Source organism: Dendropsophus ebraccatus, chromosome 8 (genome assembly GCF_027789765.1).
Source record: "Dendropsophus ebraccatus isolate aDenEbr1 chromosome 8, aDenEbr1.pat, whole genome shotgun sequence".
In the NCBI taxonomy this organism is placed as follows: Eukaryota; Metazoa; Chordata; class Amphibia; order Anura; family Hylidae; genus Dendropsophus; species Dendropsophus ebraccatus.
Window position 1 is genome coordinate 55,974,224 of NC_091461.1, and position 72,089 is coordinate 56,046,312.

At 43.2% G+C, this 72,089-nt stretch overlaps 1 protein-coding gene across 2 annotated transcripts; it reads right to left on the reverse strand.

Moving 5' to 3' along the window:
* Positions 1–7,520: 7,520 nt before the first annotated feature.
* LOC138799371 (hexokinase-1) lies at positions 7,521–57,551 on the reverse strand. 2 transcript variants are annotated; one of them, XM_069980429.1, is made up of 18 exons: positions 57,330–57,551; positions 44,022–44,184; positions 27,376–27,524; positions 21,941–22,060; positions 20,590–20,685; positions 19,797–19,896; positions 19,532–19,715; positions 17,720–17,875; positions 17,268–17,501; positions 16,180–16,484; positions 13,134–13,282; positions 12,751–12,870; positions 12,204–12,299; positions 11,937–12,036; positions 11,236–11,419; positions 10,976–11,131; positions 9,795–10,028; positions 7,521–8,508 (listed from the first exon to the last, which is right to left on the reverse strand). In XM_069980429.1, the coding sequence occupies exons 1-18, from the start codon at positions 57,390–57,392 to the stop codon at positions 8,364–8,366; spliced, it is 2,754 nt and encodes a 917-aa protein (XP_069836530.1). In that variant the 5' UTR covers positions 57,393–57,551; the 3' UTR covers positions 7,521–8,363. The 2 variants fall into 2 exon arrangements, with proteins under 2 accessions (XP_069836530.1, XP_069836531.1); XM_069980430.1 differs by lacking the exon at positions 57,330–57,551 and adding an exon at positions 54,813–54,831.
* Between the last annotated feature and the right edge of the window lie 14,538 nt (positions 57,552–72,089).

Consider the following 72,089-nt stretch of genomic DNA (forward strand, 5'->3'; position numbering starts at 1 on the left):
AGCAGGGCTGTGGCTGCTGTCATTTTTGCTAAGTTAAACTCAACAAAAATTACAACAGCAGGGAAGACTTTGCCGCCCCCCCTCAGGGACCGCAAAATTTGCCGCCTCAGGCGGAATACTCATTTCGCCTCATGGCAGAAGCAGCCCTGGTATCAGTGGATGGAATTATAATTTCGTCTACTGTACTTTAGCAGTAAAAGTGGAGATGAAGGGGCAGAGAGCATGCTGCTGAGCTGACATAGCCCTTTTTTCTAGTGATCAGCAGTGGTTTCTGCACCTGGACGTCACAGATACAAACCTCTGACATGTTGCTATGACATCTCGAAAGTTTATTTAAATGATAGGTACACTATAGGAAGCTAGTTGCTTTATGTGTAATAGGTAACATGATCCCTAGTTTCCTTATGGGGCCACAGATATGGGGGCCCAGCTTTACCTGCTCCCTCATAAACCTCTATACAGAACATGGATGATAAAATCTGCAGGAAGTATACTGAAATCAATATTTCTCTCTGTCCCCAGAAGCCGTGTTTTACCAGCTGAAACATTAACTGTGCTATCTATCTATAGCAGAGATGGCACGAGGGTGCAGGGTGGAATTTTTAAAGACTTTGCTGGGTGTCTAATACAGCTTATATGGGCAGTCAAAAAGCTATGTACAGCTATGTATTTATGTACAGTATGTTTAACCGCAAATGTCCACTTACCTATTCATTTCTTAGATGAAGGTTCAAGCATCTGATGCCTTCATGACAACTTCCAGCCAACTTGTCTCTGCACTTTTTGAGCACCCTCCTCACCCTTATATAAATGTCCCTACAGTGAAAATGTCCCATTTTGTGCCCCACACAGTAACAATGCCGCCGCAAAGTCAGTCCCTTTTAATACTCCCACCACACAGTAGGTAACCCCCAATAGTGCTCACACATTTGTTGACCTATTGCTCCAGGTAGTAGTAACCCCTAATATTTCCCGATGTATTTACCCCCTCTAATAATTGCCTTACACAGTACTGATACACAGTAGTTTGTCCCCATACACCAATTTCTCTTACAGTAGTTAAATCTCTCAGTAGTGTCCCTCACATTCCCCCAATAGTGCCCCTATAGGAGTTAGATCCCACAGTTTAGCCCCCTAGGTGAATAGGCTCCGAATAGAGCCCCACACAGTAGTTAGGTGCCCCAATAGGACTTCTCAAAGTATGTATCCCAAATGGTTCCTTGTGTTAGAACCCCAAATAGTAAAAACCCCTCAAAGTAAATACCTCCAAAATAGTGCTCCACACTGTAGATCCCCAAAATACAAAAATATAACTCACCTCACCTCTCCCACAATGGGCCACATGTATTATCCGGCGAACGGATGATTTTTTGCGGAAAGTGCCGATTTGCGTATTTTTTTTATTCGAAAATGGCCGATTTGCGAATAAAATATTCGCAAATCGGCACTTTCCGCCGAGTACGCCAGGGGGGAGGAAAGGGGGCGTGTAGTGGGCGCGGACTCGGAGTCCGCGCGATTTACCATCCGTTCCGCCCAAATGTACGCCGAAAACCTACTCCAGTCCTCAGCTGGCGTAGGTTTTCGGCGGTGCGCACCGGCGCGCAAGGGATTTATGTAGAGGCAGTCCGGAGCTGCGGGGGCATTTATAAGTCCGGCGTAAAAAACGCCGGACTTAATAAATGCCCCCCAATGTGTCTTCAGTGCTAGCAAATTGATGATCTCTGGGGTACAGCATCCTCAGCTGCAGCTAATCCCTTGTAGGCTGAAGGCCTAAACCTGCCTCAGACTCACAGAAAGCAATGCTCACCTGTGAATCCGGGCCACATATTTCAGGAGCAGCGGAATATGGATGGTTTGGACAACCATTGGTCCCCTAGGAGCCTGTGTGTAACAGGAAATGCAGGATTACATTATCAGTAACTTTCAGATCCCCTCCCCACCAAGCTCTACTCTCATTGTACCACTGTATGTGCCTCCATGTAAAGAGTGCTGCAAAAAAGGACATTTCTGTCTAAAGAGACCAGCAGTGCAGTTATATAGTAGATGAGTCTATAACAATGATAAGCTGCAGTTAGAAAGATCAAGGACTCTTCTGTGTGCAGATTCTTCAGTGTGTCCTATGAGATGAAGCCTAGAAAGGCTTTCCTGTTCCAAATTGCTGACGGAGAAAACCCCCTTTACAAGAGGACAGGCTAAAGCTGCGTTTCATATGATACTCTATGGTGTGAATTAGGGTATAACATATATGCCACTGAGACTTTAATCTCTATGTCTCTGCAAAGCCCTCAGCGTCAAGGGAAATGTAGGCTGCATTAGGAAATCCACATTACGGGGGAAATAGGAATCAAGATGGCTTATTTCTATTAACCCCAGGTGAGAAAGAATATAGCTAAGAGCTACTATAAATAGCACTTTAATTCAAAGGGCATCCATCACAGGAAGACGTTAGTCAGACATTGGTGAGAAAAACCTGGAGAGAGATATTTAAAAACTATTTTATAGTGCCCCCCAATAAGCAGAGAATGCGTAGGTGTGAAGACGGGAACACAAGCCTGTTGCCATGGTAACACGGGAACCAGCTGACTCCATAGCAAAGTTCTCAACATATAAAGAAACCGATTTTTCTATCAGAGTAGCCATCTGTATGTGTCTGTGTTAAACCCTTCTAGAGCTGATGTGCACAGGGAAACCATGGTGCATGTTCAGGGACCATGTATGAGGCAGGTTCAGGTTGTGTTTTATAGCTGATATGCCTGCATTAGCTGGGATCAATGATAACTCTTATTCCAACTGTTTAACCCCTCACTTGCCATGGTCAATAGAGACTGCATTATCTGAGCGAATAAACAGAGTGATGAAAACCGTTACATTTTTTTTTTCTTTTAGATGCACTACTAAAATATTATGTTATTAAGCGCATGTCATCAATGTAGAAAAAGAAAAGAAAAATGAATACTGCTGATTTTTGTCTTACCTATCCACATATTAGAATAAAAAGTGATCAAAAAGTCAAACATGCCCAAAATAGTACCAATAAAAACTACAGTGCACCCACAAAATATCCTCTACACAGCTTTGTCAATGGGAAAATGGGAAAGAAAGATTTTAGCAAATCATTTTTTTAGGTTTTAATCTTTTTTGAAAGTATTAAAACTTAGCAAGAACTATAATAGTGTTCCAACAGAATCAAGTTAAAGTTATTTTACTGCAATAGTAAATGCTAAAAAATGTCCCCCCCAAACAAAAAAAACATCATAATAATATTAGGCTGCCAAAAGATAACACCATCAGACAGACTTTTTATTGTTAAAAATAGCAGAAGATAGAAGAGTTACACGCCAGGTCATGGACAGGAAAAAAAGAAAGAGGGTTTTCTGTTTTTGACATTGATGGCCAATGCACAGGATAGGTCATCAATGTCTGATCTGGCACCTCTGACCATCAGCTGTTTGGCCAAGCCACTTCACTGGCAAATATATTCTGTATGGGCCCTATTACATGGAGTGATAATAGGGCAAATCGGGCTGATTTGGACAATTATGACTGTGTAATAGAGAAAATGATCAGCCGATGACATGGATCATCGGCTGATTGCATCTTGTAGTCCTGACCTAAAATCGCCGTCCACATTGCCACGTGTAATTAACTGGCATACATTACCTCTCCATGCTTCCTGAACTGACAGGCTGCTCAGCCAATCACTGGCCGCGGCATTTCCAGCCACTGATTGGATATGCTCTGAAACTGCAGCGGCGACAAGCAGAGGGCAGAAGAACACCGGGAGCGTGGAGAGTTAATGCAAGCAAGTTTAGGGCAAGGGCTGCACGAACATCGCTAACGATATCTGTGCAGCCCTTGCTCAACAATTATCAAGCCTTGCAATATGCTCAATAAATGAGCGCCGATCTAGCAAATTGATTACATTACATTATTGATTGGGCCGTCATCGGTCCTTTCTAATAGGACCCTAAGTGATGAGGAAAGCCCATCAGTAGGAGTTGAGCTACAGTAACCTAGTGCTACACTACACAATAGATGATGCAAGACTTCCTGCACTGCTCATTGTGTAACGGTTCCACTTTAATGGATCATTTAAACAGCTGATCAGCAGGGGTGCCAGTTGTTTGCCCACCGGCTGATCAAACATCCGATCCTGTGGGAAGGCCATCAATGCTAGAAACACAGCTAACCCCTTTAAAGTGATACTGCAGCTTTCAAAAACTTTTGCCATGTCAAAGAGACGTCAAAAGTTTTAATTAGTCCGGTCTGGGTGTTCAGACCACTTATTGCTAGAACAAGCCAAGAGAAGCAATTATTTAAATGTCTGTCTCCCCATGTTGCAGCTTGTTGCATTACACAGGCAGCGAGACATGGAGAGAAGCACTTAGGGCCGTATTACATACTGGTTGTGCTCATCATACACACAGTGGCCCAGATTTACTGGACTGTCTAAGAACAAAAACTGTCTGTTTTTTCCACCAGCAACCAATCACAGCTCAGCTTTCATATTTTGAAATGGAACGGTGAAGAGTATGTATTAGATAGACATAACTTAAAGGGGTAGTGCGGCGCTCAGCAATTATTCACAGAATAACACACGTTACAAAGTTATACAACTTTGTAATGTATGTTATGTCTGTGAATCGCCCCCTTCCCATGTCCCCCCACCCCCGCACGTGTACCCGTGTGGTGCGATATACATACCTGACGCGTGTTGACCCCCCTCTTCCGTCAATGCAATCTTCGGGAGGCCGGCCGACTCGCTGCAGCCGTCCCGCATGCCGGCCCCCCTCTGCAGCATCATCAGCTGCAGAGGGGGGCCGGCAGGAGCGGGTCGGCCGGCCTCCTGAAGATGACGTCTTTGAAGAAGATGGCGGACGTGATTGGGCGACACAGATCAGGTATGTATAGCGCACCACACTTCCAGGTACACTTTCAGGGTGGGGGGGACACAGGAAGGGGGCGCTTCACAGACGTAACATATATTACAAAGTTGTATAACTTTGTAATGTGTGTTATTCTGTGAATAATTGCTGAGCGCCGCACTACCCCTTTAATAAACAAGTTTCACGCTCATACATTATTGAGAAAGTGGCCAACCCTTCAAATCTTTCTTGCAAGATCTACTTATGTATGTGCTTTTATTATGAAGGTAAAAATGTCTTGGAGCAACATGGTATGCAATGGGACATCAGGTGCTGCAACATAAAGTACAGTTGAGCTCAAAAGTTTACATACCCAGGCAGAATTTCAAGGGTTGGCCACTTTCTCAATAATGTATGTGTGTAAAACTTGTTTATAAAGTCATGTCTATCTAATACATACTCTTCACCGCAACACAGTAGTTTGACAATAAATGGCTTCACCCATCCATTAACCATGAGTGGAAAAAAAAGTTTTTTTATTATTATTCATATTCTGTGAAAAAAAAGGACAAGAAAGCGAAAATTATGTAAACTTTTGAGCACAACTGTATATGTTAAAATCATCTCTTGGGTTGTAACACTGCTAAGCTCTAAACTCTGGAAGCAACAGCTAAACAAGAAGTTGTCATGGGACTTTGTGATTTAATAACAAGCAGACATATGCAAATTTTCACAACCATGTGCAATACCAGGCCGCAAGGAGTACTGTGCTAATACCATCACTGAGCTTGTAAGCAGGATGTGGAAATTATTTTTCAGGATTAAGTCAGAGAATTCCAGCATAGGAATCCAGTTATAGACTATACAATGGACAATGTCTGAAAAGCATCTTCAGTATCACCTGTTCATAGCTTGTTAACAATAAAGGTGTTCCACGTCTACTATCTATGTCATCATGCTGCCTGTAAGCTACTTCATATATACCCTGGTTGAATCTGAGAATACTTGATTAGCTAATTTTCTTTGTGCCTTCTTGTCTAACCTGGTAGTCTATTAGGAAAATCTGGGCCTGTGAACCACAGCCCAGGTACAACCAATGCCTCTGCACCCCTAAAGCTATAATCAAGAGTGAACTTGTCAGACATGCTGTCCTCGCTGGAGACAACTACTGTGTATAAAACAAATGCATAGCATCACTTACCTGGATGGCATATACATTTAAAGGTAACCTTTGTCCCATCCACATTTCCCTGTTACATAGTTACATAGTTACATAGTTAATACGGTTGAAAAAAGACACATGTCCATCAAGTTCAACCAAGGAGGGGATGGATACAGGGAAGGGGGAGGGGTGATAGGTTCTATACATATGCATTTATATTATTTTGCTCTAAGAACCTGTCTAGCCCTGTTTTGAAGCCCTCTACTGTTTTTGCTGTGACCAGATCCTGTGGTAGACTGTTCCACAGATTCACAGTTCTCATGGTAAAAAAGGCTTGTCGCCTCCGGAGATTGAACCTTTTTTTCTCCAGGCGGAGGCAATGCCCTCTTGTCCTTTGAGGGGGTTTTACCTGGAACATCTTTTCCCCATATCTCTTGTAGGGGCCATTTATATATTTAAATAAGTTAATCATATCTCCCCTTAAACGTCTCTTCTCCAGACTAAACAAATGTAATTCTTTTAATCTCTCCTCATAACTAAGATGCTCCATTCCCCTTATTAGTTTAGTTGCTCGTCTTTGTACCCTCTCCAGCTCTAGAACATCCTTTTTATGAATCGGGTTCCAAAACTGGACGGCATACTCCAGATGAGGCCGCACCAAAGCTTTATAAAGCGGTAATATTATATCCCTGTCCCGAGAGTCCATGCCTGTTTTAATGCATGACAATTTCCTGCTGGCCTTAGAAGCAGCTGCCTGACATTGTGTGCTGTTCTGTAGTCTATTATCTACAAGTACACCCAGATCCTTCTCTATCAGCGACTCTCCCAGAGTAACTCCCCCCAGGACATATGATGCATGCGGGTTATTAGTACCCAGGTGCATAACTTTACATTTATCCACATTGAACCTCATTTGCCAAGTGGACGCCCAAATACTCAGTGTGTCTAAGTCATCCTGTAACATCTGCACATCCTCCATAGACTGTACTGTACTACAAAGCTTGGTGTCATCTGCAAAGATAGAAACATTGCTGTTAATTCCATTCTCAATATCATTAATAAACAAGTTAAACAGAAGAGGGCCCAGTACTGACCCTTGGGGTACACCACTTATTACCGGGGACCATTCGGAGTAGGAATCATTGACCACCACTCTCTGGGTACGATTATTAAGCCAGTTTTCAATCCAGTTACACATTAAATTTTCCAAATCGATAGACTTTAACTTACCCATCAGACGTCCATGAGGAACTGTGTCAAACACTTTTGCAAAATCCAGGTACACTATATCCACAGCCGCGCCGCCATCCAGGCTTCTACTTACCTCTTCATAGAAACATATGTTGTTTCACCCTTTGCTAGAAAACCACAAAAGTACTATTATACCTTTTATTTGGGGTTTCAAACATCCTGGATAGTCAGGTTTCAGAGAAGGCATCCTACTTTGGTATAGTTACCATGCATGAGTACAGTGAACACGCTTGACCACAGGACACACATTGGAAAACTTTATTGAGTGGATAAATAACTTTAGTGACTCTAATGTGGCATAATATGGTTCTCTGACCTAAACTTAATCCATCAGGCATTTTTTTAACACAGACAGTAAAAACTGAAATTCACACCTTTCTTAACACATCCAATCACAGTGCAACAAAATAGTCAGAAAAATGTGTACAACCTCTCAGATCATGGGAGCCGGTAAGCATAGCACCTACAAAAGTGCCATCCCATAAACAGGTATAGGTTGAACCTGCCTGACATTTTGAACAAAACATACATGTGGAATTGATACATACTAGTAACACAACACTATTCATACAAGCAATGAGAAATGTCACTGGCACCAGATGTACCTGGGCTGTACTGTGCTGTTGGGTATATTCTGTTCACCCTCAGACTGCTGAAACTGACTGCCCTTAGGGGCCCGGACTACATCTATGTGTATAATGCCACCATTAATAAACTGAAGTAACACCCCTAGTACATTGCTGAGTTGCTCTTATGTATGGCTGGTGAGACCCAGTTTTTGGAGACTTAACTGTAAAGATAATAAACTGAATGGGGTAACTGCATGGATAGCTTAACAAAATGATAAATAAAGTATAAAATAATAGAATAAATTATAAACAGACATAAATGGCCTAAACATAGGTGATGTTAGTTGGGGAGTGATACAGACAAGAGGAGTCCAGTAACAGCCAATGCTAGAAATAATACTCCTCCTATGGTGGTCTCCTATTTCCCCATGGGTAAATTCCCAGCTTTGTTACAGTTACTGCTTGAAATGAAAGTGCTGGAAAGGCAGAAAACAACAAGGAAAGATGATCCAATGTTTATTTTTGATCAGCTTCACGGAGCCTACATCCAACAGCAGTGATCAGTGCTGCCCCTTTCCCGCTACCATCTTCTGAGAGGAGGAAGGACACGTTACACTTTGGAGCAAGGTCAGCTACAGTCTGGTGCATTATTCTGGAAAAGCTGCAAACATTAAAAAAAAGGTTTTATTAGTTTCGCAAACTACATTATAACAAAAAAACAACATACACTCATCCATACTGCTTGGAAAAGGGTTACATGAGCCAACACAATATCACAGCTATTAATACCATAATTGAAAGGTGGAATACATTTTAATGCAATTAAAGGGGTAGTTTACAAAAGAATTCATTCAAATCAACTGGCGCCAGAAAGTGACAGAAATTTGTAATCTACTTCTATTAAAAAATCTCAAGTCTTCCAGTCTTCCACCATTGGTGAAAAGGTTGAGAAGAAAGAAAGGCACAGCGCCTTATTGGGTAGCCTCGGCTTGGCTCAGTCATCTCTATTCAGGATGCATCCTGAATGCTTATGTTGAAAAAGAGCCTTAAAGTGTAAGCAGCTTGGAACATGACCTGCAACTGATTTATTAACTTTAAGGCTATGTTCACATATAGTTTTTGGAGTGTATTTTGAGGCATGAAATATGCCTCAAAAATATCCATCTAACATCCATTTTTCCTACTGAGTTTAATTAGAAAATGAGTGCCAGTTCATATGTAGTATAATTCTACAGTTGTAGTTATACCAGACTTAAAAATTAGTGCACTGTACCAATTTGGGACCATTTTAGGTCCTTAACCCCTTCCCGACAGTAACGTGTATATATACGTTCCTACGGCACATACCCCTTGCAGTAGGAATGTATATATACATTCCTGCAATGATGAGGCTTCTGATGTGTGCAGGACCGCTGCCGTGAGAGCGGTCCCACATACATCAGTGTGTCTGGGGCCAGAGGTAATGAGAGGCAGCTGCGATCCCGCAGCTGCGTCTCATTAACCCCTTAAACGCCGCGATCTATAGCAATCACGGCGTTTAAGGTACTCAGTGACAGAATAAGCATCTGTCACTGAATTGGCTGATGAGGAGCGAGGGAGCCTGGAGCTTAACACAGCCATGGCGCAGAGCAGGTAATGTATGCTTCGGGCCGGGGCTGCCTGCTGCGGGTGGCCAGGGGTTAAAGGGGCTGGGTCCCATATCTGCAGCGGAGTGAAAATTCCACTGTGGTTATGGGACCCCATAGAACTTCACTATACATGGATCTGCAGCTGATATCGCCTGAAATCCGCTGCGGATCCGGTACGTGTGAAGCTAACCTAAAAAGCCCCCTTTTGACTGTATATTGCTCACGCTTTATAAGAAAATGAATAAAAAAGGCAGAAAAATACTTTCTGAACATGAAAAATGTAAATCTATAAATACTTTGTCAAAATTTCTTTACTCACTGTGGATGTAATTTGTATAGAGTTCCATCAACACCAACTGTGACCTCCAAATGGTCTAGGCCTCTGTTTTCCCGTATCTTATCCACAACAGCTGCCATACCAGCACCACACAGCTGTGCTGCTCTTCTGGATACAGAACCGCAGACTTCTTTGACGATAATACTGTCATCACAGGTGCTGTTGAGACCCAGCTGCTGGAGGATGGCTCGTACTTGCAGCAATGCTAACCTATCACTGTACGAAAAGAGATACAACATCTTAACCTCTCCATAGTATCATAAATTTCAGATCCCTGATGCACATTTAGCTGGACATAAACTGGGATAAATTTTGACTAAAGAAAACAATTTCAACAGTTTTTCCTGTCAGGCCATAAAAGGTGGACAATGTATTGTGTAAATGACCAATAACCAATATACCAGTATACTCTATTGTAATTATGAACTTGTTTAAATTTCTACTGTGCATGTTGGTGAATGTTTGGACAATGGATTTTTCAGAGGACTACTGTGGACTGTAGCCAGCTTAAAGGGATTGTCCAGGAAAGTGAGAACATAATTTTTGTTTTTCATATCAATCTGAACTTTTTAAAATAAAATCTAAGCATAAAAGATAGTGATTTTTTTTCACTCCCCTATACTTACACCAGTGTTCTGGAGATCTGTACTATCAAACAGCTCAAGGGCGAATGTTAACAATCCTCTTTTGTAGGGTTCATATTAGGTTAATATATTACTTAATATAGGTTCCTATATTAAGTAACTGAGAGACAAGAGACCAGATTTCCTGGATGCTTAGGTCAAAGATGAGGAACCTTCGGCCCTCCAGCTGTTGCCAAACTACAATTCCCATCATGCCTGGACGGCCAAAGCTTTAGCTGTGGCTGTCCAGGCATGATGGGAATTGTAGTTTTGTAACAGCTAGAGGGGCTGAAGGTTCCCCATCTCTGGCTTGGGTGAATGCATTTCATACTCTAGTGTTAAATAGCATATGATCATCCTAGCAGCTAATGTTTCTGTGTACATCCAACTGGCATAGAAACAGGTTGTATTACAGTCACAAAGGAGAGGCTGAAATATTGATCCCTCACATGTGACTTACATGGCAAAGGAACAACGTTTTCAGAAGTATTGGACAACAGTTATTAAAACACCCACGTGCAGAATGTATTCATTTCTTACCTCTCAATCTGTGAAAGGAATTTGGTTTCAAAGATCCCCCTAGTTTTCAGAGCCTCGGAAATCTGCCCACGGAACAAAAAGCCTCGTTTTGTGAAGTCTATTAGAATATTTCTTACAATCTCTCCTAGGTACATTCCACTTATCATTTTCTCATATCTAGAAACAGAATAACAAGTGCAAAACCAGTGTATGAGATCCAGAGATACAAAATATTACTTACTTTTCTATTACTTAGCTTATATGATGGTTCAAGTGTATACCTCTGTTTTCCTGAATTTAGAGACAGTTCATCGACAGCTCTGTCATACTGTGTTCGGATATCATCCAGACACCCATTGTCACCAAATGCTCCCCATTCCATATTTACACACATTCTGCCTTCATCTCCATCCACCATTTCTATGTTCTTTGTCTCTTCCATGTAGCATGCATTACTTCCAGTACCTAACACATAAGAAGATTCGTTTACTGTATAGCTGGGTATTCAAGGTACATCCAGCTGTATAGACAATATATACTTTTAACATTTTGAAAATTATCTACGTGTATAATATAACATACAGACAATATAACATACAGACAATTTCAGCTGCCATGCTGTAGACTGAATCAAATGTGGCAGAGAAATAAAATTCACATTTTTATTATTATTATTATTATTATTATTATTATTATTAGTAGTAGTAGTAATAGTATATAAAGATGCAAAAGGAAATATTGAATTGTATTTATTAGGGTGCACAGTATATTTGCACTGTTTTTCTTTTGCATGTATTCACATATAATTCAGACTTTGCTGTCGCCTCTCTTCTAAGCTGATCAATAACCAGAACGAAGTCAGTTTAGAAGATAAATCAATTTAGAAGCTCAATCAAGAAGAGAGCAAAGCCTTCGCTATATGTGTAAACATGTAGACTGCAGGGGAAAAACTAAGTAAAATGTTTTATGAAATCCTACCTACCTACAATGAGACCGATTTCACAATTTGGATCTTCATATGCACAAGTCATCATTGTCCCAACAGTGTCATTTACTATGGCAACTACATCAAGGTCAAATTCCTGTTTTTAAAAAAAATGACAATGTACTATTAGTCCAGAAATTTGTTTAATGTGATGTCTATTCATTAAACTAAAGTAATTACAGACTGTTTGATATATATATATATATATATATATATATATATATATATATATATATATATATATATATATTTTGTCATACATACCTCTCTCCTCTTGATTCCTTCCCTAAGCAGGTTAACCACATCTTCACCCTCACAGTCAGTTGCCTTAAAGCCCTTGGTCCATGTTAGCAGGATACCCTGTAAATACACAAGTAAAAGTTAGAATTCTGGTCTACCAAAATACTGACCAGTACTTACAACCTGAGCATATTTTACCAAAGCTCTGCTCTTTTTGGGTTCCACATAATCACAAATTATTTCCAGGGAGTATATCCCAGTGCTTTAGGGACAACATCTAACTAGCATGATCTTATATGAGACTATATAATGTCGGTTTATCTTGCATAGCTATGGGGGAAGTTGACCATACACATAAGATGTCCCATGTGTGTGGCCAACTTTAACCTCCAGATCCATTAGCAGACCACAGGTGACCTTTTGAAAGATTCCTACCTGGCTTGTTTTCATCAAAACCCTATGATATATGAAATCCCCTAGCATACTAGTCATATTTACTTTATATATTATACATGTTTGCCCCTCAAAGCCCATAACTCCCATCACCATCATCATCATCCATATGACTCACAGCATCCAAACTGGTTTGCTTGCAGGGGAAGGAAAAGGTGAAACCCAGAGGAAGTCGTGCCCCTTTAATCCCCATATAATCCAGGAAATCAGAGATGCAGTGGACAATGTGGTCAAACAGCTGAAACAAGACAATGATCATATTTGTCAAACGCATTAAACACAGCAAGTAGATCATAAGTGACATCAATTGACAGAAAATACATTTCAAGGGCAAAATTTTGGCTAAGGACTAAGAAGTAAAGATGGCAATGCAGGCAGGACAAGCAATTGCCTTCTATTACACAAGACGATTATATCGGCTTAATATGGCCGATAATCGTTTCATGTAATAGGGCCTTAAGTCTGTAGCTCTTCCTATTAGGATTATTATATATATCTTACCTCATCCCCAGTCCCTTGCATGACATCTGTAGGAATGGCATAGATTTTGTTATGCATTTCCACTGTTCTCCTTTTGCCACTGCGTATTTTGACAAGTAAAACTCTGAAGTTTGTTCCTCCAAGGTCCAGAGCCAGAAAATCACCATTTTCTATGCAAGTACAAAAAGATAAAGCACTTTTTTAGAAAGTTGACTTGTTGACAATGGATAAATCATTGGCACCCTACTAGGGCAGTGAATAGAGGCAAGCTATGTACAGGACTCCCCATGTATTAACCAAAGGGTGGCTGCAATCTTAGCACCCAGGATATCTGTCAGGGACTATTCTAGGAAACAAGTATTGTGAATAAAAGGGTGTTACCTGTCCCTTTCTAACGGGGTTGTATTAATACTTTTTGTCAAAGCAGTGTAGACATACGGCACTACCGGAGGGAGGGAATTACCGCACTGTGTGGACACGTTCTTGGTCCCAAGTCCGCTGGTGGTGCTCAATCAACCCAAACACTTTTCACATAATACTGTCCATAGAGACCAGAATGTCGAGGCACTCACCACAGCTTCTTATCAAGTTTGCTTGCTTTATTCACATGAAACACAGATACATAGATGCAGACAGGTGAACGGGCGACAGCCTGTTTCACGTGCTTAACTCGCACGCTTCCTCTCGGCCCGGAGAGGATAAGAAACTGTGGTGAGTGCCTCGACATTCTGGTCTCTATGGACAGTATTAATACTTTTTGTATTACGTGTAACTTTCTATTATACTTTGTCTTTCACTTTTCAAGCATTGCCAAAATATCTGTAAGACTCCGTACACACGGAGTAAAACTGGAGGAATTCTCTGCCGCAGAATACTGCCAGTCTGCGTGTCATACTGGGAGTCTATGGGAGGCTCGCGCACCTCCTCTCTCCGTGCTGAAGAATTAACATGTCCATTCTTCAGCGTGGAGAGAGGAGACGCGCAAGCTTCCCATAGACTCCCAGTATGACACGCAGGCTGGCAGTATTCTGTGGTGGAGAATTCCGCCAGTTTTACTCCGTGTGAATGGAGCCTTAGTGAATGGAAACTAATACACAGCCAGAAATTGTTATAGAATGTTATAGAATAAATAGAGATGAGCGAACCTCGAGCATGCTCGAGTCCATCCGAACCCGAACTTTTGGCATTTGATTAGCGTTGGCTGCTGAACTTGGATAAAGCCCTAAGGCTATGTGGAAAACATGGATATATACACTCACCGGCCACTTTATTAGGTACACCATGCTAGTAACGGGTTGGACCCCCTTTTGCCTTCAGAACTGCCTCAATTCTTCGTGGCATAGATTCAACAAGGTGCTGGAAGCATTCCTCAGAAATTTTGGTCCATATTGACATGATGGCATCACACAGTTGCCGCAGATTTGTCGGCTGCACATCCATGATGCGAATCTCCCGTTCCACCACATCCCAAAGATGCTCTATTGGATTGAGATCTGGTGACTGTGGAGGCCATTTGAGTACAGTGAACTCATTGTCATGTTCAAGAAACCAGTCTGAGATGATTTTAGCTTTATGACATGGCGCATTACATGGTCATTACATGGTCAGCAACAATACTCAGGTAGGCTGTGGCGTTGCAACGATGCTCAATTGGTACCAAGAGGCCCAAAGAGTGCCAAGAAAATATTCCCCACACCATGACACCACCACCACCAGCCTGAACCATTGATACAAGGCAGGATGGATCCATGCTTTTATGTTGTTGACGCCAAATTCTGACCCTACCATCCGAATGTTGCAGCAGAAATCGAGACTCATCAGACCAGGCAACGTTTTTCCAATCTTCTACTGTCCAATTTCGATGAGCTTGTGCAAATTGTAGCCTCAGTTTCCTGTTCTTAGCTGAAAGGAGTGGCACCCGGTGTGGTCTTCTGCTGCTGTAGCCCATCTGCCTCAAAGTTCGACGTACTGTGCGTTCAGAGATGCTCTTCTGCCCACCTTGGTTGTAACGGTTGGCTATTTGAGTCACTGTTGCCTTTCTATCAGCTCGAACCAGTCTGCCCATTCTCCTCTGACCTCTGGCATCAACAAGGCATTTCCGCCCACAGAACTGCCGCTCACTGGATGTTTTTTCTTTTTCGGACCATTCTCTGTAAACCCTAGAGATGGTTGTGCGTGAAAATCCCAGTAGATCAGCAGTTTCTGAAATACTCAGACCAGCCCTTCTGGCACCAACCATGCCACGTTCAAAGGCACTCAAATCACCTTTCTTCCCCATACTGATACTCGGTTTGAACTTCAGGAGATTGTCTTGACCATGTCTACATGCCTAAATGCACTGAGTTGCCGCCATGTGATTGGCTGATTAGAAATTAAGTGGTAACGTGCAGTTGGACAGGTGTACCTAATAAAGTGGCCGGTGAGTGTATAGTCATTGGCTGTATCCATGTTTTCAAGACAACCTTAGAGCTTTATCCAAGTTCAGCAGCCCCAGCTAATCAAATACCGAACGTTCGGGTTCGGATGGACTCAAACCCGAACCCGCTTCGCTCATCTGTAGTTACAATGTATCACACAAGGACAGGAGAATTACTTGTGTTGCTGCCATTTTCAACCAATACAATATAACACAATATAACAAAGTGTTATGGTTAAATAGGTTATCGACTTCTTTAATCTTTTAAAGGTTGGTGGAATCAAATGATCATCTTATATGTATGAGGAATATCCTAATTCCTTGAGAAATAAGTCACTGCTAGAGGGTTCTATCAGAGCAGGGCTTTGGCTTTGACTTTAGCTTTAGCTATGACTGTCCAGGCATGATGGAAGTTGTAGTTTTGCTGGAGGGCTAATGTTCCCTTCCCCTCTGTTAGAGGCTGATTGCCCATATCCCACTGAAATAAACCATTTTAGATGACTTTGATGAATTTGAGGTTTAGGACCTTGACCATTATTGTATATCAATGGAGGATAACAATGCATGTATGTTCTACGAACAACTTCACAACACAAATTTTAAGTATTATACTCCTTTTTTCATATGTTATATTTAGATAGTGATCATTACCAGAACCATCTGGTGTACTGCGAACAAATGTTGGCAACATTTTAACTTTTGCGACCTCGTGAGTCTTCTTCCTCAATCCATTCTCCATCTCAATCCGCATCCTTCTCTTCGCCTCTAACAACTGTTCATGAGAGAGATTGAATTCCTCAAGTGTCTCATCCATCTGTCTCCTCTGCTCTAGCAGCCGGTAGGCCACCGCTGTCACCATAGCGGCTCCCTTACCGCTGCCACTCTCAGACAACAGAAAGCGCACATCTGAGTCAGGCACCAATCGTCTCACTGTTTTATGTAAGCGTCTGGCGTATCTGCATAAAACACACAGTTTTAGCATGTATTTGTCAGTTATATATAAGCTAAAGTTACACTCTTTGTAGGGATTTTAATATTATATATGTAAAATACCAGGTAAAAAGAAAATTGGGGCTAAGTCTGTGTCATTGTGGGCGGGCAAAGCTATGCCAGCACGGGATGTCCAATAGCTGCATAGAGTCTCTGATATTGTGGAGACACTGTGCAGTCATTGGACGTTGCGTGTGGGCGTGTTTCGCCTGCACGGGAGGATCATGACTTAGTCCCGCCCACGTTTTGGAAGGGAGGAGGGGGTGGAAAAACTGTCAGCTCTGGGGAACAGAAGGCTTTAGCCATCTTCTCCCTGGACATCCCCTTTAAAGTTTGTAAGGCTAACAATAAAACATACAACCATCTAGTTTTGCCTATTGTCATGCAGTGTTGGTCCAGAGGTAAAACCCCCAAAAATTATAAGTCCCTGGATCAACAACCCTTCTGACTGTAACCCAAGTAACTGTGACTGATAATATTTTTATACCCAAGGCCACTTTTGAATTCTTTTAGTGAAGAGGATGAGGAAAAAGCCAATCTATTAATTTATAATAAATAATGTACAGCTTGGAAAGTTCCCATTTAATGTTTTTTGGGGGTGAGCACGTTTGTCCCTGACACTGGTCTCTATATACAAAAAAATGGTGTAATGATACAGTGGACAGAGGGGTGCAGAGAATATATAGATAGCCACCCCTAACACCAAGTGGGGATTTTGGAGGAGGGAGATCGCCAGTCACAATACTTACTGTGGATGCATCTTGTACAAGGATCCATCAATGCCTACTGTGGTGCGCAGTCTGGGAACACCTTTATTGTCCCGAAGACGGGTTAGGATCCCTCCTAGTGTAGCAGCTATGAGGTTAGCAGAGCGGAAGGAAACAATCGTGCAAACGTGCTGGACAGCTATACAATCTTCATGGGAGGGTTCCACCCCCAATCTGGTCAATATGTCTTTGGCTTTACTTAAACCTTCTTTGCTCCTGAATGAGAAATAAAAATTATTTTTAAAAAAGAAAAAAGAATAGAATTGTTCAAATTATTCAATATGCAGAGGTAATGCACAATGTGTGCCATTGTTCTTCTAAGTATTAAAATTGTCTGCTGAAGATTGAGTATCACAAGTTCATCCCATATTCCTCTCTCCTGTATCCTATTCTTCCATGAGGTTAACCCCATAGATCTCTAAGTAGTAACTTACTTCTCTATGGCAGATACATGTTTAGTTTCAAATTTCCCTCTTGTTAGCAGCTCTGGAGTGATTCTTCCTTCGAACAGAAGCCCTTCTTTGGCCATTTTTACCAAGATAAGTCGGACAAGCTCTCCCATGTACATTCCACTCACCATCTTTTCAAAACTGCCGAAAAAAAAGCAAAATACTCAAATTTGTATTCTAAAAAGGGGTTACTAGATAGCAATATGGCATTAGGTGGTCCTGTATAAAGCTTTACCATTGCCAATGATGCCAATTGAAACATTCCTATAGTACATTTAACACACATGTCCATAGTCCTTAGTGCCCATAGTTACATATATTAGGTACTTTGTTGCCCAAACTAATGCTTAGTTAGAAGCTCAGCTACTCCAGTCTTGGCATTAAATAATGCAGCCTATATGCGTGTCACAATTGGCCATCCTTACTATTTGTAATTTGTAAGCCCCCACTTCCAGGTTCAACACCAGGATTAAGACTCTGTGGTGCAGGGCGCTAAGGATCCATTCACTTGTCCATAAAGTAAATCTTTGCATTACTGTACTGACACAGCTGTGTGGCGGATTCGGAGCTCCCAGTATAATAATGAATGCTGATACCGGGAGCACTAAGGTCCGGTTTGCAGAGTACTGTCCGTGCATGGACAATATTTTGCAGACGTGTGAATGGTCCCTTAGGCTGAAGCCACACAAGCAACCGACTGTATGAAACTAAAATGAGTCTATCAACAGTTGCATGACTTTTTGTGACCATTGGCTAGCTAAATTTGGCTACATACAGCTGTCCACTTGTGTGGCCCCAGATTAGACCCTTAAATTATCCATATTGCGAACTTTACAATACTGGATAATTTGAAATTTACTTTTTAATAATTCTCAGATAGTTATGATACTGTTTGTAGCTTACTGGCTAAGTTCACACTATGTGATCTTTCAGCAGTCAATGCCGAAGGCCATCAAAAAACGTCTGATATGTGCTAATGATGGACGTCTATAATGATCTTGATATATGGCCGTTATAAGCACATATCAGGCATCTTGTCTTGCGAACATACCCTAAGGGTGCCTTCACACGTACCATATCTCAGCAGATTTCACGCTGCGAGTTTATCACAATGAAATCTGCTGCAATAATGCATACTATATAACTCAATGGCAATGTATTTCCACAGCAGCGTATTATGTGCGTTTATTTGTACCAATGCAGATTTTGTGTGGGAAATCCGCTGCGATAGGGTACGTGTGAAGGCACGCTTAAAGTGAATTTTGGGTTTAAGCATACATTTTAAGGCTATGTTCACATTACGTGAACATCCGGCCGTTCCGTGACTTAAGTACCAGCCGGATGATCTTTCCGTCCGCGGAGTTCTGTTGCGGGTGCATCAGCGTGCGCTCGCATCAGAGCTTCCCATAGCACACAGTGAAGCAAGCGGCCGGAGCCACTTGCTTCACTGTGTGAACTGACATGTCCTTCTGCCGCAGAAAACTGACCTGTCAATTTTTTCCGGGGCCGCACAGATCCCGGCCAGAGCGTGTACGATGTGTGGACGCTCCGGATGGGATCCCATTGCTTAATAGGCTGTGTCACACACCGCAAAACTACGGCCGTAGTTCTGCGGCAAGAACTACGGATGTAGTTTTACGTAGTGTGAACATAGCCTAACATTGCTGCATGTAGCTGATACCACAGCCACACATTATAGCCAATGGCTGCACAATGTCACCAAAAGCCCCAGCATGTCCACTGCATGGCCACTGGCCACCACATGCTCCACTATACTGTATGTGAGAAATTACTTACAGCTGTTTTCCTGGGTTTAGGGAACCTCTGTCAATCTCTCTATCAAATTCAGTTCTAATGTCTTCCAGAGATCCATCATCCCCAAAAGCTCCCCATTCAGTGTTAATGCACATTCTCCCCTCATCTCCTTCTACTAAATCAATGTGTCTCAGCTCCTCCATGTAGCAGGCATTAGTTCCCGTACCTTAGGAGACAAATCACAGTAAGCCAATTGCTATAGCGTCCATAGTAAGACTTCTACATACAAACAATTGTATCATGTTACCAATGATAATGCCAACTTCACAGCGCTGATCATCAAACCCACAAGTCATCATAGTCCCGACAGTGTCATTTACAACGGCCATAATGTCGGCCTCATAATCCTATGGGACAAAAACAACAAGAAAATGGCTTATTAATCATAAACCTTATTTAATTCATGTGTATAAAATAAAAATCCTTTAAAGGGGTTGTTGACCTTTTTTTTCTTTCAACTGGTGCCAGAAAGTTCCAAGAGATTTATAATTTACTTCTTTTAAAAAATCTCAAGTCTTCCAGTACTTATCAGCAGCTGGATGTCCTGCAGAAAGTGGGGTATTCTCTCCAGTCTGACACAGTGCTCTCTGCTGCCACCTTTGTCCATGTCAGGAACTGTCCAGAGCAGTAGCAAATCCTCACAGAAAACCTCTCCTGCTTTCCAGGACATACAGCAGCTGATAAGTACATTAAGACTTGATATTTTTTAATAAAGGTAAACTACAAATCTCTGGCACTTTCTGGCACCAGTTGATTTAAAAGAAAAATTTTTGGGGGTGAACAAGTCTCTTTAATAGCAAATAAGCCATAAATTGTGAAATTAATGTATCCACTGAATCACTTAAATAGCTTTAAATTTGCGCAAGATAAGCGTTAACATCTTACTGTAGGCACATGTACAATACTTATTCAGCAGAATATTAGTTACCTGTGACCATCTTAAATAACACTATAAAACCTGGCATACTAATAGTAACAAGGAAACATCGATATTCCACCATTTCAATATTCTGTCACTTATTTTCTGCTCAGAGACTTACCCCTCGTTTCTTGATGGCCTTGTTCAGTAGTTTGACCACATCCATCCCCTCAACTCCACTAGCCTTGAATCTCTTGGTCCATGTCAGCAAAACACCCTATAAAACAGTCCTGAGATTAGTGACATATTCCAGCAATATACAAGTAATGTACAATGAGTATTTCTTCTATAGACCTGTAGGACAGTGGGGTGCGATATAGTAATGGTGTTCTACTAATCTACACCCTCCACCTCCAGCTGACCAGCACAGAAATAGAGAGAAAGCTGTCAATGAGTGAACCCATGAACCCACACCTGAATACATGAGATGATGGCCCCAAAGTGCTGTTATCATGCTGCAATAATTGTTTCATGTTTTTTTTTCTCGCCATATATGAGAGCTTGTTTTCTGCAAGAGCAACAGTACTTCATAACAACACCTATCATTTTACTCTAAAATGTGTTGCAGAACCCCGCAAAAATCTCAAGGTGAAATTAAAAAAATGCAATTCAGGGGCTTCATGTGCACACTGTTCACTGTGTGGTAAAACGGACAATTAAACTGTGAATACTGTTCTCCTGACCTGTCAGGTCCCAGGACAGGTGTGTGAGACAGATTCCCTTTAAATTTTTATACTTTTAGGCTATGTTGACACCTTGTAAGAGACCGGCCATTCAGTGGCCCGACCGGGCCACGGAACGGCCAGTCTCAGAAAAGATCATGCGCGCCTGCATCAGAATTCTCCACTGCACACAATGGAGCATGTGTCCGGAGCCGCACGCTCCATAGTGTGCACTGACAGGGTTTTCTGCGGCCACTATTCATGTCAGTTTCTTGCGGCGCCGCTAGGGATCCCAGCCAGAGTATATACCATGTGTATGCACTCCTGCCGGGATTCCCTCAGCCTGCAGCACAACGTAAGTTTCGTACTAATCACGGCCTTTACGACAATGGCCATGATTACTGTGGAACTGGTATGAACATAGCCTTAGGGTGTGTTCACACGTACAGGATCCGCAGCAGATTTGATGGCGCAGATTTGATGCTGTGTTCAGTTATTTAGCTACATTGATATCAAATCTGCTGCGGATCCTGTATGTGTGAATGCACCCTTATAATAATTAAAACTGCTGCCATGACAACTGATTAACTTGTGATTGCACTGCAATGGACACATATCTTTATACTTTGGGGATATGAGCTGTAAATTTACAACAGACCGCCATTCCATACTCCCTGAGTATTATAATTATTCAGGGGACATTGGCAAGGTATTACAGATAGTTTTTTCAGATAGGGCAGCATGAACATGGCGACAGATTTCCTTTAATTATGGAAGAGCTACTCACTATCCATATTTAGGTCATGTTACCTCATCCAATTTTGTCTGACTGCATGGGAAGGAGAAGGTGAATCCAACAGGCAGCTTCTTGTCTTTGATCTGTTTCTTCTCCATGAAATCTCCAAGACATTCAGCGACATGATCAAAAAGCTAATGGAATGAAGAGAAAACATATTACAATACTGTAGGAATAATAGAGAAAAACTAATATACCACATATATAATGAGGCAAGTTATGGGCCAATACAACATATAACAATGTTATTGGCTATTGGCTATTATTACACATTATAATGACACCATAAATCAAGAGGAAGCTATAACATTCTAAAAACATTATTTCTCTCAAATTTCTCTATAGCCTCAAAAATGAGCCTATAGATACTGCCATACAATGCGTAAATAAGTGTCATAAAGCATCCAAACACCAACTCTATACACTCTGACCATCCACGTCAATGTTCACATATCTGACTTGGATGTTGATTTCACCCACAGATATACTCACACCCACTAAGGCTAGGTTCACACTATGACAATGTCTTTCATAATAACGAAGGTCATTTAGCAAATAACGGCCGTTATTTTTTACATAACGGATGTTATTTGCACAATGATAGCCACTGTTATGAAACACTCCATCATCTTTACATAGTGTGAACCTAGCCTTATATTGTGTAATAGTGCTTGAGCGCTGGTGGTGTTGGGTGGCTGATATAAGGGGTTTTCGTGTGCAGAAATGACATATCAAGGCTATGTTCAAACATAGTATTTTCGTCAGTCTTTTAGTCAGTCTTTTTTCGACCAAACCCAGGAGTGGGTTGAAAGAACAAAAATTGTGCAAATCTTTCCATTATAATTTTGCCCTGGAAAAAATACTGACCAAAACTGACAGAAATGCTGTGTGTGAACATAGCCCATATACTGTATCTTTGTAGATTGGCAATATAAAAGTTAGTTGACTGTTCACATTCTAAAGGACTGGAAATAGAGGGGACACCCACTGGGACACAACAATATGATGAGTTTATGCATTTTTTCTTGTGGTTTTCTATGCCATCCATTGATTGGAGTGAGACTGCACAAAAAATTGCCAAATTATTAAATGCATAATAAATTCATCCATGGCACTTAGATAAGGCCCCCTTTACCAAAGTCATACCCATTGGTGGGAAAAATTTGTAAAACGCATAAGAAATGTAGTGTAAAGCATGTGAGCCAGCTGTGCACATTCTTCAATAATACATCTGCCCCATAGAGTGCATAAGTGTTCAGTCATTGTTGGTAAATGCTATGAATGTAATATTTTTCTGACTATTGCCCAAAAAATTCACATGGGTCAGAGCACAAAATATGTCCTCATGCAAGTAAATTTTAGTAGTGACAATCATATGGAATGTCTTTTCGTCAATAGCCCTTTCCAGGGGATAGTAATAGAAGACTATTGATATTCTAAATGGATTGACCAAGGCTCCCATGCATGCCAGTCTTAGTGTCCAGCCTGTGCCATTATCCAGGATGAATGTAGCAGCTGCTAGCTACAATAGGGTGCAGAAAGCTTCATCATCGTAATGACCCGACACAAAAGGGATTGTAATGGTCAGCTGTTTACTGAGGTTTTGTTTCTTAAATATTCCTAAGCAACCCCCTCACCCCTGGATTGACCACTAACAGCCTGACCAGACGTAATTCTTCATTGCTCTTTAGATTCAAAGTCCCTTGACATCAGACATCCCACAACATCTGTCACATGAGGTCACAACATAAAATAAGTAAAATGAAGAAAAGTTGTAAAAGATTCATATTTCTTGTAAGATGTAAGATCTTGTAAGAAGAAGCAGTATTAGGGTACCCATACATATTAGATTATAATTGAGGAAAAAAGATCATTTGAACCAAAACTATAGGGCAAAATTTAAAAGCAATAATCAATCATGCCCAACCCTTCTAGCCCTCATACTCCGTTTACTGTAGGCCAAACCTGCCAGAGGTTCCGCTAACTTTAGTAAAAGGTGTTTGGGAACCTTACGGCTATGTTCCCACAATGTAAAAATAAGCGCAAATAACAACAGACTAACAAAAAAGGGGAAGATGAATTTTGCGGTTGCAGTTTTTGCGGATTGCGGATTCCTAAATATTATATATGGACAATGTGAACAGTGTAATTGAAATCAATGGGCCCTAAATTTAAGGCAAAACAAAACAACCTAATGTGTGAATGAAAAGAGAGCAGAAGTAGAGAGCTCTGTCCACTGTATAGTGGCCAAGATCAGGTACTGCAGATCAGCTCCATTACACTTCACTTGGAAGAAAAGGTAGCATGCATAGAAGGTGTAGATTGTGAAAAAGATTTTTAAGTGTCTATTAAAGGGAACCTGTTTCCCCCCCCGTGCCGGGGTGACAGGCTCCCAACCCCCCGTTAGAGCCCCCTATACTCACCTAATCCCGCCGGGTCCCGCTTCTGGAGGTGGTCGGGTGATGAAGATCTCAGCCGCTGCAGCTCGGAGCGCGCGCTGAGAGATGAGTCCAACGCTCATAGAGAATGACAGGAGAGTCCAGCGCTCCGTCATTCTCTATGAGCGTTGGACTCATCTCTCAGCGCGCGCGCCGGGCTGCAGCGGCTGAGATCTCCGTCACCCGACCACCTCCAGAAGCGGGACCCGGCGGGATTAGGTGAGTATAGGGGGCTCTAACGGGGGGTCGGGAGCCTGTCACCCCGACACGGGGGGTGACAGGTTCCCTTTAATATTAATGAAAGAATCCTTTCCGCACTGAAAATTCCATAACTGCAGTTTAACCATTTGATCATACCCTAAGTGTTCACTATATATGATATAGGGAAGAAATATAGTGCGCAGGAGGACTGAAAAGAGGGGACTGACAATAGGTTATTGAATGTAGAACCCTAGAAAGCCAAGTAAGGGAGGGACATAATCAAAAGCTTTTCATCTCCTCTTAGTTCCTGCTGGTAATGGTCATAAATAACAAGTAAATTAAATGTTAGAGCTTATAACATTATAAAATTGCCGCTGTAGCCATTCTCAAGCACATTCACCAGGCATAAAATTACAATTTAACAAACCAACAACAATGGAAATGGAAGTACAATGCCTCGTTCTTAAGGCCCTAGTCCATCAACAGATCTGACGACAGGTTATCTGCCAAAGATTTGAAGCCAAACCCAGAAACAGACTATAAACAGAGAACAGGTCATACAGGAAAGATTGGGATTTCTCCTCTTTTCAAATCCACTCCTGGGTTTGGCTTCAAATCTTTGGCAGATAATCTGTCGTCAGATCTGTTGGTGGAATAGGGCCTTTAGTCTGGACTTGCATGCTCATATAATTAAATGTATTACCTGCTTCCATGGGACATTCCTATTCTCTGGGCAAGGTCATAAAGTAGAAGTAAGCAAACAATCTAATGGCCCTATTCCACGGGCCGTTTTAGAGGAGCAAACGAGCGCTATTAGCGCTCGTTTGCTCCTCGTTCGCCGCTCGCTGCCGCCGCTATTCAACGCGGCTGCAGCGAGCGGGTGAGTGCGGGAGGGGCGGCGGGGAGCTGCGGGGGGGCTGCTCGGAGGATCGCTGATCGTCCGGGCAGCCCATAGGATATAGCAGCGTCTGCTGCCGATGCTCCTATTCAGCGGAGCGACGGCAGCAGATCGCTGCTATATCAGTCGCTTGTTTTTCAACATGTTGAAAAACAAGCGACTGCAACGATCAGCCGACATGAACGATGTCGGCTGATCGTTGCACTCTATTCCACGGAACGATTATCGTCCGTAGGGGTCGATATCGTCCGAAAATGAACGATAATCGTTCCGTGGAATAGGGCCATTAGATGCATCAGAATACAGCCCGCAGACGGATTGTTTGTAAGTAAATTAAAATGAGAAAGGTATGGCTACAAATACTGGAACCACCCAGAAAATCACATAAGACCAACTTTCAAAATCTAGTTCAGCAGGGAATGTGGAATAAAGTAAGTTTGCAATACTCATGCTGTAAAACAAAGCTATACTTACTTGTATCCAGGTCCAGTCTCCCGAAGACAGATTTTTAGTCTTGTGCTGGTTAAAAAAAGAGACCAAACACAGGAAAGCCAGTACAGAGAGTCACAGCTCAATGCGTCCATCAATCACATGACTGCCTTCTCTCTGTGAGCGCTCAGATGACTTCCTGCATTTGGTCCTTTTTTTAACCAGCACAAGACTAAAAAGATGCCTTCAGGAGACTTTAGATTTAGAGTTTGCAAGTTATAACGACAGTGACACTTTACATTTCAAGACTACACTTGGTGTATGTGCCAGGAGAGCTCTCTCCCTTTTAGGGCCCTACTGACCTGCTGTATGCTTAAGGGACACTATGGCAAGCATGCATCCACAAGCCTCTTTTCATAGTATGTAAATGCTTGATATCCTATCCCTTTTTTTTACAGTTGTATTATATACTGTAGGTGTATAAAATACTGAACCTGCATAGCCTGGCTTGAGCATTGCAAAATACTGTATAATAATATTTACTGCCTGAGACACATACAGTAAAAACGAGGCACAAGATCCCTCACAACAATGCACTATAATTTACTATGAGAGGTTGCAGTGATTCAGAGTTCTAATGAACAGTTGTGAACCAAGTATACAGTCAAGGAAGTGGCTCTCCATTGCTGCTCCCTGCTTCAAGGGGCTTGGGCAGAATGAGACAGCTGAAAAGTTCCCTCAAAGTAGGGAACTTCACATAAAATGTCAGGAGAAAGTTATGAAGAGATTGCTCTCTTGGGTTTAGAGGAACATGTTGGCCAACAGTATAACATTTGTAGCTCTTGCACCAACTGTGCATAGCCTTTAAGGTTAATGCGTTTCTTTTACTCAGATAGTAGGGATTCAGGACTTAGAAGTCTCAAACCAAAATGTTCAAACTTAATCCAGGAAAAAATATATTGTGCTTCCTGCTTTGCCAGTCTCTCTTTTGGCTTGAAACAGCATGGTACCTCCAGCTACAAGAGGCCCCCTCTCATACATATACTTACCTGGCCTAGCGCAGTCCCCCAGCATTCTGTTCCCAGCTCCCCACTTGTGCACAGGGGAGCAGGGAGAATGAAGTAACGTCAGTAGACTGTGCTAGGCTAGGTGAGTATGTGGGAGCATACAGGATTCATGGGGCCCCATGAATCCTAGCTATGGCCCTGCTTCAGAGTATCAACTACCTCTTATGTCAACTAGAGAAAAGTTCTCCAAACTGGCAATTTTGGCAGGATTGGCTTACTCTCTAATGTGTGTCAAAGGAAAGAAGAATCAGCATCTTAGATTCTAACATGTCTGATGCTTTGTTCCTGACAGTGTCCGTCAGTGGCTTATTCCATTCTCCCCACAGAAAACATGTATTCTAGGCACTGTAATAATCACTAATAATGGCAACCACCAAAGAAACCCCGCTTCCCCTTCATACATACAAGACTCTTACCCGTGTTCCAGTGCCATGAATAATGTCCTCAGGTGTGTCATATATCTCACTTTCCATCTGAACCGTCTGCTTCTTTTCATGTGAAACCTTCACCCGCAGAATACGGAAATGTGATCCACCAAGATCCAATGCAATGAAGTCTCCTTTTTCTGTTTGACAAGACGAGAATTGTGCATAACTTTAGTTGATCGTGTTGATACTGTCTGTGATAGGACGATGGCTTCATATAATTATGGACATTTTACAGCACATGTAACAGAATAAACACTATAACAGATGTCTCTTTGTCAAGGCTGAGTGAATCCAGAGCAGCACTTTAACTAAACACTGAATAATTTGCAATGTACATAGAATGCTCACTGCACAGGTAATGTGGTGAAAGTTATCAGATATAAAGTGTAATATAATGAAGCAGTGCAAGCAGTAAAGTAAACCTGATAGATCAGTATACAACAGATATATCTGTACACGATGGTCCACGGAACTCCAGTTCAGTGAAGAAAAAAATCAAATTTAATGTGGATTAAACAATAACATATTGCAACACAGCAATACTCGCACGACGTTTCAGCAGTACGCCCGCCATTTTGAAGTGCATAGAAGTGAATTCCATTACAAAATTACACACGTAAGTAAAAGTGATTGGTTTATAAAAATGTCCATCATGTTCAAAAAGTCCCATGGTGATTTTTTAGACATGATGGACATTTTTGTAAACCAATCACTTTTACTTACAAGTGTATTTAATGTTGTAATGGAGTTCACTTCTATGCACTTGAAAATGGCGGGCGTACAGCTGAAATGTTGTGCGAGTATTGCTGTGTTGCACTATGTTATTGTTTAATCCACCTTAAATTTGATTTTCTTAACTGAACTGGAGTGCCGTGGACCATCGCGTACAATTAGTTATTGAAGGTCTTCGGCCACAGACTACGTCTACTGGAAATCAATAACTGGATCTTGTAGTGCTGCTCTTCATCCTACTCTTATATATATATTTATATATATATATATATATATATATATATATATATATATATATATATATACATACACACAGTGATACCTTGGCTTAAGAGTAACTTGGTTTAAGAGCGTTTTGGTTTAAGAGCTCACAGTTTTTCAAAATTATGACTTGGTTTAAGAGCATTGCTTTGGTTTAAGAGCTCCCTGTACTGGGTGGGAGCGTGAGTGGAGGAGGGACATGGTCTGCATAGCGTGGTCTACAGCACTGTACTCTGACCCAGAAAGACTCCCTCACCTTCCAAATCATAGCATATCAGGCTGGGGCTTGCATCAGGGGACAGGACTGTGGAGGTTATCTCCATAGCTGTAACCCCTCTCTCCCCAGACAGAGAGTGCTGCATGTATTTGCCCACATCTTTCCTGCTCATTCCTTCATACTCCCTGCAGTCTCTGTCCGCCCTTGTGTTTCCCATCCTCTCTATTACTGTACAGTAACTTATAACATCACATATTCTGATGTTTCTGAATGTTTGTTTCATCTATTTTACATGTTATTCAGAATAATAAATAATTATTTTTGGGGTGTGCAACCAATTGTTTGAATATCAATGATTTCTTATGGGAAAATTTGCTTTGGTTTAAGAGTGGATTTGGATTACAAGCATGGTGCCGGAACGAATTATGCTCGTAATCCAAGGCACCACTGTATATATATATATATATATATATATATATATATATATATATATATATATACACACACAGGTAAAACATATATTATTAACACGAGTATGATATGATATGAGTAGCAAATAATGTTGCACATTATTTTTTTATTGCTATTTTTTCTGTTTTAGACAGTGCCTAGGTATCCTATATTTCTTTTGAGACCTGTATTTCCTTCTATGCAGTGGGATGGACATATACTCTACAAGTAATAATCCTTTTAGCAGCTCTATATCTATTATCCAAGATATCCATGAAACAACTGTCTCAAATGACATTAATGCCTTCAAGTGACGGGGGTCATAGAGTTCATATAGGGATCACAAAAGGTGACATGAGTTCTGTAGGACAGACAGCATTAGTAACTGAGACTAATTTACCTCTGTATATATGGTAGATATCTCATGTGACATGCCATTCTTCCTGTTCCTGCCTCATATACCACGTCCAGGGGACCTGCACGTGGTACATGAGGCAATATGGTTTGATCAAATTATATACCAACATCCTGGGGTTGGTCTTTAAATGTAGCAGAGAGGCATTAGTGTCAGCCATAGATGTGAGGTGCAGCACTCCTTTTTCTCCATGGCCGCATTCTTCCTGTTGCTGAGTGGTCGGAAAGGTCACCAATAGATTCCTCTAATTAAAAGATCAAACATTCTGATATTCAAACCCTCCTTTCACCCCAAACCATTGGGCCACCTCCACAGATTATAGGACAGCCCTGTCAATATCAGTGCATTTGGCTATCAATCATGTAAGGGGCATGGCTAGCTGTAGGATAGGCTCATGTACATCTTCTACTTGCTATAATGATATCACTTAGATTGAGCGTTATAATACGCTTGCTTTTACAGAAAGCAGATGAAGGCAGTTGTGATTATCTTGTTTTGCCTGTGCTCTGAAATCTATTTGGAGATACTAGGGAATGCCCATTAAATAATTTAGTCTGAAGACCTTGATGGCAGCAGCCGCTGCTGATATCTCCGCAGACATGCTGTAATCATTGGTGAGATAGTAAGAGGAAGCATGTAGAACAAGCGCCAGTTCTCTGATTACCACTCATTTATACACCAAGATTAATGTATGGCCTAAAAAACAAAGATGGGGGCGCTGTATATCTAAACACCACAGCAGAGGTGAAGCTAGGGGTTCAGCATGGGTAGGGGACAAATCTCAGTCTGGAGTGGGCCCAAAACCTATATAGCTAATATTTACAACTGCATCCTAAAAAGTAGCCAGTCCAGAAGACCAATGAGACTTTTTTCAGCCACAACTATTCTATGAAGAATTTGCTACCAAGACACATTTGGCTGGTTCTTGTTCTTCTCCTGGTGCCCTAATAACTAATGTTATCCTTCTAAAAAAAATAGTGCAAATATAAAGTGCCCCAAGTAGTAATAGGCCCCTACACAACAATAGTGTACACCTTTGTGCTCTACAAAGTATTAGTGCCCCCTAAGGCCATATTACACACAGCGATATTGAGGAGGAAGTGATTGCCAACCAGTCAAGTCAGCGCTTGCTTCCTTTTTGTTGTCCGCTCACTCTCTGTGCTATTACACACAGAGACAGCGATCAGGGAGGAGTGTGTGTGTGTGTGGGGGGGGGGGGGGGGGAATACGGGGAGCAATGGGAGAAGACACGGGGAGCTGTGGGAGAGGCTGCCCGGACAATCCTTTGTGCCCTTTCACATTTATTGTACCCACTTACTACCTCTTCACAGTAATAGTGCCCCTAAATGCCTTCGTCAAAGTAACAGTGCCCACTTAGTGCCCCCATAGAGAAAAGTTGTCTCTACACAGTGATAGTGCCCCTTACAATCTCTTAAAGGTACATCTATTAAATTTTTTTACATGAATAAACCGGCGCGGAGATGATGGTGTCGCCATCCCTTTTTTTGAACTGCGTACTGGTTCCAAGCATCCATAACAAAAGACAAGATGTCCAGGTGCCACAGGCAGGCAGACCTTTAATCTGAACCACTCTGTCCATCTCATTTTGTTAGCACCCTGTATTTTTAACCATCCTGTTGGTCAGCTGTCATTGCCTCCAGGCTAAATATAGGAAGACAAGAAACCAGAGACACAGACAACACTGGCCAGAAATGTCACAGAGCAAATATCATCAAACTGCTCAAATAAGCAAACCACCCAAACAGGTTAAAGTGTCCATGTGGGTTAAATCTTAGCTTTGTCTCCCTGCTGGCTGTGCAATAGAAAAGGTCAATTATAATGGAATTGTTAGAAGTGTTAAGAACTGGAATAGCAGGAGGGATGTCCTCTTGGTCTCAAAACTATCGATATTGATGTCTAGAGAGGAAGCAGATAGGTTTTAAGGTCCCCATACACCTTAGGCCCTATTACACACACAGATATCTGACAGATTTTTTAAGCCAAAGCCAGGACAGACTATAAACAGAGAACAGGTCATAAAGGAAAGACTGAGATTTCTCCTCTTTTCAAATCCATTTCTGGCTTTGGCTTCAATAACCTGTCAGATATCTGTGTGTGTAAAAGGACCCTTAGCATTCGGCCACCTTAGGCTACGCTATAAGCTGTATAAGGCCATCTAGAACAATTGCTGAAGATGATGTGGGTGGATGAGGTTGGTGGTGATTAAAGAGGACCTGTCACCCCCAGTGCCAGGGTGACAGGCTCCCGACCCCCCGCTAGAGCCCCTCATAGTTACTTGATCTCGCCGGGTCCCGCTTCTTCGGCCGGTCCCGGGAAGGAGATATCCCCGCGGGAAGGCCTGTGCGTGCGCCGCTGAGATGAGCCCAACGCTCATAGAGAATGAATGGAGCGTCAGACTCACCATTCATTCTCTATGAGCATCGGACTCATCTCTGCGGCGGCGCAATCAAGTAAGTATGAGGGGCTCTAGCCTGGGAGCCTGTCACCCCGACACCGGGGGTGACAGGTCCTCTTTAAGTATTAAGTATAATTCTGGGCATAGTAGGAAAGATATGGCTGAAGTGGCGGAGGTGCAGAGGAGGACAACCAAGGTGATTAAAGGAATGAGTGGACTGCAATACCAAGAGCGTTTTTGTCTTCCTTTGGATCAACCCAGTAGGGTTACAGGTTGAACTTGATGAATTCTTGTCTTTTTTTTCAACCTTACCGACTATGAAACTAAACCGTAAAAAGAAGTCTGATTGTAAGTTGGATCCTCCGTGTTGCAAGAACTGGCATGCATAATCCCTTTAGCTAAAAAACAAGTCATTCATGCGTTGTCCTGCTCTATTGAAAGTCCACTTTCTCTGAGATACACCACATAACATTTGAAAGGTTTAGCAGGTGATCCTTGACATTTGATAACCAGTTGTCACATTATCAGCAAGTGTTGTAAGGGAGAGTGTTTCTATATGCCTAATAGTGAATGATATTGTATTCAGGATGACTGTCTACAATGTCTACTGTTTGGGGGGGGGGGGGGCAAGGATTGGGCATGTTGGGGCTATAAAGGTCCTGGACTGTTGAAAGAAAAGGCAGAGAGGTTACACATAACTACCAGGTTTGGAGAGGAAAACAATGATATGAATGATATGAATGCTTACTATGGCAATATCCTCCATTCTTCATCCAGACTCTTAAAATGCTGAGATTATTAAAGTGTCACCTTCCATGGCTTGGGAACTTTACAGTCAGCGTAACAATCTATTCCCAGAGTTGAAGCATTTTGTTTCCCTTTCACAAGCTTGTAACCTTTGAAGGCTATTAGTGTAATGTTCTTCTCTGTAATGTGAATTAGGCAGTTAAGACCTATAAACACAGAGCTTCTGATCCAAGACAACCTAAGGCAACTATCAGTCTGCTGGTCATCACTCCGTGTAATAGGAGCGACGGCAGCAGACCGCCACTGACATCAATGGGCAGGCCGGACGATCTAAGGATCGTATAGGCAGCCCCTCCCGCTGCTCCCCTGATGATTGACAGGCAGAGATGCCACTAATGTCAATCATCCCTGCAGAGTGTGCTGACAGGCAAAGAGTCATGACTAGTGACAGGCGACTCTCCACCCAGATAAATAGTTACGGCCCCTTTCCCAACCAGCTACGATTGCAGATGCGGCTGGTAGCCTCAGGGAGCTGCATAGTAGATCTATACATTGCTGCTGGGAACCATATCAGCACAATCCTGCTGATTGGTTCCCTTTAAGACGCACCCCACAACCATTGTAAGGGAAAAGAAAATGTTAGAACTAGATAGCTCATTATGTTCTCAGCTACTTGCCCTACAAGATGTCCCGAAACTGGAGATATATTATATATCCTTTTTTTGTCATTTAATCTTTTCCTTCCCCCCTTCATGTGTGGCTTGTTGGGCACATATGATTTATGAGCTGTATAGTTATGTCGGAACAGCTCTCTTCCTCACTGTATTTTTAGATTCATGATATATGCTTTTGATCACTTTTTAGATATATGTTTACACAACTATTGTTTGACACTGATTGTAATTACCATTATTCAATTGTTCTCCAGTTCTTGATAAGCATGTTGTGCCATGTTACATCCATGCACAATGCTTATGAAGTTAACACATTATCTATGGCTTGTAAAACCTTCTTAATAAACAACACCTTTTTAATAAACAATGTTGGAAGTAGAAGTGGAAGTAAGTAGTCTATATAAATATCACAAAGTATGTCAATGACCATTAAGCCCCACTGCCAATCAGAAATGCCTTCAAATGCAATTCTGCATGATGCATCCTTGCAGGATTTAGGATGTGGATTTATTGCAGAATGTTGTATTTTTCACCCACTGATATGAATTGGGAAGAAATAAGACCACAATGAAAAGGACTGCTTGTAATGAGCATATCTGTGACATGGTTCCAGTATAACTAGCTAAGCATAGGAAAGACAAGAATTAACTATGTACATGGGCATTATCCTGGAGCTTTTAGAACCACTCTTGCTGTTCTGGTACTAATATAATCCCACATGATATTACATTGGTACCGGTGTGATGAAATGAGTCAGAAGTACTGGAATCCTGCCCAGGATTAGTAAACTATACGTATCACCTTTTGCTGTGAATCTGTGGGAAGTCTGCTGCATTTAACATTTTACCCTGATAACAGGTACATGGATACCAATAGTATCCTTAAAGAGGTTGTCCATAAAAATTAAACTTTTCCCTATCCACAGGATAGGGGAAAAGTAGGGGGTCACGGGGGGTCCAACCTCTGCCGATCTCCGTATTGGGCCCCGCTATGAATAGAGCCACAGGTATGGCACGGGGCCCCATACAGAGATTGGCAGGGGGTACAGAGTTTGGACCCCTGTGACCTTCTACTTTTCCCCTATGCTGTGGATAGGGGACAAGTAAATTTTTCCTGGACAACCTCATTAATAATTTTAGCCATCAAACAATAATTTATGAGTCCTTTTTACTTTGTATTAGATTTATTGACCCCGTTGAAAGGACAGAGATGTAAATGATCTACTGTGTACAGCCTTAAAACGCTGTAGTCAGGCAACATATACACTAATAGCACTAGCCCAATGCACCTAGTAAAGGAGATTAGCTACTGTTTCAAAGGCCCTAGCTCTAGCTACTTAGGAAGAAAGGAGAAAGTGGGTCAGTCCAGCCTGGATAAGGTCAAAGAATGCAGCTATTCAAATACTTACTGTAACTAGAAGCAGCTACACAGGCCAAACTATAAATAGTATGCACAAAGCTGTGTCTGTCTACACATATAACAGTAACAGCATGCTACAGGTACCTGGGCTTTTAGCAAATACAAGTTTTAATGTCTGGGTAATAAGAAGCAATCAGAGGTAAATAGGAAGGACACAGCTGAACTGGAGCGGGTGCAGAGAAGGACCACAAAAGTCACTAAGGGAATGGGTGGATTACAGTACTAAGGTTATCAAGCTTGGGGCTATTTAGTTTAGAAAAAAGACGTCTTAGGGGTGATTTGATTACAATGTACAAATATATGAATGGACAGTACAGAGATCTGTCTAGTGATCTTTTTACTCCTAGGTCTGTAACCATGACAAGGGGGTATTCTCTACGTCTAGAGGAAAGAAGATTTCACCATGAGCACAGATGCAGATTCTTTACTGTACGAGCGGTAAGACTGTGGAACTCTCTGCCACATGATTTTTTCATGGCTGATTCATTAAAGGGGTTATCCAGCGCTACAAAAACATGGCCACTTTTCCTCCTCTCTTGTCTCCAGTTCAGGTGTGGTTTGCAATTAAGCTCCATTTACTTCAATAGAAATGAGTCCCAAACCCCACCCAATCTGGAGACAAGAGAGGGGGGAAAGTGGCCATGCTTTTGTAGTGCTGGATTACCCTTTTAAATAAGTTCAAGGGAGGCCTGGATGCTTTTCTTGAAAAATATAATATTACAAGTTATGGGCATTAGATTTCCGGTGATACGGTGATCCAGCGATTATTCTGATTGCCATTGGAGTAGGGAATTTTCTCCCTGTGATGAGGCAATTGTCATTTGCCTCATAGGGGTTTCTGCCTTCCTCTGGATCAACACAGTAGGGTTTTACTAGGTTGAACCTGATGAACTCTAGTCTTCTTTCAACCTTAGGGGCTCAAAGGCCCATCTGCCTTATACACATAATTGGGGGACCTGTTAAAGATATTGCAATGGAGTTCTGTATAAATATTTCCCCTTGGTACCAGGATGATCATCCTCTCTACAGCTAGTCAGCACCCTGCTAAGTACTGATGAGGGGAAACAGCTGTCTAGAGATGGGTAACTTACTATTTTTGGGAGTTTCCGGATTGGCTTATTAAATCCATGTCATGTTCTAAGGCTTCTAGTTAGATACTGTCTTGAAGAGAAAACTACCTCCAAAAGTGATTTCAGATAGCTGCTTTGCATATCTTTCTTCCTAGAATTCCTAGTGGAGCATTAGTAGCCTAAATCTACACACGTTGGTAATAGAGATGAGCGAACCTCGAGCATGCTTGAGTCGATCCAAACCCGAAATTTCGGCATTTGATTAGCGGTGGCTGCTGAACTAGGATAAAGCCCTAAGGCTATGTGGAAATCATGGATATAGTCATTGGCTGTATCCATGTTTTCCAGACAACCTTAGAGCTTTATCCAAGTTCAGCAGCCACCGCTAATCTAATGCCGGATCGACTCAAACCCGAACCCGGTTCGCTCACCTCTAGTTGGTAACTCTCCTCTTAAAGAGAAACACAACCCCTTCGGCCCCAAGAGATTTAAAGGGGTATTCTTAACTCAACAAAGATAGTTGTATCCCTTGTCAATGTAAATATTTTTGCAAATGCATTCATTTAGCATACTTGTCTCTTTCTCCTGATAGGATATATCTTCCCTCTCTTTGGTGACAGCTTGTTATCTAGGTTACCAACTGCTCTAAAAGCAATAACGCTACAATGTGCTTTTATAAACTTTTATCACCCAGAATAGAGCAAAAACACAGGCTAAAAATCTACACCAGCTCTAAGCTCTCATAGATTCTTACACCTGCTGTGCAGCAGCCTTTGCTATTTATCAAGATAAATCCAGTGGCGGGCAACCAGCAAAATTAGCAAAAAAAAAAAACAAAACCTGCAGATTGATATCTGGGTGGTTAATATCTGGGTGTTTAATCCTCATACAGTAACATTTGCAGCTCTTATTTTTGTGTCTCTTCGTTGATCCTTTCTTTTTTTTAATGGAAGTGAATGGAGAACCATTGCATCTGTTTTTGAACCCCTTTTTTTTCCAATTAAACAGATCAGTTAAATGGACTGCACACTCCCCCCGTGTCCTGCCGTGTCTCTGCCTCACTGCTGACCGCTGCCACTGCAGACACTTCCAAACCTGTTTCTGCAGTGACAGCCCGCTTAGTCAATCACTGACCACAGCGCTGTCCTGTCTCAGTCAGTGATTGGCTGAGTGGGCTGTCACTGTAGAGACGGTTTGGAAGTGGCTGTGGTCAGTGGGGGAGGCAGAGATGTGGCAGTAGGACACCGGGGGAGTATAGCTTCTTTATCAAAAATAGAGGTGAGGGGTCACCTAGGTAATAGTGACTATAACATAGTAATCTTTCAATTATCCTTCAATAAAATGATTAGTAGAGGGGCTACAAAAACATTAAATTTCAGGAAGGCTAATTTCCAAAAACTAAGAAAGGACCTTGGGAACATAGACTGGGACAATGCCTTCAGAAATAAAAGTACACAAGAGAAATGGGACATATTTAAGAGCATCCTGGGTAAATCGTGTGAACGACACATACCATATGGGAATAAAAGTAGTAGAAATAAGAGATATCCAATGTGGTTAACTTCAGCTGTAAGGGGTGCAATAAATGATACAAAACAAGCATTCAGACTACTAAAACAAGAAGGTAGTGGGGAAGCATTGAGCAACTATAGACAGAAGAATAGAATGTGTAAAAAGCAAATAAAAGAAGCAAAAATAGCAACAGAAAGAAGGATAGCCACAGAAAGTAAAACGAATCCCAAAATGTTCTTCACCTATATAAACAACAAAAGACTTAAAACCGAAAATGTTGGTCCCCTCAAAAATATTCTGGGTGTAATGGTGGAGGGGGAAGAGGAAAAGGCCAATCTACTAAATACATTCTTCTCTACTGTATTCACAGAGGATAATCTCATAACAGAGGACATGACTAGGGATAATATAAATCCTCTCATAAATCTCACCTGCCTAACACAACAAGAAGTGGGGAGACGCCTTAAAAACATTAAAATCCATAAGTCACCGGGCCCAGAAGGTATCCATCCTAGAGTTTTGCAAGAATTAAATACTGTGTTAGACAGACTGTTATTCCTAATATTTAAAGATTCTATTACGACAGGGATTGTTCCACATGACTGGCGCATAGCTAATGTGGTACCAATATTCAAGAAGGGGTCAAAGAGTGATCCTGGAAACTACAGGCCCGTAAGTCTAACATCTATAGTAGGTAAAGTATTTGAGGGGTTTGTAAGAGATGCTATACTGGTGTATCTTAATGAAAATAATCTTATGACGCAGCACCAGCATGGATTTATGAGGGATCAGTCCTGTCAGACTAATCTGATCGGCTTCTATGAAGAGGTAAGTTATAGACTGGACCTGGGGGAGGCTGTGGATGTTGTGTATCTGGACTTTTCAAAGGCATTTGATACTGTGCCGCATGAAAGGTTGGTCTACAAAATGAGGATGCTGGGACTCAGGGAAAACGTATGCAAATGGGTAAGTAACTGGTTGTGTGATAGAAAACAGAGGGTGGTCATTGATGGAACATATTCAGATTGGGTTTTAGTTACTAGTGGGGTACCACAGGGGTCAGTGTTGGGTCCACTTCTTTTTAATATTTTTATTAATGATCTTGTAGAGGGGCTACAGAGTAGAATCTCCATTTTTGCAGATGATACTAAACTGGGTAAAGTAATCAGTACGGAGGAGAATAATATCATATTACAGAGGGATTTGGAGAAGCTAGAGGCTTGGGCGGTGAAATGGCAAATGAAGTTTAATGTGGATAAATGTAAGGTTATGCACTTGGGCCGTAGAAATAATAAGTACAGTTACGTGCTAAATAATAAAACACTGGGTAAAACTACTTCCGAAAAGAAACCGGTGGGTGTTGGTGGACAGTAAACTCAACTTTAGTGATCAGTGCCAGGCAGCAGCTGCCAAGGCTAATAAAATAATGGGATGCATCAAAAGAGGTATAGATGCTAAAGATGAGAACATAGTTTTGCCTCTTTATAAATCACTGGTCAGACCACACATGGAATACTGTGTACAGTTTTGGGCACCGGTATATAAGAAGGACACAGCTGAATTGGAGCGGGTGCAGAGGAGGGCAACAAAGGTCATTAAGGGAATGGGTGGGTTACAGTACCAGGACAGGTTATCAAGCTTGGGGTTATTTACGCTAAAAAAAAGATGTCTTTGGGGCGATCTGATCACAATGTACAAATATATGAATGGACAGTACAAAGGTCTTTGCAGTGATCTTTTTACTCCTAGGTCTGTAACCATGACAAGGGGGCATCCTCTACGTCTACAGGAAAGAAGATTTCATCATCAGCATCGACGCGGGTTCTTTACTGTACGAGCGGTAAGACTGTGGAAATCTCTGCCACATGATGTTGTCATGGCCGATTCATTAAATAAGTTCAAGGGAGGCCTGGATGCTCTTCTTGAACAATATAATATTACAAGTTATGGGCATTAGATTTCCGGTGATAAGTTGATCCAGGGATTGTTCTGGTTGCCATTGGAGTCGGGGGGGAGTTTTCTCCCTGTGGTGGGGCAATTGTCATCTGCCTCATGGGGGGTTTTGCCTTCCTGGATCAACACAGTAGGATTTCCCTAGGTTGAACCTGATGGACTCTTGTCTTCTTTCAACCTTATTTACTATGTATATACTGAGTCAGCCGTCGTTCATGTATCAGCTGTTACATGGAACAATACGGAGCTGGCTGCCAATGATTTTTTGACATGCAGAAAGCCAACAATCGACAACAAGCTAATGTTTGTTCTCTCCTCGGCTGAACATTGTCTTTATTACATAGAGAGATATCTGCCCAATTCGGCCTGATTCAGCAGATTATCGCCCCATGTAATAGCGCTTTTACTGTTCCTTCTTGACAGGTTTTTGTTTCATGTTTCTGTTCTTCAGTTTTTTGTTTGCTAAACACACACCTCAAGATAATGATTCTTTATCTCATTGCATAGTCAAATGCTATCTGTAGAACTGCTGTCATACGCTTTATTGTATGTACCTCACATATCTGAGCAACTATCTATGTAATATTTCACTTTAATAAATATTAACTTTTAAATAAAAACATGCCAGAAAGCAATTAATCCTTTTATTTTCAAATTGTATATAACTGTGAGTCAAGTTTAACTGTTTTCTATAAAGGAAATAAGAGGCAGAGAGAGGCATGTAAGTTGTGTATGGTTTCCTATCCTAACACAGGTCTGATTCCATAAGGAGCACATGATGGGCAGGACAACCCTCAAGCTGTGCCGACCAGATATTAAGTGGTGCTAGTGCTGATTTATCTGCACATCCAGAATCTACTGACATATCACCGTCACCAGGGCCGCCATCAGGAATTTCGGGGCCCCATACAACCAAAGTGTCTGGGCCCCCCACATTAATAAAAAAAAAAAAAATTGTGTGTTCGACCCACGCCTTGCTGGGAGGTATAATTTGGTTCAGATCAATTCTAGAGAACTGGCTCATATACCCCATTTTCCCCAGTGGCTTAAAATGTAACCTCTGTTATACAGTTATAAAATTATAGAAATTAAATGTGAACAAGGTGCAATTCAAACAGACACTTACTTGTATAGCTGCCTCTTGTGATCTGTATGCAGTGCATTATATTGACCCCTGCAATGTACAATTTATAGCGTGTCTACAAGCCCAGCGGGGCTCATTATGATGGAGACTAAAACTTATACAAGAGTGGGGTAGGGGTTCCCCTGTATTCGGAATGCTGTTGAGTACTAGGCAATGCCCCGTTTGGGGTTATTGAATTTCGAGGGTCTGGGGGGGGCTGTTTGATTTGTATATGTTCACCAATATCCCCCCCCCCCCCCCCCCCCCCCGGTATGCTCACTAACATAGAATATGTTGATAAGGCTAATATAATGAGGCTGTTCTATGTTAGTGAGCATATACAAATCACCCCCCCCCCTTGGCAGACTAGTTTAGCTCACCCAAGCCAGTGATAGCGAATACATGGCGGTGAGAACGCTTTCTAGGAGATCCTGTTTGTGCAGCAGAGGTGTCTTTATCCTGCTCTGCATAGACCCTCGAAAATTCAATAATCCCAGATGGGGCATTGCCGAGCACTCAACAGCATTCTGAATACAGGGGAACCCCTACCCCACTCTTGTATAAGTTTTAGTCTCCATTATAATGAGCCCCGCTGGACTTGTAGACACGCTATAAATTGTACGTTGCAAGGGTGAGTATAATGCACTGCATACAGAGCACAAGAGACAGCTATACAAGCAAGTGTCTATTTGAATTGCACCTTGTTCACATTTAGGTTCTACAATTCTATAACTGTATAACAGAGGTTACATTTTAAGCCACTGGGGAAAATGGGATATATGAGCCAGTTCTCTAGAATTTATCTCACACACAGACACCAGCACACATGTATACAGACACCAGCACACATGTATACACACATACAGACACCAGCACACCAGGGCACGATGAAGTTTGAACTTCTGCAACCTGGAGAAATCACCTGATATCACCTGCAGTCCTATGTAACACCACATAACACAGTGGTATCTCTGAGTACAGATAATGTAGTAGATTTCACCTCCAGTCCTATGTAACAGCACAGATAACACAGTGATATCTCTGAGTATAGATCATGTAGTAGATGTCACCTGCAGTCCTATGTAACAGCACAGATAACACAGTGATATCCCTCTGAGTACAGATAATGTAGATGTCACCTGCAGTCCTATGTAACACCACAGATAACACAGTGATATCTCTGAGTACAGATAATGTAGTAGTCACCTGCAGTCCTATGTAACACCACAGATAACACAGTGATATCTCTGAGTACAGATAATGTAGTAGCTGTCACCTGCAGTCCTATGTAACACCACAGATAACACAGTGATATCTCTGAGTACAGATAATGTAGTAGTCACCTGCAGTCCTATGTAACACAACAGATAACACAGTGATATCTCTGAGTACAGATAATGTAGTAGCTGTCACCTCGGGGCGCCCCTACTAAATGATGTTCTACAAAATAAGAAAAGTGTCATACAGGGACTCACAGGTGACGTCTTCTTTGATCTGAGGCGTTACTTTCCCTTTTCCTCTCCATCCGGCCCAGACCTCCATGATGATTCCTTCCAGATATGTTTCATCCCCTTAGAACCTGCGAGACAAACAATTTAGGCTCCGCACATTTCTAGCAACTTCCTTTCCTTTCTCCCCCCTGTAGGCTCCCATAGTAACTGCGCTGTGTGGGATGCCCCCTGTATGTAGGATTCCCAGCTGTGCCCCCATGAGCTAATAATGCCCCTAGAGGTGGCCCCCATGAACTAATAATGCCCCCAGAGGTACCCCCATGCACTAATAATGCCCCCAGAGATGCCCCCATGAGTTAATAATGCTCCCAGAGGTGCCCCCATGAACTAATAATGCCCCCAGAGGTGCCCCCATATACTAATAATGCCCCCAGAGGTGCCCCCATATACTAATAATACCCCCAGAGGTGCCCCCATGAGCTAATAATGCCCCCAGAGGTGCCCCCATATACTAATAATGCCCCCAGAGGTGCCCCCATATACTAATAATGCCCCCAGAGGTGCCCCCATACACTAATAATGCCCCTAGAGGTGCCCCCATGAACTAATAATGCCCCCAGAGGTGCCCCCATACACTAATAATGCCCCCAGAGGTGCCCCCATGAACTAATAATACCCCCAGAGGTGCCCCCATATACTAATAATGCCCCCAGAGGTGCCCCCATGAACTAATAATGCCCCCAGAGGTGCCCCCCATATACTAATAATGCCCCCAGAGGTGCCCCCCATATACTAATAATGTCCCCAGAGGTGCGCCCATACACTAATAATGCCCCCAGAGGTGCCCCCATATACTAATAATGCCCCCAGAGGTGCCCCCATATACTAATAATGCCCCCAGAGGTGCCCCCATATACTAATAATGCCCCCAGAGGTGCCCCCATATACTAATAATGCCCCCAGAGGTGCCCCCATACACTAATAATGCCCCCAGAGGTGCCCCCATACACTAATAATGCCCCCAGAGGTGCCCCCATATACTAATAATGCCCCCAGAGGTGCCCCCATATACTAATAATGCCCCCAGAGGTGCCCCCATATACTAATAATGCCCCCAGAGGTGTCCCCATATACTAATAATGCCCCCAGAGGTGCCCCCATACACTAATAATGCCCCCACAGGTGCCCCCATACACTAATAATGCCCCCAGAGGTGCCCCCATACACTAATAATGCCCCCAGAGGTGCCCCCATATACTAATAATGCCCCCAGAGGTGCCCCCATACACTAATAATGCCCCCAGAGGTGCCCCCATATACTAATAATGCCCCCAGAGGTGCCCCCATATACTAATAATGCCCCCAGAGGTGCCCCCATATACTAATAATGCCCCCAGAGGTGCCCCCATACACTAATAATGCCCCCAGAGGTGCCCCCATATACTAATAATGCCCCCAGAGGTGCCCCCATATACTAATAATGCCCCCAGAGGTGCCCCCATATACTAATAATGCCCCCAGAGGTGCCCCTAAAAAAAACAAACATCCTACTCACCTAATCCGCGCTGTGCAGGCAGCAGCTCTTCCTCCTCCTCTTCGGGCTCCATCTTGCGAGCCGCAGGGACGGGACTTCCGGCAGACGTGATGACGTCACATCATCACGCCTGCCGGAGGGGCACATGATCACGGCCCGGCCTCCCATAGGCTGCTGGTATGAAGTGTCGGCAGCCTATGGGAGGGAATACAGGAGGAGGACGCTGACAGGTCCTTCTCCTGTATTCTGATCGCTTTAATGTTCCGCCCGCTGTGCGGGCGGAACATTAAAGCGATCAGTGCATCCCGAGAAGCTGCGTGGCCGCAGCTTTTCGGGATGCTCAAAAACAGGTGGCAAGGGGGGCCGTGCGGACCCCCCTAGCGTAGCGGTCGGGGGGCGGCGGCCGGCGGGCCCGCTGGGCCCCCCCCTGTGTCTCTTAGGGTCCGGGCCCCATACGGCAGTACCAGTTGTACTGCCCTATCGGCGGCCCTGACCGTCACCTTATAAGCAGAAGATTTTTTTTTTATAAATAATCTCATTCCTAACAGTTGAAATAAAGAGAAAAATAATCATCCATAAATCTGCTAAATCCTATAATCTGGACATAACCTGAGTGTGGGCGACTAGGAAAGCATAATAATTTCATTCATATTACTGTACCTGTTCCATCAGGAATCGATCTCACGAATGTTGGAAGCATCTTGACAATTGCTGTTGGGTTTGTGTCCCGTGACAGACCATCTTCCATTTCTTTTTTGAATCGGGACATAATATCCAATAATGTTTCATCTGAAAGTCGCATTGCATACAGGTACTTATCAATCTGTGAAGAGAAGAAAAAATTTCCTGAATTGGCAAGGCTGAAAGGACATGAAAATATTATATGGAAAGGGGAGTACATTATCATACTGTCTGTACGATATTTTGCTGATGTTCAGTGCAGACTTGCAATGTTAAAGGGGTACACAGGCGAAAATCTTTTTCTTTCAGATGAACTGATTTAAGAAAGTTATATAGATTTGTTATTTACTTCTATTTAAAAATTTCTAATATTTCCATACTTATCAGCTGCTGAATGCCCTGCAGAAAGTGGTGTATTCTTTTCAGTCTAAAATAGTGCTCTCTGCTGACATCTCTGTCCATGACAGGAACTGCCCAGAGCAGGAGAGGTTTTCTATTTGGATTTGCTACTGCTCTGGACAGTTCCTGTCATAGACAGAGGTGGCAGCAGTGTGGCAGGCAACTGTGTCAGACTGGATAGAATACACCACTTACTGCAGGACATACAGCAGGTGATAAGTAATGGAAGACTGGAGATTTTTTAAATAGAAGTAAATTACAAATCTGTATAACTTTCTGAAACCAGTTGATATGAAAGAAATTGCAGGATTTTGTAACACTGACAATGATAGCACCAAGAGAACTGTTTCTATTCTGCAAAAGGATTCTGGTACAATTGTGGCGAATGGTGTTTCATCTTAAGACACCCCCATTTTATTTTAATGCCACACCCCTTTGCAAAAAAAATGGCAAATGCTGGTTTCACACATGGCAGGTTTTTTTTTTTTTTTTTTTTAGAAAACAGCCACTGCATTAAAATGCAAAAAAAAAACAGAAAGCCACTTCTGGCTTTGGCACAAAAACTGAAGTGGCATTTAAAAAAAACAAAAAAAAAACTGCCGTGTGTGAAATTAGCGTGAAACACAAATGTGGTGCACAGCATGTCAGCCAGTTTTTTTGGGGGAAAATGTGGGACACTTCAGGAAGGGCACGGAGCGGGAGGCGCAGACCTAGCGGAGGCCCAGCATGACTAGGTTAGCTGGGAATGTAGTTTAAGGGGTTAAGTGGGGCAGTAAGGGGTTAAGTGTGAGCCAGTTGGGAGGGGGTGAGGGGTTTGAGGAGAAAATGCGGGAGTTGCTAGGTGAGTCACTTACCAACGGACGCGGTGTTATAAGAAGAGGAGGAAGAGGTGGAGCTACAGTTCTTGCCGGACCCGATTCAGCCCGCCCGCCCTATTACAGGCTTTTGGTGTTCGGGTGTGGGCTTTGGGTGCTTTCTTTGTCATGACAGCCTGCGGTAGGGAGTTCTTGCAGGGCACGTTAAGGTGGTAATTCGGATGGGGACCCATAAGAGGGATGATACTCCCCGCTTGTTTGGTGGCTTGTGGATGGAAAATGGTGCAGTGCCAGATGACAGATTTGTCAGCCCCTGAGTCGGCGCGGTGCGGCTGGGGGGATAGCCAGGAATACTGGTGCTGCTGCAGGGTGCTCTGCCAGACCTCCCTAGTCATAATGGGTTAACTAATGTTATTGTTATTATTGTTATTTATTTTTATGTTTGTTAATTATTGGAAGCACTTTTAATAAAGAGGCTGTTATGGCCAATTTTTTCCAACGTTAAAGGAGGTGTCCTCAAATAATGGGTCAAAGGGGGGAGGGTGTGTGTGGAATAAGGGGTTTTAGTGGGGGGGGGTAGTGGTCGGTAGGGGATAGACGAAGGGACTCAGCAATACCTTAAGTCATGGTGTATTTTAAATGGTAAATCTGCCCCCAATGTATTTGCTTCGCTCAGATTGTTTCTTTACAAATGTAATTTTAGTAAAATGGAAAAATGATGGATGTTCTTGTGGATAGCTCATAGCTGTAAGGATAACAAAACTAGAAAAAAGTAAAAGTAGATCGAATGTATCTTTAAAGCAAGTTGTTTGCTAATGCTGTGTTTTCCAGCCAGGGTTCTATGTTAGTACTTGAATACAGTTTCTATGACTTTGTTATACAAGTTATTTTAAAGATAACAGGAATTTTAGAGAAGTAACATGCAGGAATGAACATGTCTTATAACATGGAACAAGAACAAACCGCTGGCTTATGTCATGTAAAAATTGGTAGCTTTTACAATGTGTGTACAGGCAGACATTTTTCTATAGACTTTAATTTAGAATATTATTAAGTTACATATGTAGTGCCCAGGACCGTGTGCCACTGCGGTATATACATGTATGTAGGTCACTGATGTTTTTTGTATTTCAGGGTAATTTGTGGATAAAATTAATATAGTGCATTTTTGTCTTTAGGTGTCTCCATTTTCTCCCATAGCGAACACATGCTGAAGAAACTAGAGGGGTTTAGTGCCCATGTGACAGTCTGTATGTACTTGATAGGAAGTTTGCCAGTGACTTCCCTGCCTCTGGGCCTATCACAGCCCTGTAAAGGTTTTGCTCCCTAACATGGTACCCTAACATGGAGCCTGCTCCACTAATAGAAAACTAACCCAGTCCTTAGCTTATAAGTCTGGTGGAGAGGGCCATGTGCTCAGTTTGGTTGGTGTTTAGTGCAGTGTGAAAAGAGCACAAAAGACCAAAGAGTCCTAAAAGTGTCCTTTCCAGGGCCTAGCCCTATGGCCAGTACCTGAAGTAACAAAAAATCTGAGATTCTTATTTCTACAAGTTCCTGAAAGCCAGGCTATGGACTGCTAAAGCCAAAATGGATTAACTACTACAGGCAAGGGGATTCCACCTGTCCATGTTACGTGGGACTGTTACACTTATGTCTCCTTCAAGTCCTACCAGTCTGAACAAGGACTTATCTCAAGTGGTTGGAGAAGTGCTATGGGCCGACATGCCCTGCTGTCTTTTGCTCAGCTTTCTTGGCTAATGCTAAGGTTCCAGCTCTACCCAGTCATGTAAACCTGGGGCCCAGCAGAGTGATGTGCGTATATGGACAGGTCCACTTCAGGTATTCCCCCTCACCACAAGTACAAGTTTTCTTAATAAACTCCCAGAGACTTTTCCAGAAACCTCAATTATAATCTATTTTCAGTCTAATTGCTAAGGCAGAATTCTCCAAAACTTCTTAATGGGAACTTACTGGCAAAACTACCTCTCAGGCGCAAAATGCACCTTGTGTATATGGTCATGGAAACTACTGTACTGCATCTTTAAGAGACTGCCAAATAAACACTACAGTTATTCTTAAGTGTGTTTGTTCCTATACTGCACCACCACACTACAGAGGGGTCACCAATTTCACCTTTAATAGGCATGTGTTGGTGCAAAGCGAGAACTACTACTACTCCAAGCCCTGTAAAAAGTGTAGTACTGCAACACCAAGCCCTGCATGTAATATCCTGCACCCCTGGGTTACCATAGATATACTGCCATATTGTGCCTTATCTTATAGCTTTATTTTACTTCTATTTTACTGTGTGTAAACCAAACATAACAGCACAGCTAAAGAGTGGTTTCATACATGCCATCAACTTTTCCAGCCCCTGCTGGCAGGGAGAGAAAGGGGACGTCTCTGAACTGGATCTGGGTTATGTCTTTCATAACGATTTTTTGTTGTTGTTATTTCTCTACAAAAAAGTTTGTGAGAGGACGAGAGGGACATGGACAGGGGTGTAACTATAGAGGCTGCTGTTAAGAAGTTGTACTTGACAGAGTCCAAAAGTTTCCTTGACTCATATTAGGAAACCAGTCCTATAAGTTACATGCTATAGTCAGGGGGCCTGTTTACAATTTTGCACTGCGACCCAGAAGCTTCAGGTTACGCCTCTGGATGAGCTCACAAAGCTAAAGGGTAAATGTCACTTCACGTAGGATGTGCTGTCCTTTGTGTACATGCACTAGCATTGGCCAAGCTGTCACTTATACATGGTATTTTCCCCCTGGTTACCACTCTGCAAACTCCATCCCTGTGCCTGCTTTCCATATGCTCACCTCCAGAGTAGATGGCTTCTATATACTATATATACACTAAAAATGGGATCCTGCAATCCCACCTCACTGTAGCAAACCTTCAGAAGTTCCCAGACCAGTACTAACAGTCTAACCTGTGATTCTAATAATTTCTCTGTCCAGAAGCCCTGCATCCCAACCCCTGTATACTAACATACAGGATATATGAACTGGACCCTGAAGTTGCTTAATGAATTGGCGTTGGCGTGGGGATACCGGTGGGGCATTCCTTTTTTTGAACCGCTGCCCAGTCTTTTTGAGAGTACCGGCCCGCTCCAAGACACTGGGGGACAGGCCCGCCGGCCCCTGGTGTGACGATCTCCCCTCTGTGATGCAGCTCCATTTAGATATTACCAGCCAGATAAACTGCCTAAAGAAATTCGGAAACACACTTGGGTAAGCCTGTAATATGAAGCGTCTGTGATTTTTGAGCTTCCATTGAGAGATTCCTGTGCATTGTGCAAAAGAATGCTGTAAAACAGGTCTCCATTGTTTACACACACACACATTTGCTATGTAATCTTTACAGTGAAATCTGTGATTATATATTTTCTCAACAAACGTAATTTTAAAAAATCTATAAAATTCAAACTATATATGTATATTAATCAATGGTCATCACCTACTGTATCTGTAGCTTATCTTCTGTCAATATAGACTGCCCAGAGAATGTATGGATATCATAACTAGGTCTATAATTAACATTCACTTTTACAAACTTTATACTGTAGGATCTTACATAACTGTAGAGGATGTAGAGGTTGCAATTTTACCGAGGCCCTGGTGTTATAAGGGATTCGTATGTCTCTCTGTCACATAGAAGATACTAGTACTACACATAAAACAAGATAGTTGAAGAGGCCTATTATGTCTATAGACCTTTCATTTAGTGCCACTTTATGGGGAGTCCTCCAAAGATTTCCAGTCTAATAATAAATATACAATATATTTTCACTAATTATTCAATTGTCTTAGGGGTATAGAACCTTCCAGATGCAGGAACGTTTCTAGATAATCTTATATTTCTTATCTCCGGTAATCCAGATGCTTTGATGGAGTCATCAGGACTATGACAGCAGTGTGGGAGTGAATGAACAGGTGTGTGTATAGGTGTGTCTGTGCAGGAGGACGACTGTCACTACTACAAAGACTGAAGGGGAACAAAGGAGGAGAGAGCATGTCTATTACTAGAGTGCTGTCCTGTCTATTGCTAACTTATGGACATTAACATCAGGTTGGAACTCTTATAACAAACGTATGTATATAAGGCCTTCTGAATCTCATCTGGTGGCAGAAGTATTGTGGGTTCAACATTTCAAGGTGCCCATCTTATCTTCCTATGGGATATAAGCTATGGAGTAGTCTGGCAGAAAATTAGTCCTCTCTATCAATGGAAAGAAATATGCTCCATGTTCATGGTGGAGAAAAGCATAATAGCTAATGGCACAACATGCTTAAAGGGGTATTCCAAAGAAAATAAACTACTTTCAAATCAACTGGTGACAGAATGTTATACAGATTTGTCAACTACCCCTATTTGTAGAATATTCTATCCTTAGGGTAGCTTCACATGTACCGTATGGCAGCGGATTTGATGTAGCAGATCCGCAGCAGATTTGATCTAAATAACTGAACACAGCATCAAATCTGCTATACATATAGTACATATTAGCTGCCATATGTCCCAGAGGACATATGCAGTTCTTTTCAGTCTGACATAGCACTCCCTTGTGGTAACCCTGTACATGTCAGGAACTGTGCAGATAGGGGGAGTTTGCGCTGGGGGTTTCCCAACATAGACAGAGGTGGCAGCAGGGATTGCAGATTTTTTTAGATTGAGGTTATTTATAAATCTCAATAAGGCTGCATTCCCACGTTCCGTGATCCTGACAGATCACGGACGTGGAATGCATGTACCGGAGTCCTCCCGCACCCGGACAGCATCTGTAATTAGATGCTGGGAGCGGGGGAGACTGTATTCATAAGCGCCGCGCTGTAGTAACAGCACCGCGCGGCTGATTCATTACAGCGCGGCGCTTATGAATACAGTCTCCCCCGCTCCCATAATCTAATTACAGATGCTGTCCGGGCGCGGGGGGGCTCCAGTACATGCATTCCACGTCCGTGATCCGTCAGGATCACGGAACGTGGGAATGCAGCCTAACTTTTTGGCACTAGGTGAGTTGAATTTTTTTTTTTTCCTTTTCAAAATACCCCTTAAAGAATCTCCACATATATTAGGTAATATTCAACAGACCTGATCAGAAAACCCACTATATAATCAGAAGGACACTCAGTTTGAAGGGCATACATATACAGAAATCTATGTGGTATTAACACTCCTCAACTCATAGACTCCCTTCAATCCTCACTGTCCCCAGTCTCATCCCTCACCTGCCCAAACACAGCCACACAACACTACCACAACACCCTTAAAACTACCCTAGACTCTGTAGCTCCCCCTACTCTCCGCACACCCCGCCACAGATGCCGGCAGCCCTGGCACACCCCGGAAACTCGCTTTCTTCGGCGGTGCTCCAGGACGGCCGAACGTCTGTGGAGGAAATCGAGAACCTCCGCTGATTTCATTCATTACAAATTCACCCTCAAATCTTATTACTCTGCCCTCCACCTTGCCAAACAGGCTTACTTTACCTCTCTCATCTCTTCCCTCTCCAACAATCCAAAACACCTCTTCAACACTCTACAACAACTCTCTTCTTAAGCCCAAAGTTCAGACACCCATTACTGACCTCTGCGCTGAAGACCTGGCCTCCTTCTTTAAAACCAAAATTGACACTCTCCGCTCCGACATCACCTCCCAGACCCAAAGTCCCATAGCTCCTATTACTTCTCCCATAGGTCCCCTTCCCTCTCCCCCTTCCCTCTCAGCCTTTGACCCAGTGACAGAGGAAGAAGTCTCCAAGCTCCTCTCCTCCTCTCGTCCTACTACCTGCCCTAGTGACCCTATTCCCTCGCACCTCCTCCAGTCCCTCTCTCCTGCTGTCACTGCTCACCTCACCAAAATATTCAACCTCTCCCTCTCCTCTGGTATCTTTCCCTCCTCATTCAAACACTCTATTATAACCCCACTGCTGAAAAAACCTTCTTTAGATCCATCCTGTGCAGCCAACTATCGGCCTGTCTCCAATCTCCTCCTGGAACGTCTTGTCTACTCTCGCCTAACCCGCTATCTCTCTGATAACTCTCTTCTTGACCCTCTACAGCAGGGGTCCTCAACTGGCGGACCGCGGTCCGAACCCGGACCGCGGAGGCCAGCTGTCCGGACCCCTGGTCAGACCTCCTAACTGCCCCGGATCCGGTCCGTCCCGCTCCCCACCGCACTGCCTCCCGCCCCATAGGCGTACTGTCCTTAGATGTCAGTACGCCTGTGGGGCTGGGGGCAGTGTCGGTCCGGCCCCCGGCTGATACGAGCTCTCTGGGGATGTCCCGGGGATTCCCCAGCAGAGCGCGCACCACAGACCTCAGTGTACGCTGCCGGCCTGTCCTTCCCGGAAGTGCAGGCGGGCGGCGTACGCTGAGGTCACTGATGCGCGCTCTGCTGGGGAATCCCCGGGACATCCCTACAGAGCGCGTATCAGCCGGGGGCCGGACCGACGGGAAGAGACGAAGACAGCCGCTGCGGGGAACGAGGTGCTAGGTGAGTTGTTTTTGTTATTTTTTTTTTCTGTCTGGGGGGCATCTACAAGGGGAGAGCGCACAGGTGGACTATATACTACAGGGGGGACCTCACAGGGGGCTATATATTACTGGGGGGAGCGCACAGGGGACTATATACTACAGGGGGGACCTCACAGGGGGCTATATACTACAGGGGGGACCTCACAGGGGGCTATATACTACTGAGGGGGCTATATACTACTGGGGGGAGCGCACAGGGGGTTATATACTACAGGGGGGACCTCACAGGGGCTATATACTACAGGGGGAAAGCACAAGGGGGGCTATATACTACTGGGGGGACCTCACAGGGGGCTATATACTACTGGGGGGAGCTCACAGGGGGCTATATACTACTGGGGGGAGAGCACAGGGGCGCTATATACTACTGAGGGGAGCTCACAGGGGGCTATACACTACAGGGGGACAGCGCACGGGGGGGCTATATACTACAGGGGGAGCTCACAGGGGGCTATATACTACAGGGGGGAGCTCACAGGGGGGCTATATACTACTTGGGGGAGCTCACGGGGGCTATATACTACTGGGGGGAGCTCACAGGGGGCTATATACTACAGGGGGAGAGCACAGGGGGGCTATATACTACAGGGGGGAACTCACAGGGGGCTATATACTACTGGGGGACAGCGCACAGGGAGCTATATACTACAGGGGGAGAGCGCACAGGGGGGGGCTATGGGGCTATATACTACTGGGTGGAGCTCACAGGGGGCTATATTCTACAGGGGGAGAGCGCACCGGGAGGCTATATACTACTGGGGGGAGCTCACAGGGGGCTATATACTACAGGGGGAGAGCGCACAGGGGGGCTATATACTACTGGGGGAGCAACAGGGGGCTATATACTACTGAGGGAGAGCGCACAGGGGGGGCTATACACTACTGGGGGAGCAACAGGGGGGCTATATACTACCAGGGCAGTCACCCCCTTTGTACCTAATATCAAAGGCCTGGTGAGAGAGAAAAAAATGCCAGTTTTCCCGCTAATAAGCAGCAATTCTGTATGTAAATAGTTGAACGTTTGTGACAAAGTAACAAAACACGTTTCCTACTGATGTTCAGCTCGGACCTTCACCTGACAATAGACCCCGGTAAGTGGACCTTCACTAAAAGCTGTTGAGTACCCCTGCTCTACAGTCTGGTTTCCGACCCCTTCACTCCACTGAAACTGCTCTCACCAAAGTGTCAAACGACCTCCTGAAGGCCAAGTCACAAGGAAACTATTCCTTGCTGATTCTCCTGGATCTCTCAGCAGCGTTTGACACTGTGGACCACCAGCTTCTCCTCTCCATGCTCAGCTCTCTTGGCCTCAAGGACTCTGCTCTCTCTTGGTTCTCTTCCTACCTCTCTGACCGCTCCTTCAGTGTATCCTTCTCTGGCTCTACTTCCAGTCCCCTACCTCTTACTGTTGGGGTTCCCCAGGGGTCAGTCCTGGGTCCCCTCCTCTTCTCCCTCTATACAGCCCCCATCGGACAGACCATCAGCAGGTTTGGTTTCCAATACCATCTTTATGCTGATGACACCCAGTTATACACTTCTTCCCGTGACCTCTCCCCTGCCTTCCTGCAAAATACTAGTGACTGCCTATCCGCTCTCTCTAACACTATGACCTCTCTGTTTCTCAAACTTAATCTCTCTAAAACTGAACTTCTTGTATTTCCTCCCTCTAACAAACCTAAACCCGACATCTCCCTCTCAGTCTGTGGTACTAGCATCACTCCTGTGCATCAGGCTCGATGTCTGGGGGTTTTGTTGGACTCCAATCTATCCTTTACTCCCTATATCCAAGTTCTTACACGCTCCTGTCATCTCCATCTCAAAAACATCTCCAGAATCCGCCCATTCCTCACCACTGACACTGCTCAGACTCTGACTGTCGCCCTGATCCACTCCCGTCTTGACTACTGTAACTCCCTACTAATCGGTCTTCCTCTGTCTAAGCTCTCCCCTCTCCAGTCTATCCTGAACGCAGCAGCCAGACTCATCTTCCTCTCCAGCCGCTATACCGATGTCTCTCCTCTGTGCCAGTCACTGCACTGGTTACCCATCAAATCCAGAATCCACTTCAAGCTCCTCACCCTCACCCATAAAGCTCTCCACAACTCTACCCCTCCATACATCTCCTCCCTCATCTCCACCTACCATCCTTCCCGTGCTCTGCGCTCTGCAAATGATCTAACCTTAACATCTTCCATAATCAGAACCTCTCATTCCCGCCTCCAAGACTTCTCTCGTGCTGCACCAATTTTCTGGAATGCCCTACCCAAACACATCAGACTCATAACCAATACCCACAGTTTCAAGCGTGCCCTGAAGACTCATCTCTTCAGGCTCGCTTATAACGTTCCCTAAACTGTTTCCCCCTTCTGTTTCCCTTGCTCTATTTCTCTGACTGTTCCTGCACTTTATATGTTTACCTGCATCAGACATTGGCGTTGTTACTGGCTCATCCTGTAATTCTAATTATGTACAATGGCTGGACCATGGACAAATAAAGCACTTATGCCTGGTGTCTATGAAAATTAGTCTGTAAGCTCCAACGAGCAGGTCTCGTCTATATATTTTTATTAACTATGTACTTATTTATTCCAATTTAACTGCGTATTATGTACCTCTGTACTGTATGCATAGAAAAAAAGCGCTGCGGAATCTGTTGGCGCTATACAAATAAATGTATTATTATTATTATTATTATTATTATGTGTTGAACAAAAAAAGAACTAAAGCATATTCCAGCCAATGAGATCAAAATAATACATATATGTCAGGCTCAGTTTTGACACTCCAGCTCATTTGGTCTAGCCATTAGAGGGGATCCCATCTTTGCATCAAGCCATTCTTATGACAGTAAAGACCCTTTAAATTTTACATCACTTTTTAGGGGTCTACAGTAAAGCAGTGCAAACATCCTATCTTTATTAGAATAGGTTTATACAGTCTGTGTTTTTATCACTATAGCAGTACAGCAGTGTCACTGATCAGTAAGCTGATGCATTATATAGATGTATACGTACACTCCCATGAGTGCACAGCACGCGTTACTGCTTCCTGTCACACCTTCTGGGTGTTGCCATGGTTACAACACAGTTCAGGAAGCCCTCTAGTGAGCTTCTGTGTTGTGTGATCAAGTGAGCCGGTTATAAACATGACAATAATAGGTAACAATTCAACTGTATTAACTGTAAAAGATGACTCCTAGTAATTGTTACCTCTGTGCAACTAAAACAGTCCGATCATTCATAGAACAAGGAAGCATATGCACAGCTACAAACATGAGCAACAGCCACAGCGGTGGCCTTGCATACTGCAGATATCTTGTAATGTGTGATACACTTTAATGATCAACAGTAATGAAACATATAAGGTGGGCAGGATCAGGGAATATTCCTCCAGTCTATGCCCTTCACACAGGTCAATGGCGTGATCATTCACCCAGCCCTTTAATTTAGTCGTTGTCAGGCACACATCACATTTACATGGGGAAATGTGTGCCCGATAAGGATAACTAAAATAATTGCATTCTCTTATTGAGGCAAAAGAGCTAACTTTACAGGCACTGCCACTTTAATAACATATATGATATTAACCTAAGCACATAGTAAATTCAAATTTCTAAAGATAAAATAAATCACCAGACAAATCTAGCCCTTTAAACTTTTACTAAACTGCTTAAAATTGTATCCTGCCATTATTATTATGGGCTATGAAGCATCCATGATACAACATGGGTTGCAATATGCCATGTTGCAATGTTTTCTCATGGATTTAGTAGAATTGTGAAAAAACCCTTTCTGAGAAGCTCTGTATAAAACCAAGAGGCACTAATGTATAGTATGGGCCCATAGCAGCCATATTACAGATCCATGTAACAAACATCAGTAACATGGCTGTGTGCATGGGCCTTTAGTTTGTGTTTTTATTATGCAGTAATATATTTTCTATTACTATATGGCTCTCAAGTTAGTTTCTCATTGTAACCATAGGATGTCTGATGGTGATGTGACCCCTGAGCCCTTCTTAGGAAACCAAGAGACCATTAGAACTATGAATGGCACTTTAGAAAAGCAGAATGATAACCTTTGGGGAAGCCTTACTGGCTATCACCGATATTTCCTAATAGTGATATAACTAAGAAACAGCCGAATGCATAGCATACAGGGAATAAACTATTGTTGTTTCCTCTAACAGGTCAGTCGTCTTGTGTCATAGAATCTTATTTTATACTTATTTTTATAACGTAGATCACATCATCCATAATAGTGGTTTTCTTATTCCAGTGTTTCTTATTTGGAGGACACTTTCCTCTAGTCAGTGGATGTATTGGCTTATACAAGGTCACAAAAAGAACGGATAGGATGCACTCAGCCACTTGAAATTCCACGCCTAGTCCTGTGATACACGTCCATCCAAAAGTATACAAATCTATTAAAGGTTCCATGCAGAAGTTCTAGATCTCTGTATACCGGGCCTGAGATTCTCAGTATTACATCCTATGTCATTTTTATACACAAACCCATAAGGCATAGGGGACACAATAAATATACAGTAAAGTGATCTTCTTTCCTGTATTTTGCATCATCTTATAACCTAGCGACTGCCTAACACTAGGATATGTGTTACAATTTATTTCTAGAACAATAACGTATGTCAAAGAGGAATGGAAAGCAAAAACTTCCAACTAATGAGTGTAATGGCTGACTTGTATTAAATGATCCAAGTGGTTTGACCTCCCCTCTGGGTATTCCTCGTATATGTACACAGCAGCAGAGGTCAAATGCCTGAACCATGTCATTTCCGAGGTGCCGGTGACTCAGTAACACTATAGTGGTATAGACTGGTTTAATGCTGTGAGTGATGCTGAAGGAGGAGAGGTGACCTGCCATGTCCAAGGTGTGTCCTCGTAGATAAATCCAACCTTCCGTATGTAGAGGATTAGCAGGGACACAGTTAACTAAGGAAATTGCCTGCTACCATTACACTGACTTGTTACCTTCAGCCAGCTCATCCAAGCAGTATATGAATTCTTAATACCAAGTGATGACAAGCATTATACTGTGCTTCAGAATATGTCATTGAGTCTACGACAATCATACTAGGAAGCAGATAAAATTAGAATAAGTAAGGAGACTAAAACCCAGGCACCAGGCATCATTATGTTAGACGGTGCATTTCTAATACAGCTGTAAAGGTTGTGCATCACGTCCGCTTTTGTACAGTTACACAAGGTGTTGCAGGTAACACTACTCCAAGTCATTTTCTCAGCCCATCACCACGGTGCACAGGATCTACAGGAAGGCCTGATCATAGAGTAGCAGACATGAAATGTCTTCCACATCCTGCCTCAAGGACACTGCAGCCCACACCAAAGATACAATGTTCTTTCCCTCTTACATCCTGTACCTGTAGCCTATTGATACAGGCTACATGTCGTACGTGCTAATGAATGAATATATATGCATGGGTTTTGCATTACAGTAAGCGATGTCTAAATGTCAATTGTATCATGGGGATGTAGTAGGGGTAGGTCTCACCTTTTTGACCTGATCATCTTTGAGCTCTGTGAAGTAATAGGCCAGGAGCTGGGCAGCTATCATCCTGCGGACTGGCTTCTGTAGAGTCTTAGCCCCTTGCTGTTTTGCGAAATGGCCCAAATGTGCAGTCTCAATGTGCTGTGCAGAAATTCCCTGATAGCAGCAGTGCTCTGTCTCTCCTTCTCACTGCCCTACAAGCTCAGAGATGTAGATGTGTTTTTTTTTTTTCCTTTCCTCTCCTACAGTGACATGTTAGATCCAACCCACTTCCTGCTCAGGGATTGGCTGTAACATGTGGACTTGCTGCATTGAGGAGAGAGCAGCTTGATGATCATCAATAGGGGGCTGAGAGAGCAGAGCTGGGGGTGTGTAGGCACTGTTCCTTCTACGCTCTGCACTCTAGAAATCATGGTCTTAATAATTAAAAACCATGTCGGTTGTATAGGTATTATTATTATTTAGGACGGAGACCTCCTGAGAATGCGCCTTTAACTGCTTCCTTCCTCTGTGTGTGCTCAGTACTATTGAGATGGTGTGTGACTGTGTACAGAATACTGTGTAGGGGGAAGGGTGTGCAAGACACTAGTCTACACTGCACAGGGAGGGAGTGACAGGCTCCTGCATAGTAGGAAAAGGCTGAGAAGGATGCAACTTGAGAGAGAAAGGCGGTCTGTGTCATCTACTTAATATGTGATTATGGCACGTTCACCACGTACTGCTACAGTGATGCCCACTGCCTACTCCCCATCACTTCCTGTGCATGTACCAAAGGCATTGGCTACGAAATTCAGCCCATCTAAAGCCACCAATGCGATATGGTTTTTATATATTATACATACGTACTTTCCTACTACGACATGTGACCCTGATGACATTGTAAGGCTTTGGTATTAATAAAGAAGGACCTGATTCAGGACAGCGTGTACTGTATTCAGTATACAGATCACAGGGGGGGGGGATTAGTTGCTTAGGAGAGAGGATGCATTCTTTATGTATTAGTAAGTCATGGTGGCGTTTCACAACCTGTGATGACACAGCAACCCTTCCCCCCTGCATTTGCCAGGCTACCATTTTATTTAACATGCCCCAGGTGCAGTTGTTAAGAACGCTAGATAAGAGGAGAACAGACAGAGTAAATTAGATTAAACGCTGCATCATGTTACATGTACTACAATGTAAAGCTGCACCGAGATATTAATATGGGGAGGTGAGAATTGAATGAAAGACGGTATGTAACTGATGTAATGCTGAATTGACGGAAGAACAATTAAATAAAAATATTTTTACTTCATACTTATAACCTTTCAACTACATTACTGCTTAAAGAAGAACTCTGGCCTATATCCACTGAGAGTCCTGGGGAACAGCAGGGGGAACCATCTTGCCTGCCTCCTAGCACTGAACAAGGCATTCATGTGAATGTAGGTGATCTCAAGGTTGAAAGTCCCTGATGCTTGTATACAACTGCAATGGCTCAAAGCCTGTCCCTGGTAACACCTGAACTCAATAAAAACATTTCTTATTATACCCTAACAATGATGGGGAAGGGGGTGGCAAGAATTTGCCCTGTGGCCTCCTCCAGCGTTCAGTGCCACAGCGCCAATCTACTATGCAAGGTCTATAACGCAGCATATATCCAAGAGGAGTGGGTACCACATTAGTGTTGAATCAAGAGGGAACAGCTAGTGCCTGGCATGAAGGCCCAAGGTCCCTCTACGAGATGGCCATATGTGTTCTACCACCAGCCTTGAGCTGTTAAATTCTCTAGTCTGGCAGAAGAAGTGGCAGTCTCGGCGCCCAAAGAGATAATAACTGCAAGAAGAATTATGGTAGGAGAGACCTGTAATGCAGCCATATGTGATGTCCTGCCCCTTGATGCTAAATATCTAAATGGTTCAAATCTGGATCACTTATTCTTATGAATAGGTCTGTGCAAATGTGAACAGTTATGGATGCACATCTGAAGTCCTATTCATAGTTGTGGGGCCGCGGCTATGGACAGAACTATAATAAGTGTGTGTGGTGTCCCACTGTGGGCGTTGTTATTCTTTACACCCCTCGTAAAAGTCTGTACTTGTCTGTGATTTTGCTATAGCTGTTGTGTTACTGAAGATGACCACTAGATATCGCTATGGTGTGTAACTACGGTCTAGAAGCTGCACGGCTGAAGTAAACTAAAGGGTTATTGTTTGTGTATACACCAGATTCTGTTATCCGGTAGGATTTCTCCTCTCTTCTGCCCTATTGTCTTTTTTCTATCCCATTTCCCTATTGCACTCTTTCCACCCAACCACAACACAGCACACGTGCTGGACAGGAAGAAAGCTCCAAGTCACAAGTTAGTTTTAGTCAGTGTCCCGCATGGGTAGGACGCAAAACAGACAGCTCACACAACCCTCTTTCTTGAAGCACCAAACACGCTGGATGATGCACTGCTGGGCCCTTCAGGAGAGATACAGATAAAATCAACCCACGCCGAGGACAAGGAGTCAGTACAGTGTAGGAAAGTCTCCGCAGAAAAGCCAAAGAGCTAGGAACTGGTCCGGGTGGAGCAAAGTTACTAGAAAGGCGATGAACTCCATCTTGCAGAGCGGGTGTACTTAGGAACTCTTACCATTCCTCTCCTCCGAGGTAACAGGGTCTGGGGCCTGTGTCACCCATCAGTACGGTTCAGCCAAAGCTAGTGGGCAGAAGGCGGTGTAAAGACTATAGGGAAGGTCAAAACACAGGCACAGGTTATTTCTTCTTCTTTTACAAGTATTTTTCTAAGCACTCCAACCTCCTGGCAGAGGTCATTACTACTTGGGTTGAGACTCTCACGGCATCCTCCTCTCTACTACCTCAGTACAACCTTATCAACTCTACTACATCCTACTCAGCACTTATCCCACAGATCTGGTGGTTCTATGTATGTGTATTTATTGGAACTGTATCAAGTGTACCTGAAGATTCGTTGTATTACCTGCTGCACATTTACAAAGAGTAAAGTAAGTCAACGTTATTAGTGGGTCTGTGATTACTGGCTACCACCTGCACAGCACTACACCTCAACCTTGGGACATTTCCCCTGTCTGTGGGTGGCGGGTCCTACCACTATTCGGGAGCATTACTACAATGCTCTGACCACCTGTGACATAATCCCAAGTGACCCTGCAGCAACCCGACAGGACACCCACGACGGGGGAGAAGGGTACAACCGGCCTTACATTATAAGGCTAAGTTCACACTGCGTAAAATAAGGCCAAAATAATTTTGATTCCTACCATGATTATAAACAGGATGAAACAGGTCATTTACTTTAACCCTTTGGGGACCAGGCCCAAAATGACCCAGTGGACCGCACAAATTTTGATCTTAGTGTTTCCGGTTTTCGCTCCTCCCCTTCTAGGAGCTCTAGCACTCTCAGTTTTCTATCTACAAGCCATGTAAGTGCTTGTTTTTTACAGGAATAGTTGTACTGTGTAATGGCGTCTTTCATTTTACCATAACATATATGACGGAATCCCAAATATATTATTTATGAAGATATAAATTGGTGAAATCGTAAAAAAGAATGCAATATGGTAACGTTTGGGGAGTTCCTGTGTCTACGTAATACACTATATGGTAAAAGCGACATGATACAATTATTCTATAGGTCAGTCCGAACACAACCATATGCAGGTTACACAGATTCTCTAATGTTATATATGTATTTTTTAAATGAAATCCTTTTTTTTGGCAATTAATTATAAATAAAATGGGCCTATTGTGACGCTTACAACGGTTTTAGTTTTTCACCTACGGGCTGTATGGGGTGTCATTTTTTCCGCCATGATCTCTAGTTTTTACTAATACTATATTTGTGAAGATCGGACGTTTTGATCACTTTTTATTAATTTTTTTTATCAATAATGTAACATTAAATCGGTAATCCGCGCACTTTTTTCCCTCTTTTCGTGTATGCCGTTTACGATTCGCAATGACGCTTATTATATTTTAATAGATTGGACAATTACGCACACTATGGTATATTATATGTTTATTTGTTTATTTATTTTTATATGTTTTATTTATATAATGGGAAAGGGGGGTGATTTCAACTTTTATTGGGGGAGGGGCTTTGGGATAGTGTGTTAGTGTTTTTAACTTTTTTTTTTACACATTTGAAGTCCTTTTGGGGGACTTTTACATACACTAGTGTGATTTTTACACTGATCATTGCTATGCCTATGGCATAGCATTGATCAGTGTTATCAGCGATCTGCTCATTGAGCCTGCCTGTGCAGGCTCAGTGCAGCAGATCGCCAATCGGACCGCACGGAGGCAGGTGAGAGACCTCCGGTGGTGCGTTTTAACTATCGGGACCCCCGCAGTGTGACTGCGGGGGTCCTGATAGTTAAAACGCACCGCCGGAGGTCTCTCACCTTCCTCCGTGAGGTCCGATCAGCGATCTGCTGCACTGAGCAGCACCGATCTGCTGCACCGATCTGCTGCACCGATCGGTAAGTGACAGTGCGGCGTTTAGGAGTTAATGACACGCGGCAGCACGTGTCATTACCGGTGAGGTCCCGGCTGCTGATTGCAACCGGCCCCCAACTGCTATGAAGCGCGCTCCGCTCCGGAGCACGCTTCATAGCCGGAGAAACACCCAGGACGTATAGTTACGCCCTAGGTCGTCTGGGGACAGACTTCCATGGTGTAACTATACGCCCTGGGTCGTCTAAAGGTTAACTGCGCCCAGCGCGAGAAACCGCTCCGAAATTTTTTTACATCAAAATCAAGTTTAATTCGGCAGATATAAGTTTTATGTTCGCGGACGCATTGAAATCCACGGCCGTTGTTGCAGTATTACCGGCCGGAAATAATTGACATGTTCATTTATCACGGGGCCGTATAAACAACGGCCGTTATCTGATACGTAGTGTTAATTCAATGGCCGTAGATACATTACATTGCAGTCATTATAGGGAACCTCAAAACAACGGCCGTAGTTTTGCGGCACGGACAACGGCCGTTATTTTACGTAGTGTGAACATAGCCTAAAAACATGCATGCCATCACACCTGTGTGCCCACTAGGCACTGGCGTCACGTGACAAAACCCCAAAGGTCCGGCTGTATCTCGGCCATCCACCACAAGTAGTGTTGTCACACTTCAACCTAGCAAGTGACCGGTCGTCCCACCGCTACAACATCATCCGGGGGCTCACCACATGTGAATCGGGCATAGGGGCCCTATTACACAGGGTGATGAGCGCACGCTTGCCCCCTCGTTTCCTGCTCGCTGCCGCCGCTATTACGCCCATAGGAGATAGCGGCAGTCTGCCACCGTCTCCTATTGACGACCAGCAGACCATCGTTATCGTTCTAAAATTTTTCAACATGTTGAAAGACAAGGATCAGCTGACTTTTAACAGGAGGTATTACACCAAGTGATTATGGACCGTAATTTCTACTGTGTAGCGTTTCACTTTGCTGAACCCAGGAAAGGAACATGTGAATGCTCTTATATGGTTGCTATAACCAAATGTTTATCAAGGGTGGGGCTTTGCTTAAGTAAACATTTTGCACATCTCTATGGAGGACAAGCCAATGACGTACCTTACACATATTTTCATTTTGGTAGCAAAGAGATGCCTATTGGCCAAGTGGTTGCAGCCTTCCTTCAATCTCAGAGATATTAGGCCAAGGAAAATATTACCTTAGATTGGACCAACTAGACACTGAACAACAGAAAGACAAGAAGGAACGGAGTAGCACGTAAAAGCAGACTTGGCTAGTACATGGGGGAAATTGGGGGGTCCGCTGGCAAGAATGGGTGGGGGGAGGGAGGGAATGTTTTCTTTTATTTACTCAGATGGAGTTTTATTATTCTCTATAAGGACTTTGTATTACTGTACTGTGATCTGTAGACCTTAGCCTGTGAGAGGGCCGTTCCTCACAACTGAGCTGTAATTTTTCACATCTAGCATTCATTTATTTAGGTGGGCCATTATTAGGTTTTCACCTGTAAATAGATGCAAAGACACCGGCACTGCTCGCTCCTACAGCTTGAATGTGTGAGTATCGCCAATAAAGTGAACCAAAAATTCACTTTAGATCACTGGTTGGAGCTCACTATGATAGTTAGCAGATACATACAGTCCACGCCAAAAGAAAAACAGATGATGATCTTTTCTTTTTTTCGTTGCGTGCATGTTAAAAACTTGAGGACATCCTGGGCCACATGCACTTACGAAGCAGGGTGGTAACAGCTAATTTGCTGGTACCGAAACAGCTGTTACCACCCTGCTTCGTAAGTGCTTGGCGTATACTATGTGGCCCAGGATGTCCTCAAGTTTTTAACATGCACGCAACGAAAAAGAGAAAAAAGATCACGTTATCTGGTGAGTGCCCTCATCTGTTTTTCTTTTGACATGGACATTATTAGGCTTTATTTTCTTGTATAAGACTGCTGTCTACTCTATTTTAATTGCTTGTATCACAAAAAAAAAAAGTGTGAAAATTGAATAAAAATATATTTAAAAAAAGAAAACATTTTGACTTTAAATATTCTTATTGTATGTGCATAACATAATTGATTAACATAGGCTCTATTAACAGCTGCACTGTGGTTTTCTTTCCATTTTGTTGTTTCTGTGTGGATGTCTTATGGCTTTGAGTCTTTAGAGTCTGCAAGAACTTAGGCTGGGGTCACAGTGAGCAAAACTAGCAGAATTCTGCGGCGGAATGCCGTTAGCCTCCCTCTCATAATGTCAGTCTATGGTTGGCACCCGCTGCTGTTCTCACAGCGTCTATCCGCGCTGAAGAATGAAAATGTTAATTCTTCAGCGCGGACAGAGCAGGAGCGCACGCCTCCCATAGACTCCCATTATGAGAGGGAGGCTAGTTTTGCTCAGTGTGAACCCGGCCTTAGTATGAGTGCCACTGTGCCAAAATGTTCATTGCAGGTGGTATGGGAGGGAAGTGACTGACCCAATGGGGTCAATACTGGTTTAAACAAGAGAATAGCCTGTAAACATACCTCACCACCTTTTTGGACCTGCCAAAGAGGGACACTTGTGGTTCACTATAGCAAAATTTTACAGACATTTCTATGCTTTTTAATTCAAGGATGCAATCACACATACAGGATCTGCTGCAGATTGATGCATTTAGTTACATTGATATCTGCAAATCTGCAGCAGATCCTGTATGTGTGGATGCATCCTTAGGTCCCATTCACACATCAGTAACCTTGTATGTAACTGCAGACCCACAACTGCGGACAGGATTATGAATGTTTTTCAGTAACTGTCCGCATTTACAAGGACCTACTGATTAAAATAGGTGACAGGGACGCGCAATGGCTTAATCATTTATTTGCTGCACGGATCGTGTCCCCAAAACGGATCCCTAACATCTACAGATGTGATGGGGCCATAGAAATTAATGAGTCTGCAGGTGTAAAATGATGCGTGAAAGGGGCCATAATGTCACATGATTCATGCGAATATAACAATTTTTAAGATCCAACTTGCTGCACATGATGAATAATATGCAAGTTTGGGTCTATAATAAAGTAAGAAACCAGACACTTTCTAGAGCACTTGCAATGCAAATCTAATTTCTAGGTCAAAAAGAGGGACATGCAAGAGGAAAAGAGGGACAAAAGTAGGGACATGGGAGGTATGTGTATTTATTACAAGGAACAGAGAAAATTTAAAGGGGAACTGTCAACTAGAAAGGACACCCCAAACTGGCTACATAACTAGATACGGAGTGTAAAAAGACATGGATGGGCCCTATAGAAAACTTTTTAATGGGCCCCCACCATCTGACCACTAAGCCGGCAAGTGTAGTCACAATTGCATAACTGCAAGCACTCTTGACGAGTGCTTGCACTTAAAAGGACATTTGTAGAACCCAGGAGGCCTGTTCAGCCACTGGGTGCTGCATTGATGATGGCTCAGGGGGCCCAGTGTATTGCAGGAGCGGCCACCAGGCCCCCCAATGCAGCAGGCCCCATAGCAGCTGCTATGGCTGCTACGGTGGAAGTTACACCCCTGAGCTAGACCATCAATACCTTTATTGTAGTTGTTCGAGGCTGAAAAAAATGCTTTTTATTTCTACTCACCACATGTCTATAACATTTAACCCCTTAAGGACAGAGCCTGAAATGGCCTTAATGACAGAGACAAATTTTATGAATATGACCAGTGTCACTTTATTCATTAATAACTTCGGGATGCTTTTACCTATCCGGCTGATTCTGAGATTGTTTTCTCGTGACATATTGTACTTTACATTTCTGGTAAATTGGAGTCGATAATCATAACAAATCTTTATGAAAAAAACCCAAATAATGTGAAAAAATGTGAAAAACTGCATTTTTCCAACTTTGAAACTTCTTTGCGTATACAGAAAGTGGTTATACCACATAAATTATATATTAAATAGCATTAGCAACATGTCTACTTTATGTTGGCGGCATTTATTAAACGATCTTTAATTTTTTTTAGACAATAGGAAGCTTAAAACATTAGCAGCAAATTTCCAAATTTTCAGTAAAATTTCAAAATCAGATATTTTTAGGGACCTGTTCAGGTTTAAAGTGTATTTGAGGGGCCTGTATGTTAGAAAGCCCCACAAAGCACCCCATTTCAGAAACTGCACCCCCCACACTCTGCAAAAGCATATCCATAAAGTGTTTTAACCCTTTAGGGGAGTCACAGAAATAAAAGCTAAGTGTGTAAGAAATTTGAAAATTTTAATTTTCTGTGCAGAGATTTTATTGTAATCCAATATTTTTCATAATTATAAACCTATTACCAGAGAAATGCACCCCAATAATTATTGCCCCGTTTCTGCAGTTTATAGAAATACCCCATATGTGGGCCTATTGCGCTATTTGACGCAACCACAAGCCTCAGATATAAGGGAGCGCCTAGTGAATTTCAACGCCTCCGTTATATTTGGTCATTTCTGACTGTACCACTTCAGGTTGGCAGAGGCTCTGGGGTGCCAAAACCTAAAAAACACCCCTAAAGGGACACCATTTAGAAAACTACACCCCTCAAGGAATGTAACAAGGGGTGCGGTGAGCATTTGGACCCCACAGGTGCTTCACAGATTTTCCGAACAATATGGCGTGAAAAAAGAAAAATGTATTTTTTACACTAAAACGTTGTTCTAGCCTTCAATTTTTCATTTTCTTAAAGGGATAAGAGGAAAAAAAAGACACAAAATGTGTAGCGCAGTTTCTCCCGAGTACGGAAATACCCCACATGTGGCGATAAAGTGCCAAGGGGGCGCAGGACGAGCCTCCAAAGGGAAGGAGCGCCAATTGGCTTTTGGAAGCTGAATTTCACTGGAAAGGATTTCAAGGGCCATGTCGCATTTACAGAGCCCTCGTGCTGCCAAGACACTGGAAACCCCCCACAAGTGACCCCATTCTGGAAACTACACCCCTCAAGGAATCTAACAAGGGGCACAGTGAGCATATGGACCCCACTGGTGACGGGCACAAATGTGGAACAATGTGACGTAAAAGTAAAAAATTTCATTTTTTCACTTTCATGGCACAAATGTGCCCGTCATCAAGGGGTCCATATCCTCACTGCACCCCTTGTTAGATTCCTTGAGGGGTGCAGTTTCCAGAATGGGGTCACTTGTGGGGGGTTTCCAGTGTTTTGGCAGCACGAGGGCTCTGTAAATGCGACATGGCGTTCATCATCCATTCTAGCCAAATCCAACCTCCAAAATCCAAATGGCGCTCCTTCCCTTTGGAGGCTTGCCCTGCGCCCACATGGCGCTTTATGTCCACATGTGGGGTATTTACGGACTCGGGGGAAATTGCTCTACACAAATTGTGTGTTTTTTTCTCTTTTAACCCCTTGTGAAAATGATAAATTCAAGGCTAAACCAACATTATAGTGTAAAAAATGTAATATTTCATTTTCACGCCACATTGTTCCACATTTGTGCCCGTCACCAGTGGGGTCCATATGCTCACTACACCCCTTGTTACATTCCTTGAGGGGTGTAGTTTCCATAATGGGGTCACTTGTGGGGGGGTTCAACTGTCTTGGCAACACAGAGGCCTTTTGAATGCAACATGGCCCCTTAAAATCCATTCCATCCAAATCCAGCCTTCAAAAACGAAATGGCGCTCCTTCCCTTCGGAGGCTTACCCTGCACCCGCATGGCGCTTTATGTCCACATGTGGGGTATTTTCGTACTCAGGGGAAATTGCTCTACACATTTAGTGGTTTTTTTTATCTTTTAGCCCCTTGTGAAAATGAAAAAATCATGACAAGATTAATGATTTAGAGTAAAAATTTTACAAAAATTACACTAAATGTTGGTCTAGCCTTGATTTTTTCCATTTCCACAAGGGGTTAAAAAAGAAAATTAACACAAAACGTGTAGGGTAGTTTCCCCTGATTACGAAAATACCCCATATGTGGGCATAATGTGCCATATGGGCACAGGGCAAGCCACCAAAGGGATAGAGCGCCATTTAGAGGCTGGAATGGAGGATGGAGGCCATGTCGCAATTACAAAGCTCCTGTGCTGCCAGGTCAGTAGAAACCCCCGACAAGTGACCCCATTCTGGAAACTACACCCCATAAGGAATCTAACAAGGGGTGCAGTGAGCATATGGACCCCACTGGTGACAGGCACTTACGTAGAACATGTGCCGAGAAAATAAAAAATACAATTTTTTTCATTTTCACGTCCCAAATGTGGCCGTCACCAGGGGGCCATATCCCCGCTGCCCCCCTTGTTAGATTCCTTATGGGGTGTAGTTTCCAGAATGGGGTCACTTGTGGGGGGTTTCTACTGTCCTGGCCGCACAGAGGCTTTGTAATTGCATCATGGCATCCTCTAATGGGAATGGCGGCCATACCTATTTAGCTGGGAAAAAGGGACAATTCTAATTTATTTGGGGGTATTAGGCCAATTATTAGTTTATAAGGTTGGAAATGACAGGTGTCCATCAAACTCAACCTGTGTTGATCCAGAGGAAGGGAAAAAACCCTCGTAAGGCAGACGACAGTAGCCTCATCACAGGGAAAAATTCCTTCCTGACTCCATAATGGCGATCAGAATAACCCTGGACCAACGTGACCCCTGAAATAGGAATAAGGGACAGAATTTAGACAATGTAGAACCCCAATGACGTGTGGTGCGCCTTGGAGCGATCCTGTATGCAGAGGCCGGGGTGATCAGGACAGGTGTCACACTGGAAAATGTTGTCCTTCCTGATCCCCCTGTTACGCCACACTTCTTCTGGGGTCTCCCTTTCTCCAGTGTGGGGGGCGTCACCTGGAAAATGTTGCCCTGGTGCGATACGGGGTCCTTCATATCCAGAAGCGCTGGGTCCGCTCCATGGCTGCTAAATATTAGGGCTCTATTACTACTTCTGATATGTTCGGATCGTGCCGCAAGCTACAGGGCAGCGAGGGACCGGAAGAGGGGGTGCTGGTATAAAAGTTATCCCCGTACAGGTGGTGACCTTTATCCAGCAGTGGGAAGATCAGTTCCCGGACGATCTTCCCACTTGTTCCGAGGATGGGGGGGGGGGAGGGGGCATCTGGGGGCTGGATTCGGGTGTCCCTTCCTACATACACTCTAAGGGTACATGCACACTGCGGAATCGCGACAGATAACCCTTCGTGCATTCCACAGCTGGCACCCACCGGCGGACTGATGCAGGCGCACGTCTCCACACGTGTCATAGACTCCATTCTATGCACGGGCGGATTCCGCTCTCCGTCCAACGTGTTCATTCTTTGGATGGACGACGGAATCCGCCCGTGCATAACATGGAGTCTATGACACGGGCGGAGACGCGCCCCTGCATCAGTCCGCCAGCGGGTGCCAGCTGCGGAATGCACAAAGGGTTATCCTTCGCCATTCCGCAGTGTGCATGTACCCTAAATCTGTAAGTGAACCCTGAGGTACTCTCACAGAGTTTGTAGAATTTCACACCATACCGTGATCTCTTATTGGGACGGTACTGGCGGAAAAGACGTGTCTGGGGGGCAGCGTACGCTACGCTACCCCCAGACACGTCACTGGATGATGAGGATGAATGGAGGAAAGAACGATCCCCCCCATTCATCCTCACTGGCTGTTTTGGTGTCGGAGGCAATAACGTATTCCTCTGACGCCGAAAACACCCTGGGGGCCATCTTTATATGGGAACTAGTATATGGGGTATGTAGTGGTGTAGTGTCAAACTTTATTCAATGTAGTGTGGTGTAATGTAGTGTTTTTTACGTGTTTTTTTTACAGTAAGTATAAAAAAAATCTACGCCAACAAAGGAGTTGCGGATAAATGCCGCACTTATGTGCGGCACTTATAAGCAGACCGTGGCAGTAGAATATAGAAAAAAAACACCCTACGCCAAAAAGGAGGAGTTGCTGATTAGCAGCGCACTTTCGTGCGATGCTGATCAACACTCAGCGGCGATAGGGTGCGGAAAATAGAAAAAAAAAAATTTGGGAAAAAAAAAAAAAAAATTTTATATTCTGAATATCCCTGTAGCTGCTGATAAGTGTATTACACTTATCAGCCGCTAGGGGGCAGCAGAGCGCAAAATCCGGAAAATGACGAGGCTGGAGCCGAAAATAGCCGAAAGAAGACGACGAGGACCGCCGGAAAGACCCGAAGACCGAACGGAATGACGGAGGACGCCGCGAACCCGGAAGCCGCCGATCAGGAGCCCGGGACAGGTGAGTAATGTACAAATACCTGCTCTGGACCCCTCGGCTACCTAGCTGAGGGGTCCAGGGCAGGTATTTACTATTTTGTGGGACTCTGATCGCCGTGCCACCGGCCCGATCGCCGTGAACGGCCGGCCGTTCACGGCGATCGGGCCGGTGGCACGGCGATCAACATTACTTTTTACAGTAATGGCGGTCGGTGCCGTCCTCGGACAGCACCGACCGCCATTTTTTTCCGGGTCATCGGGTCACTGATGACCCGGAAAGGTTCCGATCGCCGCTATTGGCTGATCTGAATTGATCAGCCTATAGCAGCGATCGTAAGCACGGGGGGTGTTAACCACCCCCCGTGCCGAGAAGCTATGATGGCCTGCTATGATTTATAGCAGGCCATCTTCCCCGACCGCTGTGTGTGAACACGCAGCGATCGGGGAAACATCGGGCGTAAATTTACGCCCTGATGCGCTAAGTACCATGGCGCCAGGGCGTAAATTTACGCCCGATGTCGTTAAGGGGTTAAGAGCATCGGGAAGAGCGGAGAAAATAATTTCTATCTACAACAGACTTGACTGTATTTTACAGTTATGGCGATTAGTTAAAGTCAAGATGCTACGCCCCCTCCTGACAACCTGGTTGACAACCTAAATACTCTTTGAAATAAAAAATATAACAGAAATGCTATGATAATATTTTGTGGGAAATACTGAAACATTTCATATAATACTTATATATGAACAACTTCACTTACTGTAGACTAGAAAATACAGTGTTACACTATAGGTCAGCATGTAATAAGGAAGCATGGTGATTATTATTGTGGTTTTGAAGGATGTCTGGGTTAAATGGGAAGTCTGAAGAGTATGATATTCCTGCTGCTACTGTAACCTTTCCTCTATTTAGAACAGCCTCTCATATCCATATTCCTGTTAGTGTTGTTTCTTCCTAAATGCAAACACATGTAGCCATTTTTTATTCTAGTTTTTTCAGTTTTTAAGGTTCTCAATAAAGATGAAGTAGTAGACAAGTATATAGTGGTACCTTGGTTTAAGAGTAACTTCGTTTAAGAGCTTTTTGGTTTAAGAGCTCACAGTTTTTCAAAATTCTGACTTGGTTTAAGAGCATTGCTTTGGTTTAAGAGCTCCCTGTCCTGGGTGTGAGCGCAAGTGGGGGAGGGGCATGGTCTATAGCACTGTACTCTGACCCAGGAAGTCTCCCTCACCTTCCAAATCATAGCAGATCCACTTCAGGCTGGGGCTTACATCAGGGGACAGGACTGTGGAGGTAATCTCTTCATAGCTGTAACCCCTCTCTTCCCAGGCAGAGAATGCTGCTATACTGTGGCCACATCTGCCCTGCTCATTCCTTTATGCTCCCTGCAGTCTCTGTCAGTCCTTGTGTTTCCCATCCTCTCCATTACTGTACAGTAACTTATAATATCACATATCCTGCTGTTTCTGAATGTTTGTTTCATTTGTTCTACATGTTTTTCAGAATAATAAATCATTATTTTGGGGTGTGGAACCAATTGTCTGCATTTCTATGATTTCTTATGGGAAAATTTGCTTTGGTTTAAGAGTAGATTTGGATTACAAGCACGGTCCCGGAACAAATTATGCTCAATTATGCTGTAGTTCAATTCTTCTAAGGTTGTAAAATAGCAAGAATGAAGTATCTCAGATATAAGTATGAAATATTCCTTTAGTACCTCTAGAAAAGTAAAAACTTCTCAGTGATTTTGAATGCTTTTTTTCAGTATTTTGTATGTTAATGTAAATGATGTTATTATAAAATACAAATGGCCATGCACAAAACAACCCTTATATGGCTCTGTAGAAGAAAAAATAAAAGTTTAAAATAAAAAGTTATGAGCGGCAGGGTGTGTGTGTGTGTGTGTGTGTGTGTGTTTGTTTAGGGACACTATGCGCCCCCTAGTGTCATAAATATTACACAGTCAGATAAAGTACTGTGATGCAAAGACACGTACATACAATATTGTAGGATGTGTATGACAATTGAGAATAGTTGTGTTTTCTAAAAGCACGCATCAAATCATCACAATGCGTCC

Excerpts from the sequence above, each read along its gene's own strand:
- LOC138799371 (XM_069980429.1), bottom strand. The coding sequence starts at position 57,392 with ATGATAGCTGCCCAGCTCCTGGCCTATTACTTCACAGAGCTCAAAGAT. Across the intron at positions 19,897-20,589 it reads AGGCCATCAAGAAACGAGGG|GATTATGAGGCCGACATTAT; the intron begins GTAAGTCTCTGA and ends TTTGTCCCATAG. Across the intron at positions 17,502-17,719 it reads CATGTATCTGCCATAGAGAA|GAGCAAAGAAGGTTTAAGTA; the intron begins GTAAGTTACTAC and ends TTTCTCATTCAG.